The sequence below is a fragment of the Haliotis cracherodii genome, unplaced genomic scaffold, assembly GCF_022045235.1.
Source record: "Haliotis cracherodii isolate W230 unplaced genomic scaffold, xgHalCrac1.p SCAF_1, whole genome shotgun sequence".
Classification (NCBI taxonomy): Eukaryota; Metazoa; Mollusca; class Gastropoda; order Lepetellida; family Haliotidae; genus Haliotis; species Haliotis cracherodii.
Window position 1 is genome coordinate 24211548 of NW_027266264.1, and position 63177 is coordinate 24274724.

General features: G+C 38.5%; 1 protein-coding gene and 9 non-coding genes across 15 annotated transcripts; all 10 read right to left on the reverse strand.

Moving 5' to 3' along the window:
• Positions 1-533: 533 nt before the first annotated feature.
• Positions 534-55154, reverse strand: LOC139474805 (pumilio homolog 1-like). 6 transcript variants are annotated; one of them, XM_071257957.1, is made up of 21 exons: positions 55071-55154; positions 54577-54831; positions 54339-54401; positions 37061-37187; positions 35263-35360; positions 33692-33855; positions 30889-31150; positions 30449-30536; positions 28383-28463; positions 27738-27965; positions 26205-26360; positions 25283-25408; positions 23474-23635; positions 21200-21388; positions 20214-20349; positions 19709-19843; positions 18649-18907; positions 17961-18098; positions 10016-10263; positions 8425-8508; positions 534-6268 (listed from the first exon to the last, which is right to left on the reverse strand). In XM_071257957.1, the coding sequence occupies exons 2-21, from the start codon at positions 54799-54801 to the stop codon at positions 6034-6036; spliced, it is 3204 nt and encodes a 1067-aa protein (XP_071114058.1). In that variant the 5' UTR covers positions 54802-54831; positions 55071-55154; the 3' UTR covers positions 534-6033. The 6 variants fall into 6 exon arrangements, with proteins under 6 accessions (XP_071114058.1, XP_071114050.1, XP_071114041.1 ...); XM_071257949.1 differs by having other exon boundaries at positions 26205-26345; positions 35242-35360; XM_071257940.1 differs by having other exon boundaries at positions 23474-23632; positions 35242-35360.
• Positions 6734-6954, reverse strand: LOC139480037 (small nucleolar RNA SNORA73 family). The gene has a single exon (XR_011654385.1). It is a non-coding gene; the product is annotated as a small nucleolar RNA SNORA73 family (small nucleolar RNA).
• On the reverse strand, positions 10486-10706 carry LOC139480022 (small nucleolar RNA SNORA73 family). The gene has a single exon (XR_011654380.1). It is a non-coding gene; the product is annotated as a small nucleolar RNA SNORA73 family (small nucleolar RNA).
• Positions 11293-11513, reverse strand: LOC139480052 (small nucleolar RNA SNORA73 family). Its single transcript, XR_011654388.1, has one exon. It is a non-coding gene; the product is annotated as a small nucleolar RNA SNORA73 family (small nucleolar RNA).
• On the reverse strand, positions 12012-12232 carry LOC139480045 (small nucleolar RNA SNORA73 family). The gene has a single exon (XR_011654387.1). It is a non-coding gene; the product is annotated as a small nucleolar RNA SNORA73 family (small nucleolar RNA).
• On the reverse strand, positions 12827-13047 carry LOC139480060 (small nucleolar RNA SNORA73 family). Its single transcript, XR_011654389.1, has one exon. It is a non-coding gene; the product is annotated as a small nucleolar RNA SNORA73 family (small nucleolar RNA).
• On the reverse strand, positions 13923-14143 carry LOC139480066 (small nucleolar RNA SNORA73 family). Its single transcript, XR_011654390.1, has one exon. It is a non-coding gene; the product is annotated as a small nucleolar RNA SNORA73 family (small nucleolar RNA).
• On the reverse strand, positions 15025-15245 carry LOC139480073 (small nucleolar RNA SNORA73 family). The gene has a single exon (XR_011654391.1). It is a non-coding gene; the product is annotated as a small nucleolar RNA SNORA73 family (small nucleolar RNA).
• On the reverse strand, positions 16125-16345 carry LOC139480030 (small nucleolar RNA SNORA73 family). The gene has a single exon (XR_011654382.1). It is a non-coding gene; the product is annotated as a small nucleolar RNA SNORA73 family (small nucleolar RNA).
• Positions 16997-17217, reverse strand: LOC139480040 (small nucleolar RNA SNORA73 family). The gene has a single exon (XR_011654386.1). It is a non-coding gene; the product is annotated as a small nucleolar RNA SNORA73 family (small nucleolar RNA).
• Positions 55155-63177: the final 8023 nt, after the last annotated feature.

Here is a 63177-nt window from a genome sequence, read left to right on the forward strand (position 1 = left end):
ATTGCATCAGACTACGTGAGCACCTTGATTAAAAAACTGAAAAGATTTGGAATATCCGCTGACGAGTTGGCGGTGCACTTGCTTTGCAAAAACTGCAATGGATCGAAACCTGCACAACAGTTTACGAACCGGATTTCGATTTCGATTGGACTATGCATAGACTCGTTAGTGCAGCCAATATGTAACTCCATAACACCAGCCTAGTTCGGCAAGGGTGGAAACTGGACTTTTATAGTCAGTTAACTCTCTTGCGTCGGGAAGATGAATTGGGATACGATGACATGCATCATCAACTAAGTCAGCCAGCCTGACTACCCAACGCCTTTTACAGCAAGCATGGGTTGCTGAAGACCTATTCTATCCCGAATTTTCACAGGTCCATAGCTGCAGTAGTTCCAATTGTCTGCTTGGCTGTCTTGCAATAATCTTCAGTCTTCCGCCTTTACATCAATGTTCCACTGACCACCAGTCACTCCGGTATACATCAACATCCATGGTGTGTTCGCAAGTCATTCGCAAGTCAACAAGTCAGGTTCACAATCATATGATAACTTTATTTGTCTATAGCAAAACACGGCTTCTTACACTTGTACAATCTTTATACAGCATGTACATTTACCAAAGCTACCAGTGGGGTTGTAGAGTTTGGCAAGACTACATGATGCAATGGATGAAATTGACTGTTTACAGCTGGTTCGGCCCGTGACTCACAATGTAGATGTGAACTCCCCCAAACGATTCATACATTTTTACAAGATAAACAGCAGTTACTGTTAAATAGGGAATAAAAACCTGATAAATATACATGATTTGTATCGGACAAATATACAGAAGCTAAATTACATTACAATACACATTGAACAATATACAAGTATGATTTATCTTTCTGTTCCAATCTACAAAACATACATGCACACAATGATATATGGAATAATGGCAAACACATACCTAGTCAAAGGGGAAAATTCAAGGCAAATAGAATATCTAGATAAACACATAGCACTATCTTACCAAATACCCCTGCTTTGTTGGAAGAACCATTCATGGTAAGGGGGTTGAGACAAACAGCATTACCCCAGGGATTTGAAAAAAAATGTTAAGGAAAACATTTCCGCATGCTACATCAAGTCTATCCAACACCTCTACAGCATATCAATTTGGGCCCTGTGCTGTTGACAAATAAAACATCAAAGCATGGACATATTAAATATGTAAGAAGGTAAAATGTTAAATCCTTGATTAAATGTGTCAGAAAGTAACTGTCAAGTGCCTTCAGGACAATATCAGACCACTTCAAATCCAATTCTGAGGTTAAAATATATATATATCACACAAGCATCAAGCCATAGGCAATAGAATTTCTCCTGACTTTAAGAAGTCAGGACAAACTAGGAAGTAAAATTCAAACAATCGGATTATTTTTAAATAGAAAGGACAAAGCCAGGTATTTCTTCCATTTAACAGTAGTTCCACAGTGACTAGATAAATATTTCCAAGATGAAAGTGTGAAACCATGCCACTGAAACTCCAGTACAAAAAGCCCTTTCCACAAGAACTTATAAAACAGAGGAGAAAGGGATATGAAGTCTTTGAAGATATGTTACAACCCAAAATGCTAACTTGCAAGACATTCTGTCTATGATAAGAAAACAACATGCACAAAATACTGAGAAATGTATTCAATGTTACCAATGGTTTTGAACAGCTGAAAATAACAGGTCCCAATTTTAGTGCAAACTTAGCACAACTAGAATAAAATTTGAAAATACTCAAATTCATTGGTGATAGTTAGTGACATTTGTACAAATGATGCGAAATGTTTCCTGGGTTTTAATAACGAAAGTGATCTCTGTACATATTAATATATAAAACTGTCAGATAGCAAATCCGATTTACAAAATGTACATTTGTACACATGTCAATCTACACGAGAGAGTAATAATGTACACCTGCTGCTGTTTATTTCATTTGGCCGACTATTGACAAATTTCACAAAAATATTACAATACTAACTACAGATGAGTGCAAAAAAATGGGAAATATATATGAAATATTACAATAGGATTATATGATAAACACAGACAACGTTATTAAATGCAACATAATAATATACACCTATGCCTCCTGTCCCGCAAACTTGGGGCACTGGTTACCAGCAACAGTCAGTCATACACCTTTCAAGGGCAAAACCTGATTACCGACATTGACTGGTTGACGACTCAACCCAATATCACTGCAGGGGATTCTAACCATGCTGTGACAGAAACTTTCTTCCAGTATAGGCACAGGATATTGAAATAGCATACATTGGAATGTTGTTAATCGAGACCCTGAACTATTCCAGTGGGTAACAACTTGTGCAGCTTTCGACTGTACGCAACACAAAATGAAAAGTAGGAAGCAGTTATCTCCCCTGCAGTGAGATTTGAATGTTGGGTCGGCAGGTCCAGTCTAGTAGCTGATCAGGATGGACTATCAGAGTTTCATTGAGAAATGTGCCATATTCACAAAGGATGGTGGAGCTCCAAATTTACATAGTGATACTTCCCTCGTTCAGACGAGTCCCTCTGTACAAGATTATTTGACGTTTCAAATCTAATAGGTTTTAATCTTATCCTCTATATATAGCACCAGTATGGTTTGTATCTTTACACAGCGGTTACACCGGCTTCTTTACATTTGTACAAGCTGATAGAAAATTAAGGCCATTGAATTCCTATGCACATAATGTTACAAAAGTGATTTTATGAACATAACCATTACAAAATACTTGAATATCTCTTTACAAAAAGGTGGGTAGCTTACAAGGAGAGTGTGTGGCATACACGCAGGTTAGATGGGAGAAATTTACATACAATGAATTGGCCACCATGATTTTATACAAATCTTTCTATACACTGTTCTGTCTCTATTTACACTTTACAACTGGAAGGTTGGTTGGTACAACCTTAAGTTTCTGGCGACAGCTGTACAAGCAGTTGCATAGGCAGTGATGAACAAGTTTGTTTAATATACGCAAGTCCTGAAAGAACCCATCTCTGATATTGATGGTTGAAATTGGTCTCTTTGTCCACTTGAATGCCAAAACGTACCAACCTAACAATATTGTCTTCAGACCTTCAGTATGAGAGATGGGTTCGAGGCAGGATGACAGTCTAGTTGAATTGACAGGGAACTAGCCACGTATGTGCATCAACAGCATCAGAAGTTTTGTACAAGAAATGTACTGTATGTACCCTTATAACTTGAACAGACAGGACTTACTAAGTAAATTCATACGTTTGGTTCTCAGGCATTGAGTGTAAGCAAACAGACAAAATTTAAGATCTATATTTCTGGGTTCAGGACAACTCACTTAGGATAGTTGGGAAATTATCCCCATGGTTACCAGTATTAAACAACCACTGCCTGAGAACCAATTCTTTTACAATTTCTTGGCCCTGCAAAAATATCTTGCAGCACTAATTTCATCACTTTTCTAATTCAATACCAGATACTTTGATATCTAGAACTATCACTAGTTGATTGACAAACAAAATATAGATGGGAAAACAAGTTGATGCAGAAAATGAAGTACATTGTCAAAATTCCTCTTTCTTTACACTGTATGTAAGGTTTTATATGTAAAAATTTACAAAGCGAGACAGATCGCATGTTTGAAATGGAACTTGTGAGATTTGTACAAGTTTATGTTGGAGATGTTAATGATCTCATCTTAACATACATCACCAGAATGTAAACGCTATTGTACAATGTTATGGTTTGAACACTATAGTTTTACACATCTAAATATATATTACAGTCCTCCTTTAAACTCATGAAAATCAGATTTTCGGAGACAACATTCAAAGATATTTTTTTTACAAACCAGATCTTTTGGAGAAAATGCTAGATTGTACAAATGAGTTTCAAGTCGTTTGACAATGTTATATACAATGAATCCTTTTTGAAATAGATACAAAATATTCAACAGTTGCCTGTAGTTATTATTTGATTCCAACACAAAATGCTTTTTTGATTCCTGTTGTCAGTCACAGGTGGATGGATGTGGCAAACTTTGGCATGAAAATTTCCCAAACCGACAGAAATAGAGAACTACCTGATGAGTTACAAGAAGAATATTCAGTGACCTGTAATATCTCTCTTCACTGGCTCTGAGAAACTAATAATTTCAATAAAGACTTATCTAATTCTGACACATCCACACAATATTATTCCAGTGCAACAGCCTTTGTTAAGTTTAGATTACAAGATCACTCGGACAATTTCTAAGGAAGAAGATCCATACTCCATGCCTAAGTCAATCACAATATATCTCGTTTTACTGTATTGAAATCTTGCTGATTATTTTTCCCGATTTACGAGAACATGGTTATGTCTAATCTACACAGAGGCGTACCAGGACAATATAGGAACTTTGGTGTATGCTGACCAATGAAAAACGAGATTACATTCTTATACTGACAGAAATAAGTACTTCTTTAAGAGAGTTAAGTACTTGGGGGGAAAAGTCCTTTTCATGGAGTATGGATGACATTCCTACTGACATTATGACGGCTGCTTATGAGCTATGGTTGGTTGGGCTGATCACCAAGCTGACTCAGTTCACCACCTGCCCTGTCTCCACTGGCGGATTATTATATCTTTCTATATACATATTGGCAGAGGAACTAAAGGATCTAAGTAGTTTGTCTTTATTCAAATAAATCAAGATCTTTGGTTGAACCGGGTTGCAATGTACAAATCAACTATTTTGAGACTTTCACCTATCTATTCTGCAGAATGAAGTGAAGCAGAGCTTTAACCTTACCATTCAGACAAGTTATCCAGTTTGGAAGCCAACAGAATGTCACTTTATAAGTATTCACATCAACAAGCTGTGCATAATGACAGAACATAGCTAGTGCTAGAAATCCTTATTCTAGAATTCTCAAATATCAACTGCTAACTTCACATATGATATATACTCTTACAAAGATAGTTTAAGAGGTAACTTTAGCAATATCCTGTGTAACTGCTAGGTCAACAATTGTGAACTGGCTCAATTCTCCACCTTCCTACTCACTTTGGCCCATTGCCTATCTTCATTGAGAAGAAGAAAAAAAAAATGGAAAAAAAAAATCACTGATAAATGTACAACATTCACAACAACATTCAATAAAGAATAGCAGGTGCAGTAACCTTATGGGTGTTGCCAAGGTTCCAAATGGGCCCTCGCATCAACAGACTTAATACCATACGAAGATCAGGAGTCAAATTGTCAACCTGTGTCACCTGATAATTGGTCAAAGCACCTCTCTCCAAAAAGGGACTGATCACCTCCACCTGGTATATCAATTACTAAAAATCAAACAATTTCAACTGTAAATTCCGTCCTTAAGTCAATTTCAACGTTAACTCCCTCAAAGTGATTCCTAATGATGCAAGAACCTGCTAAGCAGCTTTCTACAGTTTGAGCCAGACATGCAATTACTATCCTTTGCCCGATCAACAAACCCACAAAGGCACTAGTCACACAAGCGACAACAAGAATAAAATGGATTATATAGATACTGTCACAAAATCTACCTATGGATGGTTAAGAAAAAGCAAAGAGAAAACCCCTAACTAGACCTCCCAAACTGTGTAAACAAGTAAAATACCACATTAGTACAAACTACTATTGTAAACCTGGCATGTGAATGAGCATCTCCTTTGGACTTGCAAACTGGGCGTTTGATTCTCGCTCGACCAATAAAGTCAGCAAAATTGATGCGAAAACAAATTTGAGAAAGGTGAAAGCAAAAATAAAATCTTCTACCGAATCTCATTTCCGAGAAACGGATTTCAAAAAAGGATTAGCCGGAAGAGTAACATTAGTATACACTGGGAAACGGACATTAGGGGTGGTTTTGTTATCGCAACCGCAATCTTATTTCTATCTCTGTAGAAATATCCAATACTGAACTGTTTCGCAGTTGATAAAACAGGGTCTGCTTTTGGATCCCAGTAGTATAAACTATTTTACTCTTCAGACACAAAAAGTAATGCTCTTCATGGAAGTGCTCCATTTGGGGGCATTCCAATGGGTCCCAGGTCAGAGTTGTTTTTCAGGAAGAACTTTTCTAGTTTGGCAAGAATATGCTTGCCATACGTGTATTTGCGCAAGGTTCCAATGTGAGGACGGATCTTGTGCATGAGTATCTTGCGCTGTGGTGGTTCTGCCACATCGATCATCTTCTGCACAACATAGTTGGCGAACTGATCCTTCATCATTGTGTACAGCGCACTGGAAAGAAAAGTCACATTTTAGACACTCTTCGGATATGAGAGCCTGTACATCGAGTCTGGGCCAGACAAATAAGTTATCATATTGTTTAGCAACAATCCACAACATCGGAGTACGATGACACACAATCAAACAAGTCGACAAACCTGCCCACCTGATCCATTTGGTCGACTCCTATGACCATACCTATTAGTGAGACATTCTAGCCTGGAAACCATGTAGGTAGTCCAACCGTTGAATTCGTCAAGTATAGTTAAATAGCATGAAAACAGTGTTGAAGATGTAACATTTTCTGCAAACGAAAGACAGTGCCAACACAACCACGTAACATTTTGTTGGGGCTATTCATAAAAAAGTAAGGAAGGATAAACATTCTACCATACTTTTTCAGTTCTGATGAGAAGGAAACATGCATGTCGATCTCCGTTTCGCTAAAAATCATTTACCACATTAACAACTTACAAGTTCTGTTCTCTGCATGGTTTGTCTCCCCTGTCACGGCCACAATGGCTCAGAGAAGTCTATGGAATATGCAGAGGTCAGCCCACACCCAAACAAGTTTAGGGGACTGGTTTTCTCTCCAACATTGTGGAAAGGGAATATACCTCACACCCAGATAGGGCACTCAGCTCCCGTCTGCCACAAAGACAGAGCCACAGTCACAGGACCACGGATGTCAATGTTGGTTATTGCTTGCTTTGTCATCCTCACCTTACTTGCGTCAATAATCTAAGTTTTGATTAGCAGAGACTTAAAACTGATTTCCAAGCACTATTAAAACAGTTGCTGCATGGCTGAAGCACACAAATGTGTTATTTACCCTTTCAACATGCCAACCAGAAGCTTTAAGTGCTATCACACTGAGTTCCCCCGAGACTACAGGGTGATAGATGAAGCCTACGTTTATCAAGGAAAATATCAGCTTGTAAAGCATATTTGCTTCTACAGGTCATACACAAATTGAAAGGTCTAATCCTACAGTTCATAAATACAAAAGCTTTGTTTATTACACAAATAAAATACATGTAATGTATCTATAACTTAATAAATTTTGTTTTAATAAAAATGTAAGCTAACACATTCATAACATCCACATGAAGCATCAAGGAAGTGATAATTTTGGTGATTTGTGACATTTAAGATTTCATAACATCCACTTAAACTGACTTACCTATTTCCCGATAATAGCGTCTTTATGCTGGCAAATACTTCCATTTTCGAAGCTTTGTATGTTTGATTTTTAATATCACCCGAAAGCTCTGAACATTAATAACATTACAGTAACCTCACCAGGAGTATTCTTGTTGTTGTAACATGGGATCTTATTGGATAGAAATTGGCATCCAATGATGCTTTTTGCTAGAATTAACCATGAGGACCTTGACTGGTCGAAATCAAGCATTTGATATAAGGCAGACAATCAAATTTATAATGTCGCATTATTCTTAAGATTTAGAGAAGGAAATTGCGATAGTGTTCAAAACATGAAACTTAGTGGAAATTTCGGAATATGCTGCGACCAGAGGCCGAGATTTCACATGCATCTATTTTGGCATTAAACAGCATGTCTGAGACAAACAATTGAGGCTACCAAGGCCAAGATGTTTTTTGAGTTACATTACATGATCACACAAAAAGATGGAAATATTTTGGTTTATCTCATCCATTACTTTATATAATTTTTTGATGCGTTCGATATGGACCGATTGTCAAAGCATTTGTTCCAGAGAAATTGCATCAACAACCTTGTGGGAAATACTTCATCAACAACCTTGTGGGAAATACTTCATAATTTTATATCTTTCGATAAATTAAAATGAAATACATATTTTCAGACATTGTGAAAAATGGAAGATTTAATAAATTACTGATATATAATATTGTTTGTTAGTCACCTCTTACGGCAAGCATGGGTTGAACCTATTCTACCCTGGATCTTCGTGGATCAGCTGATATATGCGACAGTTGGGTTCATGAAACTTCTGTTATTTTAATGTGGCTATTGAAGTAAATTATCTGAATTTCTTCCGGACGAATAACCGGCCAGCGATGTCTAGGGGACTCATAACGTCATGGCTGGTTATCCGACCCGAGGTGGTAAAAGAGTCAAACCCTACCTCACTCACTAAAGGATGGTAAATTAAAGGTACACCTACCCATCATTTATAGAGCAGACCTCTTCAATGAGAAACGCCTTCTCTTGCCGGGATGAATGGGACACACATTTCTCTACAACATTGCTGAAACAAAGAGGAGACCATCTTAAAACGTGTACTGTTCTGTATGAGGTGAGGTGAAATGGGGTTTAACGTCGTGTCCAAGATTATTGCACTTATATAGTGACGTGCTTGTACCTGTGTGTTTGTGTGGCTGCTTTTACTAGTCTGGACTGATGCTGATTTATAGTGCTAGCTGATTTATAGTGCTAGCCCACTGAGATACCATGCCGCAGTTTAACATGAATACCGTACTCAGACACAGTATACTGACTCCGAGCCAACCAGTCCTTGTTTTAGCCCCTTAATGTTGAGCGCCAGACAGGGTAACAACAAGTACCATCTTTTAATGTTTTTTTGTGTTCTGTACGAACAGTAAGACTAATATTTGTAACAGTGTAACAGTCTGCGACTTTAGACACAAAGAACGAGTCTAGTAAAGTGACTTCTGGTCTAGCAAGATCAGCCCGTACTAGTCCTTATGCTGAGACTAAAATCTACTGAAAGTAATGCCAAAATACAAGTACAGTCTCGTTGAGTTAAACACTTTTAGCCCAGACTGGAGCAACACAGGTGGTTATATAGTGTCTTTTTATTTAAGGCTATTGAGTACATGGACAGAACTAAAACCTACAACGTTTCATCACACACTTAAAAAATAAAACTTCTAAGACGTTATTACGTCCAATGAAGGATAACTAATATTAATTGAAGGCAATCACAAATGCTACGGAACAACCAGCATGTTGTCAAAGAATTTTCACTTGTCTTGGACTGAGGAAGGGAGGAATAGCCAACAGTAGCTGGAGTCAGCCATGATGGCTCCAAGTACAGTTTTGTGAAGAACAATGGAATGGATTTGACACATGCTACTCAAAAGAAGTTGAGGACCACCTGATTCTCTCATATTACTATAGTAAATGTGTCATGCCATGACAGGTTAACTGTAGTAATATGAAAGACTCGGGTGTTCTTTAAGTTCTTTTTTCTAGAGTAGTACATATCATGCAGCCAAACCTTCAATTGGTCCAAGGCAGTGTTGGAAATTCGTTTGAAAATTTGAACAAGGGTGTCAACTACATATTAAATATTTATGAGAAAAGATCAAAGATCAACTTGCATAGAGTTTAAAAGTCAGTCTATTTCCATCACACATTCTTGAAAATAAAATAAAAGATGAAACTCTGAATATCAAGCACCGCTTCAATGCTTTTCTTTTGTCTAGGAAACCCTTAGATGCTTTACTTCCTTCAACTAGGAAACCCTTGATTGATTTACTTCTATTGTCTAGGAAACCCTTGAATTCTTCACTTCCTTCCAACTAGGAAACCCTTGATTGATTTACTTCTATTGTCTAGGAAACCCTTGAATGCTTTACTTCCTTCAACAGGAAGCCCTTCAATGCTTTACTTCTATTGTTTAGGAAACCCTTGAATGCTTTACTTCCTTCAAGTAGGAAACCCTGGAATGCTTTACTTCTATCATCTAGGAACCCTTGAATGCTTTAAATCTTTGATCTAGGAACCCATACCTGGCAAATTTGTGTTGACTGAGAAGCAAGACTTTGCCTCTGATCATGGTTACAATCTTGCTCTTATCCTCTGGGCGGCCATGTTCCAGAACATGCTGAATGACGTAGTTGCCGTACTGGTCTTGCACTAGACGCTCGGTGTGTTCATGCAGCTCTTCAAGGATCGGCATTGTTTGTTCAGGCATGCAGTGTTCCAGGATTCGCTGGATGACACGGCAGCCGTAGGGGTGGGTTGACAGTGTGAAAACCTGGGAGGAGGAGAAAGGAACAAAGGATGTCAAACAAAATATCACCTTTTGCTGCAAATCACTTACACGAGAAACATTCATGTACATTAAATTGTTTGATAAGCATTACAAAGAAGTTGACGGATGACAAAGTAGACAATTGATGGATAACAACTAACAGTAAATAAAGAAGTTTTTATCCATAAATTGCATCTACTTTGTCATTCATGTACAACTTATAAGTTTTGTTCTCTGCATGGTTTGTCTCCCCTGTCACGGCCACAATGGCTCAGAGAAGTCTATGGAATATGCAGAGGTCAGCCCACACCCAAACAAGTTTAGGGGACTGGTTTTCTCTCCAACACTGTGGAAAGGGAATATACCTCACATCCAAATAGGGCACTCAGCTCCCGTCTGCCACAAAGACAGAGCCACAGTCACAAGACTGTGGATGTCAATGTCGGATGATATACAAATTCAGGTACACTTAAATTATATGTTTTGTGACATGTTCGGTACATGTGGAGGTGATAGTAACAGGGCAAAACTATTTGTATCTTGTTAATTTACAACATATTGAACATAAAAGATATACATGATGAATCAGCAAATCTGGCATTTTCAATATGGCTTCCACGGTGGCCATATTTATTTACCTCATTTATGGTTTGTTAATATCACATGTAGAAATATCCCAGAAATCCTTGGTGGCTATTCAATAATCAAGTCTGGACCAATCAAACAAGTTATTAATATCATGTTCAGTGTACAATGACATCCTATCAAACGAATCACTGAGCCTGACCACACCCATCCACGTAGACATCTCTTACAAATAATAGTGAGCTGAGGTAAAATTTCAACCAAGATCCTCACGGGGTTGGCCATATGTAAATCAAGATAACAATTCTGAGAGCACCCATGAAAAACTTCATTTGCATACATCTTTTGGTTTTAGAGGAAATGTTGAAAACAAACATTTATGACTGACGTATGGTGTTCATGGGCACACATACTTTCAGTGAGCTGAACAGAGAGGGAAAGAAGATGTCCTGTTCTCTGCATGGTTTGTCTCCCCTGTCACAGCCACAAGGGCTCAGAGAAGTCTATGGAATATGCAGAGGTCAGCCCACACCCAAACAAGTTTAGGGGACTGGTTTTCTCTCCAACATTGTGGAAAGGGAATATACCTCACACCCAGATAGGGCACTCAGCTCCCGTCTGCCACAAAGACAGAGCCACAGTCACAGGACTATGGATGTCAATGTTGGACAAACAAATAAATTCTGGCAAAGACTTAAATTATATGTTTTGTGACAAGTATGAGTGAGTTAGTGAGTGAGATGGTTTTACGCCGCATTTAGCAATTTTCCAGCAATATCACGGGGGACACCAGAAAAGGGCTTCACACATTGTACCCATGTTGGGAATCGAACCCAGGTTTTCGGCATGATGAGCTAACGCTTCTGACAAGTATGGTATGTCAAGGTTATAGTTAATGGGATAAAATATATGTATCTTGTTATTCCGTATAGCACATGTTAACAACATATCCAACTAGAAAGATACATGCAAACCTGATGGCTTCAATATGATTGCCATGGTGGCATGCAATGTTTATTCCTAATGCAGGATATTTACCATCCCCAAACACACTTGCCTGATAACCTCTATTTATCCTTTTGTTTTGTTTGTTTGGGGCCACAGACTTTCAGTTCAGGGCAGCTGAACACAGGGGAAAGTGAAAAGTGTCTAATGCACTTCAGAAGTTCTGTTCTCTGCATGGTTTGTCTCCCCTGTCACGGCCACAATGGCTCAGAGAAGTCTATGGAATATGCAGAGGTCAGCCCACACCCAAACAAGTTTGGGGGACTGGTTTTCTCTCCAACATTGTGGAAAGGGAATATACCTCACACCCAAAAAGGGTACTCAGCTCCCGTCTGCCACAAAGACAGAGCCACAGTCACAGGACTATGGATGTCAATGTCGGATGATATACAAATTCATGAAGACCTTAGTTATATGTTTTGACATGTTTGGTACGTGGCATATGTGAAGGTGATAGCTAACAGGGCAAAACTATTTGTATTTTGTTAATTTGTATACCACACATTTACAACATATCTAACTTAAAAGATACACATGATAAATCAGCAAATCTGGCATTTTCAATATGGCTGCCATGGCGGCCATGTTTATTTACCTTTTTATGGTTTGTAAACATCACATGTAGAAATATCCCAGAAATGCTCTGGTGGCCAGTCTGGACCAGACAATCCAGTTATTAATATCATGTTCAGTGTACAATGACATCCTATCAAACGAATCACTGAGCCTGACCACACCCATCCACGTAGACATCTCTTACAAATAATAGTGAGCTGAGTTAAAATTCAACCCAGATCCTCACGGGGTTGGCCATATGTAAATCAAGATAACAATTCTGAGAATACCCATGAAATACTTCATTTGCATACACCTTTTGGTTTTAGAGGCAATGTTGAAAACAAATATTTATGACTGACGGGTGGTGTTCATGGGCACACATACTTTCAGTGAGCTGAACAGAGAGGGAAAGAAGATGTCCTGTTCTCTGCATGGTTTGTCTCCCCTGTCACGGCCACAATGGCTCAGAGAAGTCTATGGAATATGCAGAGGTCAGCCCACACCCAAACAAGTTTAGGGGACTGGTTTTCTCTCCAACATTGTGGAAAGGGAATATACCTCACACCCTGATAGGGCACTCAGCTCCCGTCTGCCACAAAGACAGGGCCACAGTCACAGGACTATGGATGTCAATGTCGGATGAGATAAAAATTCTGGCAAAGACTTAAATTATATGTTTTGTGACATGTTCGGTACGTGGCATATGTGAAGGTGATAGTTAACCGGGCAAATATTTTTGTATTTTGTTAATGTGTATATTACACATTTACAACATATCCAACTTGAAAGAGATCCATGCTGAATGGGCCAACCTGACGTTTTCAATATGGCTGCCATTTCGACCATATTTATTTACCTTTTTTTTGGTTTGTTAATATCAAAAGTAGAAATATCCCAGAAATGCTCTGGTGGCCAGTCAATAATCAAGTCTGGACCAGTCAAACCAGTTATTAATATCATGTTCAGTGTATAATAACATCCTATCAACCAAATCACTGAGCCTGACCACACCCATCCATGTAGACGCCTCTTACAAATAATAGTGAGCTGAGGTAAAAATTCAACCCAGATCCTCACAGGGTTGGCCATATGTTGGTTGGTTGGTTGGTTGTTTAAAGCCGCACTCAGCAATATTCCAGCTATGTGATGGTGATCTGTAAATAATCAAGTCTGGACCAGACAATCCAGTGATTGACATCATGAGCATCGATCCATGCAATTGGGATACAATGACATGCATCAACCAAGTCAGCGAGCCTGACCACCCGATCCCGTTAGTCACCTTTTACGACAAGCATGGGTTGCTGAAGACCTATTCTACCCCGTAATATCTTCACGGGTCGATTGACCATATGTAAATTAAGATAACAATTCTGAGAATACCCATGAAATACTTCATTTGCATACATCTTTTGGTTTTAGAGGAAATGTTGAAAACAAACATTTATGACTGACGGGTGATGTTCATGGGCACACATACTTTCAGTGAGCTGAACAGAGAGGGAAAGAAGATGTCCTGTTCTCTGCATGGTTTGTCTCCCCTGTCACGGCCACAATGGCTCAGAGAAGTCTATGGAATATGCAGAGGTCAGCCCACACCCAAACAAGTTTAGGGGACTGGTTTTCTCTCCAACATTGTGGAAAGGGAATATACCTCACACCCTGATAGGGCACTCAGCTCCCGTCTGCCACAAAGACAGGGCCACAGTCACAGGACTATGGATGTCAATGTCGGATGAGATAAAAATTCTGGCAAAGACTTAAATTATATGTTTTGTGACATGTTCGGTACGTGGCATATGTGAAGGTGACAGTTTACAGGGCAACACTATTTGTATCTTGTTAATTTGTATACCACACATTTACAACATATCTAACTTAAAAGATATACATGATGAATCAGCAAATCTGGCATTTTCAATATGGCTTCCACGGCGGCCATATTTATTTACCTTTTTTTTTTGGTTTGTAAACATCACATGGAGAAATATCCCAGAAATGCTCTGGTGGCCAGTCAATAATCAAGTCTGGACCAGTCAAACCAGTTATTAATATAATGCTCAGTGTACAATGACATCCTATCAACCAAATCACTGAGCCTGACCACACCCATCCATGTAGACGCCTCTTACAAATAATAGTGAGCTGAGATAAAAATTCAACCAAGATCCTCACAGGGTTGGCCATATGTTGGTTGGTTGGTTGGTTGGTTGTTTAAAGCCGCACTCAGCAATATTCCAGCTATGTGATGGTGATCTGTAAATAATCAAGTCTGGACCAGACAATCCAGTGATTGACATCATGAGCATCGATCCATGCAATTGGGATACAATGACATGCATCAACTAAGTCAGCGAGCCTGACCACCCGATCCCGTTAGTCACCTTTTACGACAAGCATGGGTTGCTGAAGACCTATTCTACCCCGTAATATCTTCACGGGTCGATTGACCATATGTAAATTAAGATAACAATTCTGAGAATACCCATGAAATACTTCATTTGCATACATCTTTTGGTTTTAGAGGAAATGTTGAAAACAAACATTTATGACTGACGGGTGATGTTCATGGGCACACATACTTTCAGTGAGCTGAACAGAGAGGGAAAGAAGATGTCCTGTTCTCTGCATGGTTTGTCTCCCCTGTCACGGCCACAATGGCTCAGAGAAGTCTATGGAATATGCAGAGGTCAGCCCACACCCAAACAAGTTTAGGGGACTGGTTTTCTCTCCAACACTGTGGAAAGGGAATATACCTCACACCCTGATAGGGCACTCAGCTCCCGTCTGCCACAAAGACAGGGCCACAGTCACAGGACTATGGATGTCAATGTCAGATGAGATAAAAATTCTGGCAAAGACTTAAATTATATGTTTTGTGACATGTTCGGTACGTGGCATATGTGAAGGTGATAGTTAACCGGGCAAATATTTTTGTATTTTGTTAATGTGTATATTACACATTTACAACATATCCAACTTGAAAGAGATCCATGCTGAATGGGCCAACCTGACGTTTTCAATATGGCTGCCATTTCGACCATATTTATTTACCTTTTTTTTGGTTTGTTAATATCAAAAGTAGAAATATCCCAGAAATGCTCTGGTGGCCAGTCAATAATCAAGTCTGGACCAGTCAAACCAGTTATTAATATCATGTTCAGTGTATAATAACATCCTATCAACCAAATCACTGAGCCTGACCACACCCATCCATGTAGACGCCTCTTACAAATAATAGTGAGCTGAGGTAAAAATTCAACCCAGATCCTCACAGGGTTGGCCATATGTTGGTTGGTTGGTTGGTTGGTTGTTTAAAGCCGCACTCAGCAATATTCCAGCTATGTGATGGTGATCTGTAAATAATCAAGTCTGGACCAGACAATCCAGTGATTGACATCATGAGCATCGATCCATGCAATTGGGATACAATGACATGCATCAACTAAGTCAGCGAGCCTGACCACCCGATCCCGTTAGTCACCTTTTACGACAAGCATGGGTTGCTGAAGACCTATTCTACCCCGTAATATCTTCACGGGTCGATTGACCATATGTAAATTAAGATAACAATTCTGAGAATACCCATGAAATACTTCATTTGCATACATCTTTTGGTTTTAGAGGCAATGTTGAAAACAAATATTTATGACTGACGGGTGATGTTCATGGGCACACATACTTTCAGTGAGCTGAACAGAGAGGGAAAGAAGATGTCCTGTTCTCTGCATGGTTTGTCTCCCCTGTCACGGCCACAATGGCTCAGAGAAGTCTATGGAATATGCAGAGGTCAGCCCACACCCAAACAAGTTTAGGGGACTGGTTTTCTCTCCAACATTGTGGAAAGGGAATATACCTCACACCCAAAAAGGGCACTCAGCTCCCGTCTGCCACAAAGACAGAGCCACAGTCACAGGACTACGGATGTCAATGTTGGATGACAAAAAAATAATCAGATTTTAATTTTTCATTTTGTGGCAACTATGGTATGTAGCATATGTGAAGGGTAATAGGTTAAAGGACAAAAAATATGCATATTGCTATTCTGTGTACCACTTATGTATATCCCACTTGATAGAGATACATGCTTAAAAGGCCGAGTATCAGGAAAACCTGATGTTTCAATATGGCTGCCACGGTGGCCACATTTATTTTGCCTTGCTTGTTGTTTAACGCCACACTCTGCAATATTAATGCAACATGATGGTGGCCTTTCCATCAAATCTGGATCAGACAAACCAGTGACTGATACGTGCAACGTCCCACACCACCACATGTTCAATGATGTCATCAACCAAATGACTGATCCTGACCCCTCCAATCCATGTATAGCCTCTAAACCAGTTAAAGCGAACCAGGGCCCTATTTCAGTCAAAACTTCAGATCTAAATTCTGAAAGTACTTTACATAAAAGCCATTGCTGAGATAATTCATGAACATTTTCATTCTCATACACCTTTTGGTATCATCATCTATAGAAAAAACAACAACTTCTAACAGACAGTGTTCCTCTACGCGATCCCAGACTTTCACTTCAGGTGAGCTGAACACGAAGGGAAAGTGAAAACTGTCTAATGCACTTCAGAAGTTCTGTTCTCTGCATGGTTTGTCTCCCCTGTCACGGCCACTATGGCTCAGAGAAGTCTATGGAATATGCAGAGGTCAGCCCACACCCAAACAAGTTTAGGGGACTGGTTTTCTCTCCAACATTGTGGAAAGGGAATATACCTCACACCCAAATAGGGCACTCAGCTCCCGTCTGCCACAAAGACAGAGCCACAGTCACAGGACTGTGGGTGTCAATGTTGGTTCTGCTAGTCTTCCCTCCCCATAGAAAAATATCACAGATCACTGAGGCAATCAGGCATATCTGAACAATGGAATCTATGGAGGGGTTGTCAGACCTTCATGCAGAGGGACTGTATCAAAGATTATGATTGAATTGGAACGACATAAAACTGATCTGGTTTGGTTCAACAAGTAGAGGATTTAACTAACGGTTAAAATCCCGTTAAAAAAAGTACTGACAATCACAACTGATTTCTCAAAATACTTGTCATGCTACCTCCAAAATGAGCAAAGCTTATAATTGAGTGAGTGAATGAGGATGGATTTACACCACTTTTAGCAATATTCCAGAAATATCACTGCAGTTGACACCAGAAATGGGCTTCACACATTGTACCCATGTTGGGAATTGAATTCAGGTCTTCGGTGTGAGGAGCGAACACTTTAACCACTAGACTACACGACTGCCCCACAAAGTTGAAGGTGAAGAGGGCAATAATATTATATATCAGGGTTAGAAACTAACAGTTTTTGTCCACTGGTCCTTATAATGAGTAGCAAAACCCTTAAAATGGGCCAATTTCTACTAGTCCTTAGGATACCTTTACTATTGGTCAGTTTGATAAGGACTAGTGCCAATTTCTAATGCTGCATATAGAGGTTATTAGGAAAATACAGCAAATGACATGTGGATTAAAACCTGCAGCTGCTCTCCACAGAAGTTTGCCATCATTAAACAATACGACAGTGGGTAATCGACTCACCTGGCCTTTGAAGGCATCAATGATGAACTGAAGATGTTTGGGGTCTACACACTCTATACACTTTTGTACTACATGATTGCCATTTTGATCTTTCACACACTTCAACACATGTCCGTCCAGCTCCTTCACAATCTCAACCTGAAACAGAGCAGACATGGCAATGACACATCACTAGAAATATAGCACACCAAGCTCCATCCTCTCACACTAATTATTCCTATACCCAACGGTTAAAGATCAGTTGTGTTTCACACATGAATTGAAATATTTCTAAAACATAATATTCCTACAGTGTTCAACTTCTATCCTAACCAAAAATATTATACAAAGGAATAGTATATTATTTCCTAAATTTGATTATTTAAAAATATATTGATCTGCCTTTGTCAAGAATACTACTCAAAAAGAGTGATTGAGTTGGTATTAACGCCGCTTTTAACATTATTCCAGTTAAATCACGGCGTGTCAGCTTCATGTGGGAGGAAAGTCTGAAGTGATGCTGGTCTAAGACGTTTACCACTTCGGTGAAACCCACGAGCACGGGTATGGTGCTGACAAACCTAGAAACATAATCGGGGCAAACTGGGATTCGAACCCACAATCATAGGTTTCTGGCGTTTTCTCGAATGTCTTTTGAGTAGCATATTTGTCGTATGTTTATTGCAGCTACAGTCGACAAAGTAAGTACCTGCATGTCTGCTGGTATGGATTCCAATGCTTTCTGGATAACTCGACAGCCGTACATCTGTAGAGCAAGAGGCAATACATGACCTCGTACTCGCTGAGCTAGGGTCTGCTTCTGATCGGAGGATCCAAACTCGAAGAATTTTTGGATGACATAATTTCCAAAGACATCCGTCATGAGACTGTAGGCTGCTGTGAGAATCTCTCCAAACACCATCGCCTTTTCTTGATGAGTGGCACGCTCAAGTTTCTGTTGAATGAATCTGAAAAGAAGGCATCAGTTGTCATGAATGCCATGGTTGTGTGAATTGAGTGAGTGAGCGAACAAGGCACAAAGGGGCTTTGAGGAATATTTTAGTTTCGTTGGGTTGTTTAACAACGCACCCTAGTGATTGATCATAATGAGCATATCCTCCAAGTATGTGTTCGTCATAATACATGTTACAGCGTATATATACCACATGCAGAGCTATGGATAAGCAGCATATTTGCGTAAAATAACCCCCAAAATATTCAAACCCCAATTACTTTCAATTAACTTGCGTACAGAAACACGTGCATTAAAAGAAAAACTCGAATGTTTAAAAACAGCACACGTAAATACACAATTATGAGCTAATTTACTTTCCGAGTGAAGCCTATATATTTAAAACAGTTATATGCATCTAAAACATTACTTCACTTTTTTTTTAAATCTTAAAATGTTCACTAATTTGGGGAAAACCCCAATAGAGTGATGAATAGATGAGTGAAAATATATTGGTGACCCAATGACAAATGAAATAACCCAATTAAAATAGAAACCCTAGAGTAAAAACTCAATTGCTCTAAAAGTTATTGGGAGCTCTGATAGGTCCCCAGAAATCTGTAAGAGGTGACCTCCTGCATTTGACCCGGTGACTTGTCATCGTACCCCAACAGTGCTGTATCTTGTAATTAACATCGATCACTGGATGGTGTGGTCCAGAGTTAATATTTACAAGCCCCTGTCAAACAGCAACCTAGCATCCTTTCTGGTCCCATTAAGGGGAAAATTGTATGGAAGAAAAGAATTGAGTACTGACCTTGAACCATGTTGGTCCTGAGAGAACTCGACCACATGATTGACGAGGTCCTTCAGTTGGAGATTTGGAATACGGTTGTTACGGAAGTCCTCGAGCAGACGGCTACGTCCTGTCACCTCCTTCGACAAACTAGCACTGAAAATGCACCAAAAACAAAGCACTTATATAGTACCACAGTGAAGGTCTCAAAATAACTCCACTGTTGTAATAATACCAGGACAATCAGGGAGGTCGTGTTACTATGTCCGGAACCTCAGACATCAAACCTTGGGGTCAAGTAACCCTTTACCCATGAAAAAACACTGCTTTCAGTAGTGACATCTCCATTAATCCTTCAGCTAGTGAAACTTTTCTGAAGTTACTTTACATAAACCATTAGCCCCAAGAGCAAATTTGATTATTTCATGGTGCCTATCTACCTCTGAAAGGGCATAACCAAAGACGTCCTTTACCTAGGCCCCTAAAGACCGCATTGCTGGAAGGGACAGTTTTAAAATTGACTTACCTTCGAGATGCAAAATTACGATTCTGGAACAAAGTGGAGTTCCCAAACAGACCATTGGCAGGTGAGATAAGTCCAGCTCTGTACTTGGCTTCTGCACCGGGGGCTGCTGAGTAGGGGCGCCCGCTACCACCCAGGCCTGGCGAGGGACAAGCACCATAGGTAGGTCATGACATTGCTTTCTTCTCACCATAATCACACATACTCCCATACCTATTTCTTAAATTCATAATATTCTGATCTTGAGACATGAAACAAGCCTTTTACTTTCCTTGTATTCTGCAGTAGTATCAAATTCCGTTGTGTCATTGCAAAGTGAAGGGTTTCAAATTCACTTTGATGCTAACAATTATTTATCAGCTATTAACGCTATTGATGATCAAATAACTGGAGAGATCATAGTAAAACAAATAAAGAATCCATTTTAAGCGCCTGAAAATATATAACCTTCTGAGTGGAAACATGCACAACATTTGCCGAAATAAGTGCCCTGGGATCATGACAAACTGGAGCACTTATAAAATCCATACAACATTTATTGTCCGACATCAAGCAGATGAGAACAGACTCAGTTCAAACATATTGGAACAAACTTTTTCAATAATAGTTATGAGGTGGTAAGCCTTTTTACACTGCTCTTTACTGTAAATGATTTGGAATGTGCAGAAGAAAATACAGATTGTCATGTTAATTGTCAGGCTTAGTACTGTACGCTAAGATTACTTACAGGCTGGTCTAGTGAGTGAGTATGGTTTTACACCGCTTTTAGCAATATACCAGCAATATCACGGCGGGGGGACACCAGAAATGAGCTTCACACATTGTACCCATGTCGGGAATCGAACCCGTGTCTTCGGCGCAACGAGCGAATGCTTTAACCACTAGGCTACCCCAACGCCCCTACAGGCTGGTCTAGAAGATGGTCAGTGGGTGTTTATTGGAGCAGAGCGCTTAGTTTGGCAAATACAGTAATAAGGAAACTGTCTTACCACAACTATCCCACGATCCTAGTGTGAGATTTGAGGTTGATCCAGAGAGTGATGGGGGCGGTGTCATTGACTGCCCTGGCTGCATGAGACCACCAGGGCCGGCCGGGGAGGCCATTCCACTCAGTTGGCTGTAATAGCCACCAACGGGTAGCTGTTGCCGCTTCACGTCGAACGATTCCCGGCGCTGACCTACAGAAAACACCTAGCATAAGTTTCCAGCAACACTGATAAGCTGTCGACACAAATGAGGTACTTCCACTTAAACATGTACTTAGGCATTTAGAAATATTGCAATTTAGCAATAAATTTCCCCAAAATTCTTTTTATCTTCAATAGTAATAGTTAGCAAAGACTAATTACAGTATTCAATTTGAATGTGGTGTTATCATAACCTACAACTTTTTGCAACGAACAAGGTATTCATTTTGCATCGTCACTACTGCATAATTGTCACACCTCACACACAAGCAAACATTACCCATTTATTATAGTTACCTAACTTGGGTGTACACAGGAATATCATGCATAATTAATATATCATTAATGAAATGTACTCTGTGACTGCTATGAAAGCTACAATTATTACCAACATCAAATTACATGCAACAAAATGAAAATATCTGACTTGGTAACATTTGACAGTAATTCTGACACGAGTGCTCAATCTGGATAATTGAGTTGAAATGTTAAATTAGAATTTGGTTTGGAAGATCGTATTGTTTTATTCACAATGATTTTTTTATAGCTAAATTTAGATGCTCCAGTTCTATATTGATGATAGAAACAGTTAAAAAGTATATATATACAGAAATATAAGATTTTGTCCATTTTTTGTATAGTATTAATAGTAGAATAAGAATACCATTTTTGCCTAAACATCCATTTCATGCAAGTTCAAGAGAGTATTTTACTAAAGTATTATTGTGTCCATCCAAACCAGCAAAAACTTAAAATGCTATTCTTTAGCCCCAATCTGTTTTCAATGAACAGTCTCTGTGTTTGTGTGTTGAGCTTGAGTGAGAGTACCTGTATACTTCTATAAATGGACCAGTGACCTCATTACGAAACTAACTTCCTGAAAAAGCAACTGACAAATTCATGATGACTTACTACAAAATCTACAGTTCATGCACTACTCTCTAGTGTTGTCTACAGGACTGCCAGCCAAACCCTCCATCCATATCGTAACATGATCAATGGTGATGAGGTGTTAGTATGTGAACAAAGTGCTAGGTGGTCTGTAACAGTGCCGTTGCCTGGTAGAACACACATGATGTACAGATTTCTTACCTCACTAAACTCAAGACAATAGCAGTTTTGTAAAGTCATAATCACTGATGACAAGCCAAGCCCTGCTACTGTCATGCAAACATTCATATATTAGAACTGAGAGTTAAAGACTTCTTTGTTGAACATTATCCTGTTGTGACAAAACACCACGGGTAATCTCTCCGTTACGATTCAAGTTGTAACGGTACACTTTGTCGAGATATACATAATCGATAGTAATTTTAAAAGAGGGTTGGCGTTAAGGAAACACTGGCCCACTGTGAAACTCTTTTGTACATAGTGGCAGAGAACAGTACCTGGCAATTTATTTCTAAACAATTTTGTTACCCTTAAAAATATTTTCAATCATCCTTGTAACCTATCACCATGCCCCGAATGTATGGAGACTTGTTAAACCTACTGAAGACTGTTTGAACACCATTCCTTTAATATTAACAGTTGTAGCGCTAAGGTTGCTTTGTGAGACTTTGCCCATGTCTTTGTTTCACAAAGTGATCTTAGTTCTACAATATCATAACATTGACTAACAGAGTTGGGTTGGGTTCCACGCCTCTGAACAATATTCCAGTTATATCACGGCGTATCAGCCTAATGCAGGAGGAAAGCACGAAGCCATGTAGGTCTAAGACTGACAAAACCTAGAAACAAGTATCAGAGGGAACAGTGATTAAAAACACAATCTCAGGTTTCTGGTGTACCCAAGGGACACAACTCGGCACAGCGAATTGGTCGAAGGAAGGAAGATTCAACACGCAAGTTCTATTGCACATTTGCTCTTGGCTATGACAATGCCAAATTACATGACACAGAGCAGGTATACCAAAGGCAGTAGTACAGCCAAACAAATACAAAGGGCAAGGAAAACACATATTCAAGTTTAGTCTGCACGACAATAAACACTGAACTGCTTTCTGAACATAACCAGGGCTGGACTGGTCTCAGCTTCTATCAAAGCTTCATTGAGGAGCATCATCGTCTACGAACCTGATCCTATCGCTCCGGGCGTGGACGAGCCTAGACTTGCGAGTCCGTTGCTACTGTAGCTGGTCTGTTGCTGGGGGTTGAGACTAAGATTGGCAGCTATTGGGGTGAACAGACTGGTGGTTACTTGAGTGTAGCCCAGGCTGCTGGAGGGGGTATAGCCTGCTAGGAGGGAGGAGGACACATGTAGCCTGGCCACGGCGGCACGCGGTGTAACAAGGATGCATCCAGGATGAGCTAGCGGAAGCATTCTAATTATTGAGATTATATTTCCTACTGGACGGAAGCAGTTTTTGAGGTAACCGTGATGATTTATTCAGGAATTCAACCAGTATCAAAATGACTATGAAAAATATTTTTTTCGTAAACTTGGAAACTTTCATACACTTCTTGTATTTACCATATCAATACATTGAAACGGGGTCTGCAAATGTGATTGCAAGAATAGATAATGATAAACCAGGTACGTGAGCTTGGTATATTAACATGAATATGATTATGCTTGGCGTGAATAGGCACTTGACAGGATTACTCAAGCTTGTGCCAGCTGAAAAAGCTGTACAACTGATCTGACTGTCCTACTACAACCTGGATGCACCAATGTTCCAGTATCTGACCCTCAGTACAACAGCGACATGATATCAGCTATGAAGAGTTCATGTGATCATTTTACAGTGTTCATCAAAGTGCAGAAAGTGATCTGTTGCCTCAAAACAAGTGCAGAATAAGTTATGTCAAAATTGGTGCAATTAAAACTTTTCAATAGTGCAGTAACTAGAAACTCAAAGTCAACGGTTCAAATGTAAACAGCATTGTGAGCATAGTATTGGTCTGCTACATATGTATTTAAGCACAAGAGTAAACATGTTGGTTTCACTCCATCCTCAAATGGAACAGGCTCACAAGTAAGTATGAATCTCACCCGATTGTCTTTTGATATCAGATATATAAACACAAGTCAATAAAAGTTTAAAACTCATGAGGCTTGCTGAGTTACAATTTTATCGATGAGTGTTGCTATATTTGATCTGAAAAGAAAAGGGCGAGATTCTATTTATCATCCAAAATGATACTTCCAACTATTTCTGTTAGCAAAAAGTAATAACCATTTTCTTGTGTAAAAAGGAAAGCAAGACAGCTTCAATGAGAGAGATTAGTGATGTCATTTGATTGTGACATCATGGTAATGACATCACAATGGTCTTCAAAGTAGTGATGCAATTTCATTGCAGCAATATCACATTTGCAGCTGATTTCACCAAGCAATATATCCTGTGGAAGCCAGTTTGGGATGATAAATCATAGCACTTTCTTCAAAATTAGAGCTCTTGCATTTGAAAATGTCCCTTCTTCTAAGGAGAAGGACCTACAAGCTACTACCTGTATAAATGTTCCATTCCCTGTTGGTTACTACATACTTACATGCACTCAGTCATCAAGCAGGTCAGTCATATACCAAGTAAGTAACTCTACAACCTAGCACATTGTTCCTAATAGTTTAGTAGATGACACAAATGTTAATACTTATAAGGGACCATGGAACTATGAACGTATATGAAATGAAGATGAATGTTTATTCTGAATGTATCATAGAAACTTGACAGCAACACAAAAGTCGAATGTATCATAAAAATGATGCTGAGAGTACTTTATTCATAAAATGAGGATGAAATGAGGATGAAAACCATTTGTGAGAGTTGTAAAGAGTCTCATATTCTGTAAATCTTTAAATGGTGATGCATCAATGTACCGGTCCCCTGCAAGTATCAACAGCACAATGTTCCTGATGCAGACAAGTGGACAAGCACATACCTAAAGAGCTACTCTGTTGCTGGGAGTTGCTGTTGCTGCTAGACAAGACGACTGGCGGGGTCTGAACTTGCTGAGGCTGGGTTGTCAGAAGCCGCAGTGTGTTGTTGCCCATGGAGCTGTTCCCACCTTGCAGAACAAGATAGATATTCACGACATGACAAATCAGTTGTTCCCATTTAACCCAAGTCATGGTAGCCTGTAAATATTCACTTCTGGGCCGAGACAAACCAGGGCCCCGTTCCACAAAGCGATCGTAGCGCTAAGATGATCGTAACTCCCATGCTTTAACATAGAATTACGACTGTCGTGGTGCTACGATCGCTTTGTGGAAAAGGGCCCAGATCTTAGCATTAAGTCGATCGTAACTCCCATTCTTTCACACTGACTTACGACAATCGCTTTGTGGAATGGGGCCCAGGGCTTAATATACTCAACAAAGTTAGGATCATGAATATTTTTAGGGATTCTTTTATGAAATTGTTTCCTCGGTCTTCACAGCAAAAAAAAAACAAACCCCAAAATATTAATTATCCCTTACTTTTTTTATTCAGTGTGCTATAAGCAGACCCATAACCAGTTATGATGCTCTACGTCAGGACTCCGAATTCTGATAATCATCATTATTTGGAGTCAAAAATGTTGGAAAAATATTCATAACTCTATTTGTCCAATCACAGAGCTTATATGTATGAATGACAGCAATCTAGATATGCAAGGTTGATGTCACAGGGCATGTCCCTTGCACTCCGCACTCAGCAATATTCCAGCTATGTGACGGCGGTCTGTAAATAATCGAGTCTGGATCAGACAATCCAGTGATTGACATCATGAGCATTGATCCACGTAATTGGGATCGATGACATGCGTCAACCAAGTCAGCGAGTGATGACATCAACCAAGAATAACTCAGATCGGGACTTACCTTGTTGATTTGCATTAGCACTGACAAGAACTGGAGCTGGAGAAACGAGGCGGACTGGCGTGCCAATGCCACGAGGATTACCCATCACTAACTGTCCATTTTGATCATAATAAGCAGGTGCAAGGATTTGGTAGCCAGCATCTGCAACAGTCATATCTGCTACTACACTGAATATTGATACACTACAGCAACATTATCACCGTTCCAATCTGAAACAAAAAATCTCAGACATGCGAACAGTAAAACTTGTTTTTGGAGCAACATCGCCAATCTAGGGATTAAAATAAGTACATTTTACATATTCTGAGGTAAAATCCCAGTATTCCAGGAATCCGAGGGAAATGTTTATGCCTGATATCTGCATGTTATGTTTGGGAGGTGTTGGTGGGGTTTGGAGCGGTTATGTTTGGGAGATGTTGGTGGGATTTGGAGTGGTTATGTTTGGGAGGTGTTGGTGGGGTTTGGAGCGGTTATGTTTGGGAGGTGTTGGTGGGGTTTGGAGCGGTTATGTTTGGGAGGTGTTGGTGGGGTTTGGAGTGGTTATGTTTGGGAGGTGTTGGTGGGATTTGGAGTGGTTATGTTTGGGAGGTGTTGGTGGGGTTTGGAGCGGTTATGTTTGGGAGGTGTTGGTGGGGTTTGGAGCGGTTATGTTTGGGAGGTGTTGGTGGGATTTGGAGTGGTTATGTTTGGGAGGTGTTGGTGGGGTTTGGAGTGGTTATGTTTGGGAGGTGTTGGTGGGGTTTGGAGTGGTTATGTTTGGGAGGTGTTGGTGGGGTTTGGAGCGGTTATGTTTGGGAGGTGTTGGTGGGGTTTGGAGTGGTTATGTTTGGGAGGTGTTGGTGGGGTTTGGAGTGGTTATGTTTGGGAGGTGTTGGTGGGATTTGGAGCGGTTATGTTTGGGAGGTGTTGGTGGGGTTTGGAGCGGTTATGTTTGGGAGGTGTTGGTGGGGTTTGGAGTGGTTATGTTTGGGAGGTGTTGGTGGGGTTTGGAGCTGTATTGTATTTTTTGTGGGAGGAGGGAGGGAGAGGGAAAGAGAGAAGAAGATAAAGAGGGCGGAAGATGGATAGAGATCTTCACAGCATTGTTGGATAAGCTCTGAAATGTAATCATGAGTGGTGTCTACATTTCACTACATCAGGTTAACTGCATAAACTGAATGTATCTAAAGGCTACTGAACTTGATTGCTTCCAGTCTACTATACCAGATCAGATTAATCCTGTGAAAGATGTTGACAATAATGCCGATTCCAAAGGGGTTATCAACAACTAAAGTTTCCATGTCAGGACAATTTGAGAAAATACATTTGTCCCAAAATGGAACGTTCTAAAAGTGAAACTAAGTTTCATACCAATTTTATTGGTCCTATTTTCAGAGTTATTTTAACTTCATAAACTTGAAACATTCGGACACATTTATTCAAATTGACAAATTTTTATCAACATATGCTGTTGACATAGAGCCAGATATCAACATCTGAACTCGTAGATAACTCCCTCATTCACTCTCATGACAGACAAAAATAAATAATTACTTGGAGCCTGAAGTGGTTGTGCTTGAAGTGTCTGAGGCGTTCCCATGCCATCATTCTGCTGGGACGGCGTGAGCGGCCTCCCATTGCTCTGCCGTGGCATCATCTGCGTCTGTTGTTGCTGCATGCCCTGAGGGGTCTGCTGCCCCTGTGGCTGCTGTATGAGGTTGGCAGGGTATATACCCCATGGTGTTTGTACCCCATAATACTGAGGGTGAATTACTGTCGGGCCTACAACAGTGACATGATAGTAAGGCACAGACTGGTGCACAGACCATACACAATGCATGCAAACTTTTACAAGCAGAACCAAAATAGATAAATAACAAATTCAGAAAAGACAAATTCAGCAGAGATTTTTATAAATCAAGCAAAATGCTAAAATAATGTCACAAAAATTCAGACCAAATAAAACTTAATAAGAAAATTGGAAAGTTAACAAAATACAGATAATGAAAAATAAATCAAGATAACACCAGTGTCTGCTTGCTCTTACTACCCAGTAAGGCTCCGAAGGATGTGCTCAGAATTGTGAGGGTTGTAAGAAAGGGACCGAGTTCATCCAAAAGTGAATTAAACATAATTGAAGCAGAGGAACTCCTGTGCCACCCTAGGAAGCCTCAAAAAGAGAAGTACGTAGATGCTAACCTGCAATTGGGATCCCCACAGTATACGGATCCTGCGCGCTCAGAACGTAGGGGGGTGGAGCAATTGCAGTAGGGGCCAAGCCTACACGAAGAGCGAAGCACACACTATAAGCCATGCACAACCAATGTGTTTGTCCTACCATGCCCTGGCTGTATGCACAGCACACAATTTGTGTACTCCATGCATTTGATTGGCCACAACTTCCAAACACTCAAAGAATCAATTACCATGCTTGTTTACCCATCAATTCTCAGACCAACCATTGCCAAAATGTGCAGTTCATTAAAATCTGAATTATTTCACACCAATTATGAAAGAAATAGGATTTACAACAGTTAGTTAGAAATTGCTTATTTTTTACCAATACTGAGTACCTATGGGTTAACAAGCACAAAACATGTAACTTTTCTAGCTTGGTACTTTGCAAAACTCAAACAATTCTTTAGTTCACATCTTTAAGTTAAACAATGGAATTACATCGATTTAATTTTCTAAAGTCATAATCACCCCAAAATCCTGATTATACGAACAAACAATTTCTAGGGAATTATTTGCCTGAAGGTGTCACCCCTTTTCTAGCCAAGATTGAACAGGAAGGCGGTTCGGTTCAATGGGAAAGTTTGGATCCCCGGATACATACCAAGCTAGAGAGGTGGCATTTCACCATTATCTTGGACTGAAGTTAGTGCCAATGCAACATAGTTACATACAAAGGATGATGGAACAGATACAAAATATCATTCAAACTTAAAACTTCAAGATGTTAATAGTCACAACATGAACATCAAGAAATTACAGGAAAACGGCAACAAGAAACTAAAATATCAGTACTTCCAAATCAATTCAACATCCACGAGTTACTCTATCTGGAACACATCAATACCGAGATAACAGATACAAATGGGCCACAGCATGGAAAAAGTCCACAAATCTTTAAACTTGCAAACTATTTCATAATACAACAATTTTTACACTATGTTTGAATAACAGATACCAATCTAAGTATTTTGGGGGGAAGCAAATGAAGAGGAATTTTGATATTTTATGGTATACCTGATGAATTCCCTGTGAGCATTATTTGCCTACAATTTGCATTGGTTGGTTTGTTGGTTGGACCAGACAATCCAGTGATTGACATCATGGGCATCAATCCACGCAATTGTGATTTGATCAACCAAGTCAGTGAGCCTGACCACCCAATCCCGTTAGTCGCCTCTTACGACAAACATGGGTTGATGAAGGCCTATTCTAGCGGCCCGTGTCTTCACGGGCAACGGAACAGGTATACTGTAGATTTCAAGTCAGAGAATAGACTCAAGGGTCAGGAGATGCCACACAACGCAGCCTGCCAACCACTCTTGACCCCCCCAGTGTGTACTGTTGACAACCCACATGCATGCCGTTGTTTGGATCACTCAAACATTGTGAAGAGGGAAAATGGAACACTTAATATTCCCTTCCTCGTAAATAAATCAAATTGTCTGTGATATGCAGGAAGAAATGTTCATGATTAAGTCAAGAAAAATGTGTTTGCTAAAGACCTCATATGCGAGGTCTTTTGTGACAGGCAAGCGATTCCTCCATAAGTGAGTGCAACAAGAGTGACTTCAAACCCTTTGTAAGGAAAGTGCAAGTCAATTGAAATTTATTGGACTGTTACTATTTGCAGTCAAAGCTTATACTGCCCAAGTCCTGAATGAATTGGTTAACTGTTTAATTGGTTCTATAGACAAATCTTTTTCAGGATTCAATACTAAGGGTTTCCTGGGATCCTTAATGTGAGCTGCTGAAGTATCTGAATCCTTAGTGGGGTCATGGTAAGGACACCTTTACTTTCATGCTCAATTAAAAACAAGTATGTTCATTGCCAAATTATAAAATTAAGATTCTGAGCATTACTTAAAAGACCTACACAATATATACAAAGGCCTCTTTGCTATTAGTTGCTGTGCCAAAGGTGACAATAACCTTAACCAATGAAATTGACTCCCAGTCTGTCGTCAGTCAGGAGCATGCACACACAGAAAGATTGGACAACTAGAGTTCCACAACATTCAAGTACATACCCAGTTGCTGTTGCTGTGTTGCCAATGCATACTGCTGTTGGGTCAGTACAGCAATGGGCTGCTGCTGTTGTTGCTGACGCTGCAGAAGCTGAATCAAACCAAAGAAATCAAACAATATCCTTTTCCAAAAATAAATTCATTTGCCAGAAACAAAAATCACAGCCCCACCTGTTATTTTTTCATAAAGCTGGAATTGTTTTATATAAAATGATATATATCATACAAATAAAATATATAATAATATTATATAAACTTGTGTTTGGGAAATCTACAGATCTCTCACATGACTAACTTAGTTAAGATTAATGGTGTTCTGAACAGTATTACCTAGTCATTTCACATGATTCGAACTCATGTAATAAGAAATAAGGGACAAAAGTCTTTAGATGAATGAACATGCCTCAACCTTAACGCTACACAAGCATTGGTGGATGACGTACCTGGTTGTAATCCATGTTGAAATTTGGACTATCCATGGAAGGCATGAGCTGACTGCTGTAGTCAAACTGCCCAGGGTCGATGCCCACAGGTTCGAACTGGGGGGTGTCCAGCTGAAAGCCTTGCTGGTGCACAACTAACGACGGCTGCTGGTCCAGGAAGTCCCCATCTGGCTTCAGCTGCATCTTACTGGGGTCCAGCTGGAGCTGAGGGGGAGGGACCTTGCCTTCATCACCTGTAGGGGAGGTTTGTCTGCTCCCTCCTCTGTGGGGGATGGAAAACATCAGTCATCCAAACAAGTTTACTTTTTAATGAAATGGTTTGATGCTCGAGACGGGTCTTTTGGTTTTTTTTAAATGCAGCACTTAGCAATATTCCAGGTATTTGATATTGGCAGTTTGTAAATAATTGAGTCTGGACCAGACAATCCAGTTGTTGACATCATGAGCATAGATTTACCAATTGGGAGGGAGGGAGGGAGGGAGGGCATGAGTGAGTATGGTTTTACACCGCTTTTAGCAATATTCCAGCAATATCACGGCGGGGGACACATTTACCAATTGGGATACTATGACACGCATCAACCAAGTCAGTGAGCCTGACCACCCAATCCTGTTAGTCGCCTCTTATGACAAGCATGGGTTGCTGAAGGCCAATTCTAAACATGCTCAACATGAAAGTATCGGTAACAGAAGGTGAAATGTCCTGGTTTGTCTTGAACCATTCTGATCAATTCACGGATGAACAATAGTTACTTCAGCAAATGCTTCGGTTTATAGCAGGGGTCCGGAAACCGTCATATGCGCCGGACATGTCCGATTGGGAATCTCAAATGTCCGGTTTAAAATATTGCTTACCGGACATTTAAATTTTTCTGTCCGGACATTTTAAAAAGTATTGTCCGGACATTCTTAAATTTTGACCGGACATGATCAACAGTTAGGACTGAGCAATTTCTGTCTGCAGTTGTAACACAATGAAGATTATCTACACTGACAAGCTTTGTTTGTTTTGATTGCTGTAAATACATCGTACCTAGAACATGTAGAATGATAGTCCAATCAGTCAATCACTGTAATAGGCAATAAACTGAGTTGACACTGATTGATCGAGGATTTATTACTGAGAATATCTTGTTAATTTGAGTAAAATGTGTTTACAACTGTACATAAATACCTTGCATCATCGATGTACCTCATTATCCTCACAATGCTACGATACGTAACCTCAGACAAGAAGCGAAAGCGTGACGACAGCCAGTCGACCGATGCAGATCAGTCGAGCGGATCTGCCAAACCCTCAAAGTCTGAATGATCATTTTGTAAGTCGTGGCTAACGACTTTCACTTGGTTGACATACAATGAGGATTTGCAGATTTTATTGTTTTCAGTAGCTACTCATATATTGAATCTTGATTGACCGCCATTTTGCTTTCTGTGACGATCGATATCAAATTTTTTAAGGTCAATAATTACGTACAGATGAAAAAGTATTCAAATAACTATTGCTATCAACGATAGTTTAGGCTTTTGGATTATATTATCTGTCTTGTTTTTAAATAATCTTTAGTTTTAAAAAAACAACTTTTCCCGTGAGGTCACGTGATAACCAAATATGGGATAATAATCTCGATCCAAATGTTACGACGCGTACACTTGAGCAGACTCATGAATATTAATTAGACCGTTCACAACGTTGACAGATCGTTATTATAACAGAAACAAACGTATGTTTTCCATGTATATCTAAAATGATATTATTTGTTATTAATTGTCCGGTGAATTTTAAACAATTTAAATTGAAACAATTCATAATTCATCATATTATAAATACGTAACAACTTGTAATTTGTGTGTAAAAAGTCGTACTAAAACACGCTGTTTGAAGGGGGCGTGGCATAAATGAAAATGTCCGTTTGGGATTTTAAATTTTCCGGCCCCTGGTTTATAGGATGAAACACATTCATGGATATGGAATATGTTAGTCATATTTCCTTGACATAAATTACATACAAACATTTCAACACACATCAATGGCTCATGATTCAAACATTTGACACTGGATATGCCTGTAAGTATACAGGCTAGTCTTGGGCCAAACTATTGTTATTTATAGCTAAAATGGATAGTATTATAATTAAACCGCCCGCATGTTATCAGAAATGAGCGGGCCACTGTAACTTGATAATGCCCTCATATTGCTTGACGACGGGCCGTTATCACACCAGTTGTTATGCGACGTCATAGGGTAGGGATAGATACCATCACGTTCAATAGTGACATCATATGGTTTGTTCTATGCCGTTTCCATATTTGTAAAAATGGGTCAGTAAAATTAGTGTTGTTTGCAGTAAATGTTTCAAAACCAATATTGTTGTTCTTTTTATGTGATTACAAATTCCATCCATTTTAGCTATAATAACAGTAACGCTCTTTTTCATGGCATTATCATTTGCAGAAGCCCTCAGTCCTACGAAGGAGGGCAGTTGATGGAAGACCTCAGGCTTCTGCAAATGATAATGCCCTGAAAAATAGCGTTACCCTTATAGTAACATGTTATATTTGGGATAACAGATTCTAGTACTTTTTTTTTTACCTATTCTTATGTCATGGTTTACATATTTTATCCTAACCAATCAGATTGAGTAGGTTAAATAAATGTGTAGTGCAGTACTTGTTTATTTTATTGAACATAAATTTTGCTTTTATTGGTTGAATCTAGAAAGTGAATATTAAAAATAGTCACTGTTTTGCTCAGGAGTCATAAAAGAAAGGTTAAAAAAAGACCCTGTCTGCCTCTTCTTACCTGAACCCTTGACCATCATCCAGTCCATTCTGCAGGATTCCATTCTGCTGCATGTCTTTATTCTCCTCTCCGCGGTCACCGCCGTCGTCCTCAAATGGCGATGGTGTCTTGCTTTTCTTTTCAGTGGATGCTTCCACTATACTTGGGTCCTGGGCCGCTACAGGCTGAAGAGATGAAAAATAACTCAGTTAATATTCCTTTATTAAATCTATCCCGTCTACATTAGAGTTAGTGTGTATGGTTTTACGCCGCTTTTAGCAATTTTCAAGCGATATCACGGCGGGGGGACACAAGAAATGGGCAGTCTACATTAGATTGAAACCCTCTTATTCCTAAGTAAGTACATGTTGGTAAAAACTACTTTGAGCACCTACGGTTTTGAAGCAATTGGCTTTTATCAAGATAATATTTCTACTAGGTCTGTTACGATTCACTCATGTATTCGGTGAATTGAACCGTATCCATTCATGAATTGAATTAGTTATTCGTGGCAAATAGAATCAAATATTCATGAATACGCAAGCATGTCCATTTACATACCATGTACCTAAAAATATCTATAAGAACATGTTATATGCTTAGATTTCTTTAAAGACAACACTCTTACAATATTTAATTTGACAGTATTGTGGTCACTGGTCATTGTCTCATTTGAACAGATACTAGTACCTGGATAAGTGCAGTATCTAAATGTATGATATATTTATAATTAACAAACCATGTCAAATAATTTATGTTGTTAATGTTTCACTGAATATAACAAATAATACTTCAGCTGCTAACTTGTCATTGTATTAGTGAATTAATATTCGTATTCGTTACCCTATTTTCGTGATACGAACCGTATTCGCCTCAGTGTAATTTCTACTAAAGTAGAATGCCCGTAAGCAATAGTAAAAACATTTTTCGAAATTAAGGGGCTCTTGGGGTCGTTGAGATCGCCAATGGCGACTTGTTAAAATGTAGGGTAATGACAAGGACCCCTTGACTTTGATGCTCAATTTCGAAAACTGGAAAGTATTCATTGGATGTCCGTATGAACCTACTTGAGCTCAAACAATTTATCATGTATGAGAATGGTTAAAATGATAATGAAAACAATGGTGAACAATATATACATATGCACGACAAAGCTAATTGTGCAAAGCAGCAAATGGAAATTAAGACATTACAAAGGTTAAGAGAAAAAAATACATTAACCCAACTTAATCAGTTCCTGGAGCAAAATTCCTGTTACATCAAAGAATAAATGAATGAAGAAATATTGCATTACCCGGCATCAGCGATATTACAGCTATTCGTGGCAATGTTACATAAATGCAATGAATTCCAAAAGAAAAATTAAAATATTCATCTTTCGTCTTCCTGACAAGACACTCACTCCATAAGGTAAACCCCAATGAAACTTTGGATCAGTCCAGTTAAAACAAACACTTGGTACATATTGTGAGCAGGCCTCACACCATGAACTGACGATCAACATAATGAAACCAGCGGAAAGCAACTCAAAGCTTTGCAATACACAATGTAGTTTTAGTTTCGACACTTACTGTATTCTGAAAACGACTTACGAAAGTCCCTTTCATTCTCATTCGTCCTTCCATGTCCTTCCCGGTAGGCGAGCCACCGAGGACATACTCCACCATATTCACACCGAGAGCACTGGTTTCTGAAATCAGAAATTGGTTTTGAGAGCAACCGACTCGGGCTTAATCTCACCATGAACAGAATTTCATGCAACAGCTGATCATCTTAATGTAGGAAGTAACTTAGTGATGAGGGTTAAAGACGCTAACCACTTGGTGAAATCCACAAGCGTTGTTATGGTACTCAGAAATCAAAGATGGCATTCTGGCACGGTCAGAGATTTGAACCCTAACCAGGAAATCCCAGTAACCAAAGGGTCTGACCAAGAACATTAGATCAATGTCAACAGACAGTCTTTGCAGGTTTAGATAGGATTATTTTATCTATTACTATGAACACAAAGAATAACTAATTTTGTTATTAATCAATATATCATGCTACTTCTCAGCCCTTATACAGACACTAAACTTTCCAATCGATGACAGCCCTAGTGAAAGTTCAATAGGAATATTTCAAAACTGTTATATCTGATTGTCTAGTTGATATTTCATTTATTACTTCTGAATTCAGACTACGAACATATGGACAACTTTCATGTAAAATCACATTCTTAAATATCTTCTGTAAATAAACCCAGAAGGCTGACATATTTCATTACCAAGTTTGTTGGTTCTTAGTAGTCACTTGTACCCATGACAAGTACAGATAAACATGCACAGCTACCTCTCACTCAGTCTGAGCCAAACATTATTTAGTCTACTAGCCCGAACTTTCATTTTAGAAGATTTTAGTCTTAGTATATCGACTAGTAGAAGTCGATTTAAACAAGACCATTTTATTTTTACTAGACGGGGGCTTCGGAGTTGTGGATAAATTCGAGACTACACATTTCCAGTTCACTGGCATTCAGGGAGAATTGTAGAACACAGGACATTACAGGTGCTGAATGTGGGTTGGGCCTTAGGAGCCCAAGTGTCAAACAAGGAAGAACTGGGGAACACAGGACATTACAGGTGCTGAATGACGGTTGGGCCTTAGGAGCCCAAGTGTCAAACAAGGAAGTGCTTAATGTGGGTTGGGCCTTAGGAGCCCAAGTGTCAAACAAGGAAGTGCTTAATGTGGGTTGGGCCTTAGGAGCCCAAGTGTCAAACAAGGAAGTGCTTAATGTGGGTTGGGCCTTAGGAGCCCAAGTGTCAAACAAGGAAGTGCTTAATGTGGGTTGGGCCTTAGGAGCCCAAGTGTCAAACAAGGAAGTGCTTCATGTGGGTTGGGATTAGGAGCCCAAGTGTCAAACAAGAAAGAACTGTAAAACACAGGACATTACAGGTGATTAATGTGGGTTGGGCCTTAGGAGCCCAAGTGTCAAACAAGGAAGAACTGTAAAACACAGGACATTACAGGTGCTTAATGTGGGTTGGGCCTTAGGAGCCCAAGTGTCAAACAAGGAAGTGCTTAATGTGGGTTGGGCCTTAGGAGCCCAAGTGTCAAACAAGGGTGTGCTTCATGTGGGTTGGGCTTAGGAGCCCAAGTGTCAAACAAGAAAGAACTGTAAAACACAGGACATTACAGGTGCTTAATGTGGGTTGGGCCTTAGGAGCCCAAGTGTCAAACAAGGAAGAACTGTAAAACACAGGACATTACTGGTGCTTAATGTGGGTTGGGCCTTAGGAGCCCAAGTGTCAAACAAGGAAGAACTGTAAAACACAGGTGCTTGTTGCGGGTTTGACCTATAGAGAGACCCTAGTGTCGAACAATGTGTGAGGAAGCCCATGGTGTACAGACCTGGCCCACTCCATGTGTCATCCCGCGTCGTCCAGGGGTGGTGTCCTGTGAAGATGCCACTCTTGCCCCCATCCCCTCCCTTGTGTCCCTCCTCGCCAACCTCCCATATCTTTTTTGAAGGATTGATCTGAAAAACAACATTTTACATCAGACATACAGGCCAAATATTCATGGATACTGTCTGAATATTTAACACATAACAAAATGGAACTGTTATACAATTGACTGAATGCTTTAAGTAACATTTCATGACTACTTTTTGCCACATAATCAGGATATAGCACAAACATCACAAACAATATCCAAAAGAAGTTGTCCATAAATGTTTTACACAAAGACGGACAAACATTTCAATTGGAATTATTTTAATTTAATGGGCCAAACTCATAAAAGTTACATTTATTGATAGGTGTCTATATTGACAAAAGTCTTGTACCATGAAATACTTCCTTCCTTCGAAGTGAAAAAGATGGCTGTACAATAGATTATGACATATGATGTTTGTTTGTTGTTAAATGCTGCACTCAGCAATATTCCAGCTATATGATGGCGGTCTGTAAATGAGTCTGGACCAGACAATCCACTGATTGACATCATGAACATCGATCTACGCAATTGGGATACGATGACATCTATCAACCAAGTCAGCGATCCTGCTAGTTACAATCACAGCTGCCTTTTACGGCTAGCATGGGTTGCTGTAGACCTATACAGCCTCGGATCTTCAAGGTTGCATTGACATGAAAGCACATAAGCATGGCAACTTGCGACCTGAAAACAAATATATTGACAAATATTTTGCTCATCACCAAGCTATCAAAACTTAAACTAAAATATTTACATTTAATCGCCTGTGCAGAACCAAGCTGTTTTGTTTTTCACAGTTTTTGTTTTCATGTTCTCAATGTACATAACACCTTGTTATTGTCCTGTCATTACACACTAGATACAATCATCTTTGCCTGAACTTGGATATTAATATCTCTTTCAACACCAGTAAACCAGAAGCTTTTACTGCTGTGAGACCGAGTTCTCAGAGCCTCTTGTTGCAGCCGTCCTGTACTCCTGGCCAAACTGCCCAAGAGTTAAGGTATCATAATCATAAGGACTAGTAGAATTTTGCCTTTTATAAGGGTTTTGTTATGTTATAATAAGGACTACTGGACTGAAAATGTTAGTTTCTAACGCTGCTTGCGTGATAAGTGATGCCTACATTTATCAAGGAATTTATCTGCTTGAAAAACATCTTTGCTATTAAATGTCGTACACCATTTGAAAGGTCTAATCCTACTGTTTATACACATATGAAAGATGTTTATGGCATTATTTAAATGAGTTTTTCTTACCTAGAATTAGGGGGCTTTCAAGGGGGGGCGTCTTATACACAGTTGAGTTTTGATGTTTTTCCCCAACACAGACATTACTGTGAGCATGTAACACCCCATCCAAAAATCCATACTGAAGTATGCAAACTAATCATGTAATTACACTGTCTGGTTATAAAAAGAGTTCATTATATATCTGGACTGATGTTTGTAATCTATCTTATTAATTTCATTTAAAACTTCATTCAATATTGGGTCTTTTCATTTTGGCGAAATTGTACATGAAGTGATTAGATCATCGCACAACTCACCGTTATTTACAGCAACCATGGTCATATTACCGCTATTGACGCCTTGAAATGAACTTTAGTGGATAGAGAATGGATATACATAACATATATGCCATACATTGACTCGCTGCAAGTCATATTTATTGTAGTTTGACTATGATATGTCAACAAAGTTTTCGCTATCACGAGCGTCAACGGTAATTGGTAAAATTGTTCTATAAGACAAAATATCCGGCAACAGCGATCAGCTGTACCAACGTGCTATGCTTATTAATGTATTTCAAATAAACTCCTAAACTGAAATAACATGATATTGGAATAAACTATTCTTGATAAAATAAAAGTTTCAGATACAATTCTTTAGAATCACCAGTAGATTCCGACAAACGTGTGCACAGCTGATTGCTACTTACATCTTAGTATACAAAGAAATACAGACGAAAATCTTAATCTCTGCATAGAAAACAATGCCTATCAGAACAGGGAATAAATTTTTTAGCACTAGTGGATTTTTATCTCAAATTTCAAATTTGTCTTGTCAGTTGTTCGTTTCCCTGAATCTGCTGAAGGCATACACATTTTATTGGATTGTGTTTTACGCTGGTGACGTGCTTCATTCCTATTCGCTTTATGGACGGGGTATATAAATTAGCATAGATTTTGAAGGGTTGTACACAGGCATCGCTTTACAGACAGTAATATACAGTACAATTACACATGATCGCACTAAAAAATGGAAACAATAACCTACATGTAAGTTTGACAACTTTTAGATATATTTTTGTTGGTTTTATTTATTACATTAACATATTTTAAGATTTGCTTGAAACGTCTTTATTTTGCTCTTTGACATGTTCGATGTTGTCAAAATGTGTCGAGAATTATATTTTCAATAACATTGCAGGTGAATAGTGAATATATTTTTAATCTTGCGATAAAATGATAAATTGAAAAGAAATACATATTTCAGACATTGTGAAATGTGATACATTTAATAAATAAATGATATGACTGGTAGGTTCACAAACTTATATACTATTTTCCCGTGGCTACGGCTTGGCCTGGTTTGGCTTGTTCTTTGGCTTGGCTGTTAACTTCAAATTGAAATTTGCTTTGGGCCTTGGACTGAATATCAGCCACTGGAAACGTGTAGATAAATTCATTCAAAAATAGCCTGAACATTCACATCGAAATCTACTGATGTAAGATCAATAGACCAGTGGTTTGGCCGAGATTGCATATGGGACTCGCATCACATATTGCCACATATTATGCATGAACCTTTGACTAATTAAGCAAAAGAAAAACATGATAAATCAACCAGTTTTCCTATTGTAATACTTGAATAATAATAGGGCCGCTCGCATCCTGATCATAAAAATAAATATAGAATATGTTTTTGGTAGCAAAATCCATGAATGCAAAATAGGAAACAGTTTAGTCTAGAATATTCCTTCATTTGAAATTCTTCACAATTCTGGATAAAAAAGTAAAAATAAATAAATTAACCTCTAACCTTTCTTTTATAACATTCACCCAATCATTCAAGTACCAGTCATTCACTGAAATTAGTTACAATAATAATATTTTTTTAACAGCCATGTACACAGCATTATTGCTACTTGCTACTATATTTCTGTCTGCAATTACAGTCAGTGTAAAATCTTCAACCAAAAAGTAAGCCATAACACACGGTCAACATAGGTTAAAAACAAGGAATCCCCTTTCCACCATCCGGGTCTGACAGTATAGCTAATTAGAAATTAATTAATCATGACTACAAAATATTCCACCTGTTCTTCTGGTTATTTACTAACATAAATACAATGATGGGACATTATGCTCCTGTAATGGTTTTGAACGAGGAAATGAACTGTCAATGCTGAAACTTCAACAGACAATGGTTTCCCCTAAATCTGTTATTTCTGCATTTATCTTAAAAGCCAAGTCTTTCTTGAAAAGAACAAAATTTATTTTTTAAACAATAAATATTACTGCACACAACATGAATTCTGAGTACCCACCAAATCAAAGAGAAACATTGCCTCTCTCTCTCTCCTTCCACTATCATGACATAATCCTAGCTTGTAATTTATCCCTCTAGTGCTGAGTCAGGTTGCCATGGTAACCGGTGTCATGTCTTAGTCATACAATGGACCATTTTAACTTAAGGCTGCTGCGCTGAGCGTGCATTTGTCAAAAATCAATTCATTGCTGGGGATACTTGTGATGGAGGAATACAAAGGCGAGGACCACACCAGACAGTTATTTTGTAAATTTATTTAACTTTTAAACCACATAATTAGATCAGACATAAATATCTTATTTTTATAATAATACCAAAGTATTTTAAGACCATCTTGAAACAAAGTCTTTGATGGGCATTTAGAAGTTGGTGGTACATAGAGACACTTGGATTTTAACCACTCCAGGATTTATTTAGGATTCCAAACCGAGTGCCCTTGGCATGCAAGTTCTGAAAATAAATGTGATTGGTTTAATATTGAGATTTCCTAAAGTTCCTTTTTCTTAAATCAAGGGGTATTTTATCAATGTATTCCCAGCATTTCAGCATTTAATGCAATACTCGACAAGTAAGCATCAAAATCTCTTCCTATTTGTTTGCTGGCCACATTTACCCGTGAGATGAACTTCTCTCCATAATGGTGTACAGCTTTCTCCCTGGATTCGTTCATCATTTGATTGAAAGAAGAACAAATATGACAGTCTAGAATTAAATTTTTACTCTGTTTTGAAATCAAGTCAAAGCTTAGTTTCTGTTACTCCTGCTCAAAACAAATAATTGCCTCGTAAATCACGATGGTTGTTTGGATAAAGATTCAGCTAATGTATTCATTAAGGGCAGAGAAATTAAAAGACTTGTATATCCATATCAAGAGAAGGTACTGTTTGGTTCTTTGACCTGTGTAAATGCAAACATTCATACAAAAATGTAAGATGTGAAAAATATCAAATGCCCTGATTGGAAAAACAGAGCTCAAGATAAAAAAATTTAACCAATTTTAATTGGGTTACTACATTTTTCATTGGGTAACCATTATTTTTTCACTCATCTATTCATCACTCTATTTGAGTTTTTTTTTAAAAAGAAATAATGTTTTAGACATATATAACAGTTCTAAATGTATGCTCGTCTCGAGAAATATTCAACAGTTTTAGAGTTTTGCTTCGGAAATGAAACGTGATGGATGGCCGGCACCCATTCCAATATTAACCTTCCACTTCGTGGCAGGGGAATAATAAGCAAAGAGTCCAATAAATCCTTATGAAGGGATGGGCACTTGGGATGCTTTGTCATCAGAAAATATGACTAAATGTGAAATTAACACACACAAAAGGCCCCTTCCCTGGAAAAAATAATTTATGGCACCAATTCTAGAACTCAATGTATGTATCTCTTTACTCTATGAGCTTACCCGGTACTTCAGCTGTTTGAAAAAACTTGTCCCATTGCAGACACTATGCACTTTGTAAATCAACATGGAACAAGGGGCATACAAGTGTATGCTCACAATCTAAAAACATTTAGGAAGCTAAGTAACCCGGGGGGGGGGGGGGGGGGGGGAGGAGGAGAGAGAGAGAGAGAGAGAGAATAATTTACGGAACCAATTTGAAACAGTCTTGACAAGTATCTCTAAGAATAGTTCTTCATGAACGTCCATAGTTTCTGAGAAAACATGTCCACCTTGCACACACTATTCACCAAGCAATTTAACATGGATAAAGGGCAGTAACACTGTAAAACATTGACGGGACCTATTAGATAAAGATGCAAAATTCATTTCTTTTCTCCGACTTACATAGTTTGAGTAACTTTGTCCCCTGTGAGAAGCTGACAAATGAACTCTGTTCCTATATCCCCCATCCTACTTTGTGGTGGGATACAATAACTATGTTTTACATGAATTAGAAAAGATTATAATTCAATTTGGGAAACACTGACATGCTACAGAGTTAGTGAGGCCAAACAGCGGCATCTGAGGAGGCCCAGCTGAATCCCTGCTACTTAAGAGATGTCTTGCCTCTTCATCACGATTCCTATGATGGAGGGGCAAGAAATGGCATGAAGAATAAAAGCTGCTGCTATCCATATAAAATTGTCATGTATTCACTTGAAATGCTGTTTATAAAGAATACAGAAGCTGAAATCAACATATTTTGTTTCCGAATCTGGTACAGCACCTATGTCACAATTCGTAAAAGCTGTTCATCCTGAAACAAATAAGCAAGAGCTTCAGTACTTGTTTCCATTTCACAATATATCTGTGAATACTACGTCATGCTACCCGAGAATGCATCAGTTTGGACAGTCCAGAGTAAGGCATAAGGATGCAAGAAACAGGTTGGAAGTCGCTGCTGAACAGTCTGATGTTAAAGCAGGGGTTTATCTAGCATTTAAACAAAGTGCCCTTGGCACGAAAATTGGGAGGGAGGAAAGTAAAGGAAAATTCTAATATTGTTAAAATTTGATTTTTTAAAACATATTTAAGGTGCCTATTTTCATAAATTCTGCAAATTCACCAGACAAACACATGACAAGTTCACCAGACAATCAAGTGATCGATATCATGAGCATGATATTATCTATGCAATTGGGATGCGATGACATGCATCAACCAGGTTAGCGAGCCTGTCCACTTGATCCTGTTAGTCGCCTGTTACGGATAGCAAGGGTTGCTGAAGACCTATTCTAACCCGGATTCAAGGGTCTGAAGTGTTGTATTTTATGTTCATAATTTGGTACAACATGGTCCAGAAGTCTGTATTTACAGCAAGTAGTGTTTAACTTTTCATTACATGTTGTTTTATTCAAAGGGGTCTTAATGCTGTTGAATTCATGCTTTCTTTCACCAGTACGCAGTAGTGCATCTTAAATCATTCAGCCTGTATACATATGATCAAGTCTGGATCAGGCAAACCAGCGACTGACACATGGTGTATATCCACCCTTCATTCTATAGGACACTTGGGTTTCCTATGGCGTTACGACAAGCATTGGTTGGTGAATACCTAATCCTTACCTGGATCTTCCTGGGTGCCCACATTTATACAGAAGATGGAAAGCGTTTCTAATATAACAAGAGTGCTCTGACAGCACAAGATCCCCCGCATGAATTTTTTTAATGAGCTTATATTTTCGTTGTATTTTATGAAATAACAGTAGATGGCACCGCATTTGAAACAAATTGTGCAGAACATTTTGTTGGGAGTAATCCAGTCTGAATGCTAATGCCACAAGGATGTAGCTCACCCACAAAAGCCTTATACAAGGAAACTAATGATAGCTATAGTTATTAGAATATTGTGATATTCTCTGGAAACTGGAGGAGTAGATTTCATGAGGCTCCGTAAAACAGGGGCAGTAACTGTCAAAATTCGTCGAAATGAAACGGGACTGCATATTATCAACATGTCGACATCTTGTGTGTAGAGTGTCAGGGATATTCTCTGGAAACTGTAGGAGGAGTTGATTTCACAAGTTTAATACCTCTCTCACAATTAGGCAAATGAAGCTCCGTAAAACAGAGGCAGTAAGTCTGTCAAAATTAGTCGAAATGAAACGGGACTGCGATATGCGTATCATCAACATCTCAACATCTTGTGTGTAGAGTTTCAGGGATTTCACAAGCTGTGGGACTGTGGGACTGACAGACGGTCGGACAGACTGCGCCACGACATAATCACCCTTCAGCAATTCTGGCCCAGCGGGGGATAAAAAAGTAAGGAAAACAATTAAGATTACTATTTCTGATAATTTTTCTGCTTGTTCAGGTCATGTTAGACTTTAATCACAATCCAATTATTCAAGATCTTAGGCGGATTCTATTCATTCTGACAGTGTTTCAGTGGACAAATCATGCAAAATCCCTACTTCAAATTTATCTGGGCTGGGCAGTTTCTGATGTCAAGTAGTACACCCTATCTCAACCAGGAAAATCAGTTGTTCTTAACAAACAAAGTCAGCAAAACCGAACATGAACTTCAGTTTCATTTTTCAGTTTGTTCTTGCACTGATAGATAGAACCGCTATAAAAATACCACTGCTGCAACAGTACATTGTTAGCGATTCAAAAAAGGGGGCAGCAGAACGTAAAATTTAATTCCTGAAGTTTTGATACATCCAACCCACCTTACACAATTTCAAAAATATTTGGGTTCATATTTTAGCAACAAATTATCATGGACACATACTTTGAATAATATGCCAGTCCGAAGTAAAATGATATTAGTTACTTTATTGAAAAATATTACATGTCTTCAAACTTATTCACCTAAATTTTTGTTCAGATTGATTGTAATTATTACGTATGTTCTTATATGGCTCCAAGATATGGCGGTTTCATTAAATGGACGCCATCGTGAAAATTCAGTGCTATGCATGTAAATTGTTCTTAAATGTTAAACTTTGAAATCAAATAATGCTGTTTTTGGTGAAAGTGTTAGTGAAATTATGTAAGTATTTGTAACGTTTATCACATATGCCATGTACACGCTTACTTACCATCAGTATGTGTCCCTCACTATTTTTCCTTTTCAGTGAATAAATGTATGATAAAGAAAAGAATAAAAACAAAATAAGAGGAGCTTGATAGTTGTGATGTGTACACGCTAATTGATAAAAAGATCGTCAGAGGCAAGATGTATCAGAAAAATACTATTTTCTATCTCCATATCGACTGGGACGACAAATATACTTACTGTATTTATATTTGCCCCAATATATTGCTACATTTACAAACGTATGGCAATACGTATTGCTGAAGATTTGCACCACAATATACCGGTAATACTGCACACCCTTATTACCTAGCACCTTATGTTATAATCATGATAATGGCATTCCCTCATCAAGCTGAAAAAGGACAAAGGAAACATTCCAACTTTTTCATGTTCAGGACGTAAATCATCAATGTACTAACTGTTTTCAGTTTGATGAAAGATTGAAGCTATGTACTAGGAGTGGAAATTATATTTGCATGAGCAGCAAATCAACATCTTAATCAATGTGCTTTCAATCCCTTTTTTTTCATGGGCTATTTTTGGGGGGCAGTAGAACAATGTTGCCACAGTGACTGGTCTTGCAACATGTAGCTGCTGGAGCATGCCCCAGATGCGGCCAAAACCACTTGTGAATTTCAATCAAGTTTCTATTGTGAGACCCACACAACTGCTGATATTTCTGTTTGGAGTGGGTGAATGCAGCCAGGAATATTTCAGCTATATGAAGCTGCCTGTAAACAATGGCAGATGGTGATCAGAAGGGATTTCATGGTCGTTCATCAGTTCTATTTCTTTATATGTATTACATAGTACATAAAGAGGCTACAACACTAGGGCTATCATATATCAACTCAAATATTCCTTGTAGATGCATGAAAGATTCTCATACTATACAAGCTGTCAACACCCCAAAACTGAGGAACCTGAAAACAGTCTAAAATAATTTAAGTATGAATTCAGACTTTATCTCTTAAAAATATCTCCAAATTTAAGATTGCATCCTATCTCAATTCCATAAACTGCATTGAATAAGTATCAGTGTCACTTTTTCATGCATCGTATCGCATGCGTGGCAATAAATAGATGCAAGATTTTACACTGTTTAGTACAATAACACACAACCTACCAGCTTCCAAATCTAATACCACTTAATACCCACCACTGCTGTTGGCTCTTGTGTATGTCACAGGGTTTCAGATAGCTGTCGGTCACAGACCGATAAAATTTCTATTTGACCGATGGTTTGTTTAAGTTGTCAGACTTTTGACCGATAGAAATGCTAAGCAAGGCATCACATGTGTCATAATTTCATGATTAAATAGTAGGGATTATTCCTACTTACGGTATCCATTTTAATGCCCAATAAAATGCTCTCAAAGTATAGTGCCAATCGAGAGAATGTACAGTACACGTCCTGTTTTCGATCAGAGCTTTCAGCATCATTTATGCCTTTATTATTATTCATGACAATACTATTATCGTCAGATCATAGGTTTTCGGACATCATACGTTTTCAATCACGAATACTTGTACTGTAACGATAGGTGTCTCACAGAAATTTGTGCCTTAAGGTGATGGCTTGATTCTAAGATAAAGTTTTCCTTTATGAATAAGTGAAGGAGAAGTTTTACACTTACAGTTGTTCATGTGATCAGCAAGAAAACTATGATTGTTTCTTCAGTGTCCGAAAACCCATAACCCTGGATATATGTTGAAATAATGTCTTATGTTTGCAATGTTTTTTTTCAACAAAAGGTAAGTAAGTACAAGGTTATTTATGAAATAAATATTTCAACATGGGGAAAGGTCAGACATTGCACACTTGTGACAGTTGTCCTTGTGTCTGGGGGATGGGGGTTGAAGTTAATGGCAGTATTGCTCACAGACCCGGCGGGGAGCTGGGTGTGCGGAAGCTATGCCCGACTTTTTAAAAGTACTGATTTAACTTCGAAACTTTACTGCATCCAGCATCTTTGCTTAAGTGACTTAATGATTTTTGCCGATGACTTCTTACATTTCTTGGGTCTAAGTCATTGACCTGTATACAGCTTTTTGTGTCAAAATCACTGTCAAGGATTCTTTTCCTATTCCAAATGTTGATTAAGTTTTGGTTTGGTTTGGTTTGTTGTTTAACTCCGCACTTAGCAATAATCCAACTATATGACGGCGGTCTGTAAATAATCAAGTCTGAACCAGACAATCCAGTGATTAATATCATGAGGAACGATCCACATAATTGGGTTCGATGAAATGCATCAACCAAGTCAGCGAGTCTGACCACCCAATCACGTTGATTAAGTGGGTCCCTAGATACAATAACCATAGCAGCTAACATCAAGGACCCACCAACACCCTTTACTTTCAAACACTGCAAAATATGCTATTTCTCCTATATCCAAAGTTGTAGGATGGTGAATTGAAATTTTGATTTGACCTAACTATTGCTTCTCTGTCTCAGGAACCATTACTTTTTCCAATGTATGGAGATAATTTGAGGAAACATTGTCAGCCTAATACAGCGGTTGAAACTAACTGTTTTCGTCCACGAGTCCTTACAGTAATATATAGCAAAACCTTTAAAAAGGGCAAATTACTACTAGCCCTTATGATACCTTGGCTATTGGGCAGTTTGGCAAGGGTAGGACCAGAGCCATATTCTAATGCTGGGCTTGCTCATCTGATCAAGCTAGGATGGAAATTTGAACAGGACTACAGGACTAGCACCAATTTCCAACGCTGCCTAATATGGCTTTCCTGTAATGCACCTACTTTGTCGTTTATTGCCTATGACAGCTTTTTCACTTTGGTGAACTAACTACACCTATGCCAAATTTCAATACATTTTGAAAAAAGATGGACAACAGGGTTAGAAACAAACAGTTTTTGTCCACTGTTCCTTACAATGATAACATATAACAAAACCCTTAAAATGGGCCAATTTCTACAAGTCCTTAGGATACCTTTACTATTAGGCAGTTTGGTAAGGACTACAGGACTAGTGGCAATTTCTAACGCTGGACAATTAATAGCCAGTTGTTGAAAAATGGAGCAACACTTTAAAAGACTGGGTAATGTAAAAGTCAAAGGTTATCGCTGGATCAAAAATAAAAAAATGACAAAGAATGTACTGTATGTTCTTTCGGAAAAACACATACTCACTCATCACTGCATATGAAATTTGGCGAAGAAATGACATTCAAGATTTTTTTTCAACCATTGCTGTGACTGACTTACAGCAATGGTTGAAAAGGATCTTGAATGATGTAGTACAAAACAGTGTGTGCTTAATGAAGACAGGGAGGCCGAAAGCTTGACTGTGAATAGTTATGCTAATGAACACAAAGGGATACACAATGAGTGAGTGAGTGAGGTTTTACGCCGCTTTTAGCAATATTCCAGCAATATCATGGCGGGGGACACCAGAAATGAGCTTCACACATTGTACCGATGTCGGGAATCGAACCCGGGTCTTCGGCGTGACGAGCGAACGCTTTAACCACCAGGCTACCCGACCGCCCGGGAGACACAAAATGACATTTAAATATGGCTGCACCGACATATTTCAAATCGGTTCAAAAATATTTTCCATCATAGCTTGATGAGATGAGCAAGCCCAGCATTAGAATATGGCTCTAGTCCTATAAAGTCCTTGCGGAACGGCCCAATAGTTAACGTATAACTAGTGGAAATTTGTCATTTTTTAGGGTTTTGCTATATCATGTATATCTTATCATTAAAAGGACAAGTGGACTAAAACTATTAGTTTCTAGCACTGAAACTGCAATAGCTAACGATGGCCGGATCACGGACAACAACTTCAGTTTCATTCAGGGCCCACTTGCACAAAGCGATCTTAGCGCTAAGACTATTGTAAGCCAATGCTAAAGTATGGGAGTTACGATCATCTTAGCGCTAAGATCGCTTTGTGCAAGTGGGCCCAGGAGAGCAAGATATAAGCAAATGTCAGACATGACAAGCATTCTTTTCAACATGTCAAACATCAACGCTGACAACTTATATATGTGTTTGGCAAAACATCTGTACCTCTGTTATGATAAATAAATTTGTTATTAAAAAAAAACATTCAAAAAATGAGAGTGAGAATGGTTTTACGCCGCTTTTAGCAATATTCCAGCAATATCACGACGGGGGACACCAGAAATGGGCTTCACACATTGTACCCATGTCGGGAATCGAACCTGGGTCTTCGGCGTGACGAGCAAACGCTTTAACCACTAGGCTACCCGACCGCCCCTTCAAAAAATGAAGATCACATTAAAGAAAAGTATTTTAATATAGCACAGAACAAGCTATTTCATTGGTTGATGAAATCTTTGTGAGGACAGACAATTACCACATATCTCGACTTGTTAACATGATTGCGATGCAAGTATGTCTCCTGTCATGACAATAGGTCAATAGGGATGAAATATTCCTTGTAAAAAGGCAAGTGACATGTAGGCCTAATTGCAGCCGCAAGTCAATATTTAATGGATCTTTGATTGAAAGTGAGCTGTAATGATCATTTTTTTTCCAGCTGGATTCCTACTGGAAAATGTATTGATCACACAAAAAGTCAATCTACAATCGCTGTGCAAATACTCCAGGATTTCAGAGAGGTTCATTGTTTCAGACATTGATAAGCTATCATATAATCAAATCAATGTTTTATTACACAATACATTTCACCACTTTAATTTTTTTTATAAATCCTTATGCTATGCTTAGAGATGACTAAATTGGTTTTGGTCTAAAAAAAGTTTGAATCACCAAATGTATTTTGTGAAACATACTGTACACTGTGCATGTTGATTGTTAACAATGCACTCAGCAATATTCCAGCTATATGACATCTGTATATAACGGAGTCTGGACCCAAAACCAGTGATTGAAATCATGAGCATCGATCCACTTAACAGGATACAATGACATGCATCAACCAAGTCAGCGAGTCTGACCACCCGATCCGGTTAGTCGCCTCTTAAGACAAGCATAGTCGCCATTAAGTTTATTATAAAGAGATTCCAAGGTAATTACATCAACAATCGAAAGTTAAATTCCCTGATGTATATCAGAGTGTGAGGCTTCCAACACCATTTTGGTACGAGGATTTCGGGGGGTCTTTTTAGAGCAGGGACGGATCCAGAATTTTTTTTTAAAAACTTGTAGGGGGTAGGTCCACCCAAATAATCAGCGAGTCTGACAACCTGATGCTGTTAATTGCCTCTCTCAACAAGCTTAGTCACCTTTTATGGCAAGCATGGGTTGCGGAAGACTTATTCTACCCCGGATCTTCACGGGTCACACTTAGCATGTGGAGAAGTCCATTTATCCCTTACTTCACATAATAAATATTGTCACAACCTATTGTTACAAAAATAAATACTAAGTGTGCTCTTTACCCGGGATACCACTTGTGGGTTCGAAACGATCATACCACTGAAATTAATGTTAATGTACCAAATGTGTTATAACACATTGTTGACCCGTGAAGTCCGGGGTAGAATAGGTCTTCAAAACCCATGCTTGCCGTAAAAGGTGACTATGCCTGTCCAAAGCGGCGACTAACGGGATCGGGTGGTCAGGCTTGCTGACTTGGTTGATGCATGTCATCGTATCCCAATTTCGTAGATTGATGCTCATCGTATCCCAATTTCGAAGATTGATACTCATCATGCTCATAATGTCAATCACTGGAGTGTCTGATCCAGACTCGATTATTAACAGACCGCCGTCATATAGCTGGAATATTGCAAACTGCGATGTTAAACAAGAAATAAACAAATATAACACATTGTTACACAGGGATTATCGTGGAATCTTTTACCTATAAGAGAAAATCTCCCTGGTCCAAGAGCAATGAGATTAATTGGTGTGTGATGAGATTTTGCTTATTTTCAGAGATATTTCATCTTCACACAGTGGAAACTATTTGATTTTCGATACTTCTGACCGAATAATGTTGCAAGTAATATTACCATATGATATAGATATATCCTAGGATATCCTATTTTCGAACATTAATTATTCCACTGCAAATACATGTATTTAAAAATATTAGCATTAGTACAAACAAGAAATTACATTCGACTTATATTTCTGTTCATTGTCTACTTTAGGAGAAATTCCACTACTATTTATGTATTTCTGTTCATTGTTGACTTGATAAGGATATTTGCAGGGAATTATAGATCGTTTCGGAGGCATGTTAACAACCATCAGCTGTTCATTTCGTTGGCATGCAAGAGACAACAATCTGCAGTTATCAAATTTCGACAATGTGTGTTTAGACTGTAATTCAATATATTCAGAGTGATGACATGAAATGGCGACTGTTGTAAATGGCATTACAGTTTCTTGGCAAAAGATATATTATCTACATTCCATTGCTTTCGTCAATTTCGCCGTCTTATTTCCGTCGGAAGTGTGTACCATATCAGAGGCCGGGTCTCTGACCGTATCAAATGAAATCTTATCAATATGGACTTTTCAATTAATTAGAAGTGGCAGTTCATTATACAATGACTATTGCTCCAGGTTCACCCTCTTGTTTAAATAGCATTTAATTAGTAATTTATTTCACACAGAAGGATGCAGGTTTGCCATATGCAGCAGCCAGAAAATGTTACGAGTAACCGGAAGTTGAAAAGACTGTTGACATTCACGATTAAGAGTTACATTTCAATGATTAAGTCAAAGTTTCAATTTCTATGGACAAATTTGGAAGCAAACGTATCGTTGCATAATCTAAAAAATTTAAATCCAACTTGCTGTTTGGCCACTATAAATAGTTCAAAATTTGTAATTCACGCACCGTGGCCATTCTTGCATGAGGGTCGTCAATGAAAACTCTTCCACCAGTGCTGTCACAGGCTAGGCGTATCTCATAAAAAATATATGATTGTTTCCGATTTGAAATTTGTAGATTATTATGGAGATAGAGTTGTATGTATATTCATCTAGTTTTTGTTTTGCTGTCATTCAATATTCCGAATTCGCTCATGTTTTGAAACTTTACCCGTGATTGCTTTTTTTCCTCTTGATTTCTGCATGGATGCACACACATGCAGATCAATGTCTTTGATTTCTGCTAGGATTTAAGTCTTGGAAAAATATGTTTCATGACTTGGAGTTGTACATCATGGATAAGATTTTCATGCGCTACCAAAGTGTTTAGTTTGTAAAATCAAACACTCGTTTTGTCAATCAGGAATAAAAAAAATGTTGAAGCTGTACACAGAACATTTTAATGGTGCTTTAAAATGTTTATCTTCACTCAAAAACAAGAGTTATCAGTATACCTGCCATGGGGCACAATAGAATTTTGTTTGTTTATTTATTAGAGAACATAAACTATAAAAAAATGAAGGGTCCTATAAGAAGATAGGCACTTGGGCCGCCTCATGTCATCAGAAAAAATTATTAAATGTGAAATTAATGCACACAAAAGGCCCCTTCTCTGGGAACAATAACTCAGTCTTGGCAAGTCTCTCTTAGATAAGCTAACTTCAGCAGTTTCTGAGAAAACTTGTCCCCATTGCAAACACTATGTAAAATATCATGGATCAAGGGCCACAGCTGTACAAAATAAATGACGGTACCAATTTTTGAACTCAGTCTTGACAAGTATCTCTAAGATAAGCATGTAAACTTTCATTCAGGTAACTTCAGTAGTTTCTGAGAACAGTTGTCCCCCTTTCACGCAATACACACTGAAATGCATGGAATAAGGGCCATAGATCTGTAAAAAATAATTTATGACACCAATTTTCAAACTCAAATGAGATCATGGCCAGTAACATCAGAGTGTAAAATTTCATTTCTCTGACTTAAATAGATTCCTGGCAGGGGATAATAATCTGCTTGACTGCCCATGAAACTGAAAGATTCACTTAATTTAAGAAATACTATGGTATAAATGGTATCCATATCCGACAGAAATGGAGAAGAGTTTTTAAGGAGTCAACAACCTGGACCCCCTAGCACTGTGAAACATTGTAAATAAGGGCCTGAATGTAGCCATGAATAAATTCGACACCAGCTTCACATTGCAATGGGTTGTAAATTGTTTGCAATTTGTGGCCATTGGCCAGTGTTCTACTGGACTTTGTCTCAACAATCAACACAATTTAACTTTATAACTGACTGAAAATTGATAAAAATCACTCATAACATTCCTCCTAAATTATTATATTAACCTATGCATAGTAGTAGATATGACAATCTCTATTAGATAATTCAATACATTCTTCAGTACATTCTTAGATGTATTCTCTTTTGATGGCAGTTAATTTGTGTGCAGATTCTATTCAAAATACCAAAGTCATATGAACAAACCAAATTCAGGCAAAAAACCTGATTTGCCTAAACTTTTAACATGTTTAATCTTGATACCAAAAGGCGAAGAAAATTGCAAATAAAATTTAAGTCTTTGAGACATCCAAATTGCTTCCTGCTAGTAAAAGATGTTTGAGCTTGAGAAAGTATCCATTTGATTTATTTTCTGATGTGAAATGTCTGACTTCAAAGGCATTTCTCCGAATATGGCTTTGAAAACTTGGAAATAATCTAGCCAAACAAAACTCTACATCCATGAACTTTAGAACAATGAGTTTCTTGGAAGGGTGTACTGGATATTTACAAGTAACAAACACAGGATTCCCAGCGCCAATATTTGTGTACAGTCAGCCAATCTGGCTAACTTCACCAGACTAGTGCAACATAACCCAGGCGTCACAATACTTTTTCAGAACTTTTCTTCAAAATTATATCATTTCTTTGCTATGACAGTTACCATACTTTACTCAGTACTGATTTGTGTATGACCTCTTGGCAAAGTAGCCCATAGTTCTCGTCATAAAAAAGTAATATTAGAGCTTAAAATGTCTGTTCACTGCACTATGCCATAGCACGAACTTTACTTGACCTAGAAAGTTTGTAAACACTTAGGGAAACAATCAAGCTATGCAAGAACACTTTCACGCTCAAGGCACGTAAAACAGTCTTGACAATACGTATGAACTATTATTTAATGATACAAGGTTGCATATTTTTTACTCCTTTTGTTCGAAGTTGTTGGGGCTTGCAAAGCCTTTGTTTGCTTTGTGTGAAAACCCAGGATCCAAAATGGCTGCCACTTACCTCGCGAGAGAGTGTCAATCCATGGAAGTCTCTTTCTAAATCTTGAACCTGCATCCCTCTCGCCTGCAATAGTCAATAAAATGTTATAAACTGATGCATGCATATCCATTACGCAATAATACACATACACTGAGCACTGACAACATGAAAAACCGCGAGAATAACACAAAAACAAATCCAAGGCATGCAGGAAGCCGCGCAAGGAATGAAAACAAATGTTTCTGGAGTTTGATATTACCTGTTCTATGACACTGTCGTCCCCTACTGCCCATCGCTTATTAGTGTATCCACCCATAAGTTCCGTATCCGATTGTGGTCTCTGGAAAAAGTAGCCAACCATGGCATCGTCCTGCGATCGACTACCTGGTCCTTGGTTTTGTCTTATCCCCGCCATTTCTCGTGAATTTGTCAACATCCCTTGGCTGTCGTTCCAAGAAACTTCGTTCATACTTGAAACAGGCATTGACTGTTCATTCTAGCACTTTGCGTCAACCTGTGCAAAATGCAAATATAACGGAAGTTGTATATACCAGAATGACTCGTTTTGCCGCTCCTTTCAATTATGAATTATCAACAAATAATAACATGGCGGGAGACAGGCAGGAAGGTGATTAAGACGGCCATTACCGTGTAGATTTTGCCATTTGGAGAAAAATAGCATCAGGTCACATATCCTCAGTTTCTACGTTAATGACAAACACACATGCAGATAAAATACAAAATGATGCTAACCTTGATTGCATCGGATAAAGGTTGACCCAATAGGAATGTCTTACAATATGGCGAACGACATTTTGTCTGCGAAATGCATGTTGGGTACCATGTGGGATATGCATGACGTCATTCCGCGGGAGTTTCTGAATTACTAATTTGTCATACAAATTAGACACATTGTTCCACCAAATGTGCAGTCCAGATTTATTTCTCCCAATGTGCTAGAATAAACCTTAAACTACATAATTGTTTTAACGAAAAATAATGTCGAAATAACCATAGTAAAAGCCCGTTCTTATTTCTCAAAAATCTATATTCGCATAAATTATTCGAATCCACTTCCGCAAACGCACTCGTGTTTCAGCTGGCCTTGCGAAACAGGAAGAAGGAAAAATAATGACTAATTCCGAATACTTTGGATCATTCTCTTGTAATGTTGACTGATAAATGAGGTGTCGTAGATATTTTGCTATGTTACAATTAAAACAAATCAATCATTGGTTGTGTAAATGATTAAGAAATGAAATGCTAAATACTGTGCGGACGTTATTATCTTATATTGATGATATTAAAGAGATGAGACCATGCACTATTTATACGGGGATCTTTATTTACCATTACTCACGCCTTAATAATAACAACGCGTTTATAGTTGTGAATATGAATATTTTTATATCCGCAGCCATTGGACCAATGACTAAATGAGTCTACGTTTTGATACGATAAATAATATAAATGGTTACAGTAAGATAATATCTATCTATAATTTTTGGCATACTAACTATACAGTTTCAGTTCTAGATGCAGCATTTTTTTCTCCATGCCCATTGTCTTGTCTTTGTAAACACGCACCTGCTAATCGATAGTAACAAAAGTCACTGTGACATACTGTCCATGACGTCATGATTTGGATGACGTCATAAATGAATGACGCATTAAGTGGACGAGAGGGGTGATAGATATAAACATTTTGAGTCATCGTTAGCAGAATGTAGTGTATGTACAAGATGGTAAGCTATGATGTTGCATTGCACTTTAAAAATACGAATTTGACTTTAAATGTTGCTTTCTATCAAATATACACACGAGGTGCTCATTGTACTTACATATATATTCGCTATATAAGTGCAATAATCTTGGACGCGACATTAAACCCCATATTACCTGGCCACCACCGCCTATTTTTTTTCCACATCTGACGACATTTCATATGCGCATTTCCTTCAATGATAACATGTTCAAAGTAAAATTAATAGAAGCGATTTACATATAGTGTTTGTGATTTTTTGGGTGGACCTACCCCTTCAAGATTTCTTTTTTAAATACTGGATCCGTCCCTGCTCTAAATAGACCCCCGAAATCCCCGTACCAAAATGGTGATGGCAGCCTCACGTACTCTGATATACATCAGGGATTTTAAATTTCGATTGATGTAATTACTTTAGAATCTCATTATAATGAACTTACTGGCGACTATGTTTGTCGTAAGAGGCGAGTAACGGGATCGGGTGGTCAGGCTCGCTGACTTGGTTGATGCATGTCTTCGTATCCCAACTGAGTGGATCGATGCTCATGATGTTTAATCACTGGATTGTCTGGGCCAGACTCGATTATTTACAGACTGCAGTCATATAACTGGAATATTGCTGAGTGCAGCGTTAAACATCAAACAAACAAACTTTGTTGATGATTTTGCATTTGTTGCATTATTTTGAACTTGTCGTTTTACATGAATTAAATAGAAAAGGTACAAAGCCAGCGTTATGATGCAATGAGCCTACTCTCGTATTTGTGTTCTAGCAATACACATGGCTGTTGTTTCCCCTGAGAGCCATTTTGTATTACACATAAGGTTTCATGTTATTTCGGGTACTGTCCTTAGTAATCCTTGATTCTAGGGCTGGAATGAGTCCAAATTTACTACCCGGGTACCCATCACCCTATTACCCAACCCTTCCCGGGTACCCACTGAAGGTCTCAGGAGATGTCTCAAAATGTCCGATTGGGAACATTTTTAGCATAGCCCTGGCAAAACGCATGGTTCAAACAATCTGGTCATTAGTACACTGAAGTTGAATTAAGTTATATCATTATTCAATCATATGAAATATCAGAAGGAATTGGTGCACAGTCAGAAAGAAATGCGAACATTAGTGACTTGTAGTGTTACCATAGAGTTCTAGATACTTTTTGTCATTAAACAATATATCATGTGACTAACCACGGGTCCGGGTAGTCCTGTGGGTACCCGGGTCCTACACAGTACCCACCCGTCCCGGGTACACGAGTTACCCGTCCCAGCCCTACTTGATTCACTCAAAATGTGGTAACCTCGGTTGCCTGAGGTCACTCAGTCGTTTCTCGCATATGAAAAAACAGTTTCCTTCACGGAATAAACGTTGTGCATCCGCTATAGGCTTTAGGTTGTTATGCAAGCACTTGTGGATGTGACATTACGCAGGTTGTTCAATCGAGATTCAGGTTCACGCTATACATTATCTCCAAAGTGATGAACTTTGTTGAAGAAATAATGTTAAAGCGTTACGTCTGTCGTAAGTCTGTGTTAACATTAATATGACTGACGACCGAAGTGCGCTAAACGTTGTGTGTGATGTGCGGCTCCTCTGATCTCGCCCCGAACCCACGATAGATCCGCAATTATTGTTAATCTGTACACGTGTGAATTGCGTAAGTCGGCTTTTGGCCTAACTTCTGTTGTATATAAATGGGGCCAAGTAGCCCAGTGATCTAATTGAATAGCATCTCAGTATGCTGCGTCCCTTGTTGATTCCCCACAGTGTGCTTCTACAGACGTCACGGAATGAGGTGAGGTGACATTGGCGCGTCCAAGATTATTGCACTTATATAGCGACGTGCATGCACGTATGTGTGTGGCTGCTTGTACTAGAACGGACTGATGCCGATTTATAGTGCTAGCCCACTGAGATACCATGCCGCAGTTTAACATGAATACCCCACTCAGACACAATATACTGACTCCGAGCCGACAAGTCCTTGCTTTAACCCCTTAATGCCGAGCGCCAGACAGGGTAACAACAAGTACCATCTTTTAACGTCTCTTGGTATGACGCGGCCGGGGATCGAACCCCGGACCTTCCGCTCTCCGGGCGGACGCTCTACCACTAGACCACGGAGGCGGTACTCACGGAAAAGACTGTTGATGTTATATTATGTACAGTCGTTATCTAAAGTCATTTAATTTGTAAAATGACTGAAATTTCAATGTCAAAATACGAACTGCCTGAAATTTGAATGATTTACTCGACAGATTGACTAACTGTACTAGTAGGAATAGACGACTACTGATTAGGATATATATGAGTTTTCACCCGAATCTTTCGTTATATGATTTTCTCCACGCAAAGAAATGTGTTCAAAGGAAGGGAGACTATGCTTCATCGTTCATTCCAGGGGGCGGTTGGGTAGCCCAGTGGTTAAAGCTTTCGCTCGTCACGCTGAAGACCCGGTTCGATTCCTGACATGGGTACAATGTGTGAAGCCCATTTCTGATGTCCCCCACCGTGATATTGCTGCAATATTGCTAAAAGCGGTGTAAAACCATACTCCTCACTCACTCGTTCATTCCAGGTACTGTACTGTGTTTGAAATTGAAAGTCTCTCTGTAATTAGAGTAACCATTAACCGCTAGACTGATATAAATAAACTTTGAACTAGCAGAAAAACGAGTATTTGAGGATAATAAACAATTTTGAGCAGACAAAGTACTGTTTGAGGGACTTGAACCAAATTGGCTGGGACTTTTCCAAAAGATAAACCTTAATACCTACTCCCACTTTGATCACAGTTTGAGATGGTGTTACTTCATATAGTAGAATCAGTTGATGAGTACAAGAGTGATCATGTCATGTGTTTAACTACATCAGACATTTCAATAACATAAAGGTCATTGGGGAGTCCTATATGAGTTTCAAAATGAAGGGAGGGGGTGGGGCCCAACTCCCTCCAGCTTGCATGCTCAGTTCAAATGCTAAAAAAGTGCTGATGCTCCGTTTTGAAGATAAATTATTTTTTCCAATAACTGTGTGTGTGTGTGTGTGTGTGTGTGTGTGTGTGTGTGTGTGTGTGTGTGTGTGTGTGTGTCAATGGGAGTCCCAGTCATCTAAGGCCCCGCAATTCACTGTGCAGAGTTGCTTCCCTTGGGCACGCCAGGAACCTATGATTGTGGGTTTGAATCCCGGTTCGCCCCGATTATTTTTCTAGGTTTGTCAGCACCATGTTTCACCGAAGTGGTAAACGTCTGAGACCTGCATCACTTGGGGTTTTCCTCCAACATTCAGCTGACACACCATGATATTACTGGAATAATGTTAAAAGCAGCGTTAAATCCAACTCACTCACTCCCATAACTGAGGATGCCAATCCACAAGCCTCTAAATCTGGAATACCATCAAATGTTTCATTAGTCCACCCTTGAATCCCCAATACTACTTAACACAAATCTCACAAGCATTGAGAAAAGGGTGCAATTGAAGTTAAATTACTGAAAAAAACATTAAATATAATATATGAAGGACCTTTTCATGTATGTACACAAATATTTCTTTTTACATGTTGAATCTACATACTAAATATGATTTTATTTCCCTCCTACTTATGATCCTGCGTACCAAAACAGTGTTGGCAGCATCATAATTTATATAAAATAGGTGGCCAGTTCAAAAGTTCATTATCAAATTAAAATAGTAATTTCTGTGGGGTTTCCATCTGACAAAATAAACTTTTCAATATTTCTAGTCAATAATACCAGTTTAAACCATCACATCCTTACCCTGAAAATGAAGGGCATCATTATGACCCCAGAATGAATGAGCTACAGAGTGAACCCCACAAATCACAACATTCTTGAATAATTCACATCATATTTATTTCACCAGTTGTCAAAAATGGCAAATAATATGAAAACTTAACAAAACTCGTTTTACAGAAATAAAAAAAATAAAAAACAAACAACAAATGATGGTTCCATATTTGTAAGAACAGGATAAAAATAGCACAAACTGGATGAAGTATACTAGTCAAAAGAAGTTAAGGACCACCCAATTCTTTCAGGTTACTATAGAGTAAACTATGCTTATAACGAACATGCTTATAATGAATTGACGGACATAACAAACTTCTTTTTTTTGTCTCGACATTTACTGTTTATATCCCGTATACATGCTTATAACAAACTATGGTTATAACAAACTAAAATTAGTGGTCCCTTTGAGATTGTAATAACCGTAGTTTACTTTAGTTAATGTGTCATGGCATGACGGATCAATTCTAGTAATATGAAAAAATTGAGTGTTCTTAAATTCTTTGGAGTAGTATGCATAACATGCTTCCATCGGAATAAAACCATATCACCAGGAATGTTGTGTAATCTTTGCTTTATCTTACTGGAAAGAAGGTCAAGAAATCAGGAAACTCTTCACACAGTTTTATTTTCTTGAGTCGTAAGCTCTCAACACCAATAACAAATCAAAAATGATATTGTGAATTTACTCTTGATGTGAAATGCACTCTTAGGAAACTTTCAAAATTCATAACAAGTTTTGTGAAGCAGTTACATATATAAATGTACAACAAACAACTTATCAGTTGTATACCAATCTATATTTTGTCCTTTTTCTGCTTATATTTTCATTCCAAGGGGGCACAGGTGGCCCAGTCGTCTAATTCACTGTGCAGAGTTGCATCCCTTGCATCCCAGAAACCTATGATAGTGGGTTCGAATCCTGGTTCACCCAGATAATGTTTCTAGGTTTGTCAGCACCATACCCATGCTCGTGGGTTTCACCAAAGTGGCAAACGTCTAAGACCTGCATCACTTTAGGCTTTCCTCCCACATTAAGCTGACACGCCTTGATATAACTGGAAAAGTGTTAAAAACGGCATTAAACCCAACTCACTCACTCGCTCATTCTGGAGCAGAGAAGGCATGAGACAAGAAGAATGTGACAAGTCAGCAGAGAAAGAAGCCATTCTTACCATCTTGTTAACAATGAAACAATGTTAAATAATCTCCATCATAAATGCATACAATAACAAACTGGAAACTACTACTACAACACTAGTATCACTACGAGTTCAACTGCTACCTGTCTTCACTCTGTCGTCAGGGGGGGCACGGGTGGCCCAGTCGTCTAAGGCACCATGATTCGCTGTGCAGAGTTGCGACGCCAGAAACCTATGATTGTGGGTTCGAATCCCGATTCGCCCCAATTATGTTTCTAGGTTTGTCAGCACCATACCCGTGCTCGTGGGTTTCACCGAAGTGGTAAACGTCTGAGACCTGCATCACTTCGGGCTTTCCTCCAACATTAAGCTGACATGCTGCGATATAAGTGGAATACTGTTAAAAGCGGCGTTAAACACAACTCACTCACTCACTGTCATGAGGAGGGAACTTGTATGAATTAAAGGGACGACATGTGGTTTCTATGTCTTTCCACATGTCTGTTTACTAAATAGGGGCACGGGAAGCAACCCTATGATTCGTCAAAAATATACCTAAAATATTTCAAAAGATTAAAAAACATTATTAAATTATTCCTTTTTGTATATTTTGATCTCTTATCCAAAAGCTTTAAAAGAGTGAATCAAGTGTATAAAGAAGGCTGTAGTTGTTTTTTTCGGGAACATCATTTTCACATCATTATAATATAGAAAGGACATTCCACTTCCATTATGAACAGGTAAAAGCATTTCTTTTATTACTAAGTTTCTATAAAGCCAGACATAATATAGGTCTTTCTTGTCTCTGAATTCTCCCAATATATTTGTTATCACTCTTTATTTAGTGGATCTGTACATTGAGAGTATATTCAGAAAGGATTTCATTGAAGGGCATTTATCACAATGGAGTGTTCCTGAGGGGTTGAAACAGAAAATAATGACAACAAATCACTAAACACTATAAACTAAAAAAACAACATCTATGCAATTTGCAATTTCAGACAGTCAAATATGAGTAATTAGGAAGGCAGAAGTGGTTCATAAAGTGAAAGACTATTGGATTTACACAGACTTATAAAGGGATCATAATGATCAAAAACCATGTGTTATAACATCTGTAGATACCCATATATAAACTTTGAACAGTGGCAAGACTATGGCAATGTGAAGACACATAGTCCTATAAAAAGTAAACATTGATTTAGCCAAGTTAATTTCTGATAAATATTCTTCAAGCTTGAAAGTAATCATGGACTGTTGTATAAGGTTTCAGTTTTCTGGGCCTTGTAGTTTCTGAGAAGATATACTTATACATTTTCTTCTATTCATATAAACACAATATTATACTTATAGAATATTCCATTTACTTAATTCAATATATTGGTAAAACTAAAAACATCAGACAACATTATATATAGTAAGTTACAACATACCATTGGAAACTTGAATATCAGTACATCATATTTCATTTCAACTTTAGTTTCATCAACTAGTAAACATAAAGGACACAAGAGCATCATCAGAAAGGTGTTTTAAGGAATAAGATCCAAAATCATTTTCCAAAAATCGGACTATAAAATCATCCTGACCTGGCAAACACTCATGGCAATGAATGAACAACCAAGCCCCAAATAATGAATGGTGGTAAAAAAATATATATTGGTGGGTGTCTTCAATCCTATCACTCTTGATTAGCAATTAATATTAATAATTAATAAAATTAATAACTCTCTATTATCAAAGAGTGAAGGCTGTCCTACCTAGTTTGCCAAGTATGAAACTGTGGGTCCATGTATTTTTTATAGACATGTAAACCTTGGACCCACTTTGAGAATTTTGATATGAAGCGAAAAATAGACACCTTATCAAGTGACATTGTTTTTTGATGATTGAAACAAAAGGCGAAACCATCTAACTTTTCTACTCTATTTTCTATTCTCAAATGCAGCTAGAGCGTCATGTCGCATAAGGAACTCTCAACCCTGTCTTAGTACAAAGGTACATCATTTTAAGTTGAATATTCATTAATAACAGTCTTCTAATTTCATGAAATAGATCAGTGGAGCTGGTGATATCCCTCCTGAAGCAAAGGTATGGTTGTGAACAGGTCCAGGGTATTTATCATAAAACAGAGATATAATGC

What these genes read in the sequence shown, in the direction of transcription:
- LOC139474805 (XM_071257932.1), bottom strand. Translation starts at nt 54,801, where the DNA reads ATGCCTGTTTCAAGTATGAACGAAGTTTCTTGGAACGACAGCCAAGGG. An exon ending in ACAACCACTTCAGGCTCCAA is followed by an intron (nt 26,361 to 27,737) that starts GTAATTATTTAT and finishes GTGTAGTAGCAG; the next exon opens with ATATGACTGTTGCAGATGCT. An exon ending in TGCTAATGCAAATCAACAAG is followed by an intron (nt 25,409 to 26,204) that starts GTAAGTCCCGAT and finishes TTGTTCTGCAAG; the next exon opens with GTGGGAACAGCTCCATGGGC.